The 72,089-nt window shown below is 35.3% G+C and overlaps 6 protein-coding genes and 2 long non-coding RNA genes across 10 annotated transcripts; 4 read left to right on the forward strand and 4 right to left on the reverse strand.

Annotated features, from left to right (window-relative positions):
• Positions 1 to 10,294: 10,294 nt before the first annotated feature.
• LOC110941143 lies at positions 10,295 to 15,413 on the reverse strand. 2 transcript variants are annotated; one of them, XR_002593856.2, is made up of 7 exons: positions 15,069 to 15,413; positions 14,597 to 14,694; positions 13,782 to 13,846; positions 13,133 to 13,311; positions 11,322 to 11,381; positions 10,932 to 10,978; positions 10,295 to 10,842 (listed from the first exon to the last, which is right to left on the reverse strand). It is a non-coding gene; the product is annotated as an uncharacterized LOC110941143 (long non-coding RNA). The 2 variants fall into 2 exon arrangements; XR_002593860.2 differs by lacking the exons at positions 13,133 to 13,311; positions 14,597 to 14,694.
• Positions 15,414 to 23,621: 8,208 nt separating this feature from the next.
• Positions 23,622 to 27,299, reverse strand: LOC110941144 (cytochrome P450 71A2). The gene is made up of 2 exons (XM_022182765.2): positions 26,403 to 27,299; positions 23,622 to 24,307 (listed from the first exon to the last, which is right to left on the reverse strand). The coding sequence occupies exons 1-2, from the start codon at positions 27,279 to 27,281 to the stop codon at positions 23,708 to 23,710; spliced, it is 1,479 nt and encodes a 492-aa protein (XP_022038457.1). The 5' UTR covers positions 27,282 to 27,299; the 3' UTR covers positions 23,622 to 23,707.
• Positions 27,300 to 31,258: 3,959 nt separating this feature from the next.
• Positions 31,259 to 31,580, forward strand: LOC118492486. The gene is made up of 3 exons (XR_004893985.1): positions 31,259 to 31,321; positions 31,408 to 31,455; positions 31,538 to 31,580. It is a non-coding gene; the product is annotated as an uncharacterized LOC118492486 (long non-coding RNA).
• Positions 31,581 to 31,844: 264 nt separating this feature from the next.
• On the forward strand, positions 31,845 to 33,359 carry LOC118492485. Its single transcript, XM_035990563.1, has 4 exons — positions 31,845 to 31,895; positions 31,971 to 32,731; positions 32,827 to 33,036; positions 33,122 to 33,359. Exons 2-4 carry the CDS (start codon positions 31,994 to 31,996, stop codon positions 33,233 to 33,235), a joined length of 1,062 nt encoding a protein of 353 aa, XP_035846456.1. The 5' UTR covers positions 31,845 to 31,895; positions 31,971 to 31,993; the 3' UTR covers positions 33,236 to 33,359.
• On the forward strand, positions 33,333 to 35,622 carry LOC118492148. Its single transcript, XM_035989951.1, has 11 exons — positions 33,333 to 33,381; positions 33,477 to 33,524; positions 33,939 to 34,013; positions 34,088 to 34,150; positions 34,229 to 34,291; positions 34,371 to 34,433; positions 34,513 to 34,575; positions 34,870 to 35,010; positions 35,129 to 35,209; positions 35,300 to 35,338; positions 35,435 to 35,622. Exons 1-11 carry the CDS (start codon positions 33,333 to 33,335, stop codon positions 35,620 to 35,622), a joined length of 873 nt encoding a protein of 290 aa, XP_035845844.1.
• Positions 35,623 to 36,320: 698 nt separating this feature from the next.
• LOC110939090 lies at positions 36,321 to 37,145 on the forward strand. Its single transcript, XM_022180953.2, has 2 exons — positions 36,321 to 36,552; positions 36,648 to 37,145. Exons 1-2 carry the CDS (start codon positions 36,331 to 36,333, stop codon positions 36,792 to 36,794), a joined length of 369 nt encoding a protein of 122 aa, XP_022036645.1. The 5' UTR covers positions 36,321 to 36,330; the 3' UTR covers positions 36,795 to 37,145.
• A 4,537-nt stretch (positions 37,146 to 41,682) lies between these two features.
• On the reverse strand, positions 41,683 to 43,707 carry LOC110941055 (protein FAR1-RELATED SEQUENCE 5). Its single transcript, XM_022182661.2, has 4 exons — positions 43,442 to 43,707; positions 43,110 to 43,368; positions 42,457 to 43,026; positions 41,683 to 42,357 (listed from the first exon to the last, which is right to left on the reverse strand). Exons 1-4 carry the CDS (start codon positions 43,705 to 43,707, stop codon positions 41,683 to 41,685), a joined length of 1,770 nt encoding a protein of 589 aa, XP_022038353.2.
• Positions 43,708 to 58,208: 14,501 nt separating this feature from the next.
• Positions 58,209 to 63,684, reverse strand: LOC110941053 (R3H domain-containing protein 2). 2 transcript variants are annotated; one of them, XM_022182658.2, is made up of 5 exons: positions 63,147 to 63,684; positions 61,909 to 62,602; positions 59,832 to 60,192; positions 58,587 to 58,642; positions 58,237 to 58,522 (listed from the first exon to the last, which is right to left on the reverse strand). In XM_022182658.2, exons 1-4 carry the CDS (start codon positions 63,403 to 63,405, stop codon positions 58,592 to 58,594), a joined length of 1,365 nt encoding a protein of 454 aa, XP_022038350.1. In that variant the 5' UTR covers positions 63,406 to 63,684; the 3' UTR covers positions 58,237 to 58,522; positions 58,587 to 58,591. The 2 variants fall into 2 exon arrangements, with proteins under 2 accessions (XP_022038349.1, XP_022038350.1); XM_022182657.2 differs by having other exon boundaries at positions 58,209 to 58,642.
• Between the last annotated feature and the right edge of the window lie 8,405 nt (positions 63,685 to 72,089).

Genomic DNA, 72,089 nt, shown 5'->3' on the forward strand with positions numbered 1-72,089 from the left:
CTGTAATTAGGTTGCCAATTTCATTTAGAAACAACATTTCAACAATCATTATATAGTACAGATTGTTTAATTTGATTGATGTCCAGTGATTAGGTTTCCGATTTCCTTTACAACAATGTTTCATTAGTCATTATTTTATACAAATCGCTTAATTTAATTGATGTTTAGTGATTAGGTTTGCGATTTCATTTAATTACTTATTATAATGTACAGATTGTTCAGTGATTTGGTTTCGGATTAGAAATGTTCTTGATAGAGGTGGGTTACGATTGGGATAGAGAGAGAGAGAGAGTGGTGGCGATGGGGTGGATCATGGATGGTGGTGGTGGTGGTGGATGATCAGATTTAAGTTATTTAAAACTAGGTTAGAATCCCATGTATTACACGGGTTGAATAAATCTAATTTTATATATTAAATAATAAAAAGTTATATCTTTATGAACCCTGTATATTGTACGGGTTAAATAAATGTAATTTTATATATCAACTAATAAAAAAAGTTATATCTTTAAAAACCATGTGTATTACACAGATTAAATAAATGTAATTTTATATACTAAATACTAAATACTAAAAATGGCGTATCTTTAAAAAAACCCGTGTATAATCGGGTTGAATAAATCTACCAAATAATAAAAAATTACATCCTTAAAAACCCCGTATATTACACGTGTTGAATAGATCTAAAAAGAGTTATATATTTAAAAACCATGTGTATTAGACAGATTAAATAAATGTAGTTTTGTATATTAAATACTAAAAACGTCGTATCTTTAAAAAACCCGTGTGTAGTCGGGTTGAAAAATCTACCAAATGATAAAAAAAATTATATTCTTAAAAACCCTGCGTTTTACACGAGTTGAGTAAATATAATTTTGTATACCAAATAATAAAAAAAAGTTATATTTTTAATAAATTAGGATAACATTTAATATTAATTTATTATTTATATATATAAGATAAGAAGGAAAGAGAGGTATCTATTTTAAAAGTATATTAAATTAACAATTTAGATTTGAGAAAAATATTTTATTAAAGTATGATAATATTTAATATTAATTTATTATTTATTTAGTTAGTATAAGATAAGTATAGATTTGAGGATATCTTCAATGAATGACACGTGTCCAAAAATTGGTTTCTTTTATTATAGTAGACTAGCGGTAAGACCCGTGTGCAAACACGGGTCGTTTCTTAGAAAACCATGCATAATAAATATAAATGATGAATATAGTTATATTTATATAGATTTATAAATAAATAAGTCAGTCAGTAAAAACTTAAAGATTAGAGTATAAAAAATACAAAAATATCCAATTTATTAATCTTTTGTAAACGAAATAATATTTGCATTCAAACATGTTCCTTCAACCTCCACAAAACACTATTTTAACCCAACAGTGGTTTTACACCATCGTTTTAACCCAACAGCAGTTTTAACCATAGTTTTCTCCACAACAAATACATTTAACCCAACTGTGGTTTCAAACATTTGTTTTCCTCCATCTGTTGACCAAAGTCAACAGATGTATCAACTACAGTTTTATTTTCAAACATCTGTTCACAACAACAGAGCTTTCATCATTTAAACTTTCAAACCTAAATATTCATTTAGTTACTTTAAATAACAAACATCGTTAATAATTTTAACACAACTAATTACATAAAATATGAAAGTGTCAAACAGAGGTAACTATATAATAAACAAACTTCAAAACAGCACACAACATTCAATAAAATACAGCATAATAATTTCTAATCAATGGGCGAAAAAGTACTCTCGATAAATAAAACTCCTTTCGGATCACTGTAGTTGTCAACATGTTGGAGGTATTTCAAAACTTCATTGCTCAAATCAAATTCAACCATATCTCCCCAACTTCAACTTCAACTTCAACCTTAAACTTAATGTTTAGAGTATAAAAAATACAAAAATATATAATTTATTAATCTCTTTGTAAACAAAATAACATTTGCATTCAAGCATGTTCCTTCTCAAAAAAAATATTTTAACCTAACAGTCGTTTCAATCCCCTTCAACCTCCACAAAACACTATTTTAACCCAACAGTGGTTTTAAACCACCATTTTAACCAAACAGCGGTTTCAACCACAGTTTTCTCTACAACACTCTGCTAGATCCCAACAGTAGTTCGAAACATCTTTTTTCATCCATCTGTTGACCAAAGTCAACAGATGTATCAACCACTGTTTATTTTCAAACATCTGTTCACAATAACAGAGCTTTGATCATTTAAACAGACCTTTGCCAATATTACAAGCTTTTACACTCTCAAACCTAAATATTCATTTAGTTAATTTAAATAACAAACATGGTTAATAATTTTAACATAACTAATTATATAAAAACTACAAGTGTCAAATAGAGGTAACTATATAATAAATAAAGTTCAAAATAGCACACAACATTTAGTAAAATACAACATACTAATTTATAATCATTGGACGAAACAGTAGTCTCGATAAATATATAAAACTCGTTTCGGATCACTGTAGTTGTCAACATGTTAGAGGTATTTCAAAACAATATTTTAACTCAACAGTCGTTTCAATCCCCTTCAACCTCCACAAATACTATTTTAACCCCACAGTGGTTTTAAACCACCATTTTAACCAAACAGCGGTTTCAACCACAGTTTTCTCCACAACACTCTGCTTGATCCTAACAGTAGTTTGAAACATCTGTTTTCATCCATCTGTTGACCAAAGTCAACAGATGTATCAACCACTATTTTATTTTCAAATATATGTTCACAATAACAGAGCTTTGACAATTTAAACAGAACTTTGCCAATAGTACAAGCGTTTACACTCTCAAATCTAAATATTCATTTAGTTAATTTAAATAACAAACATGGTTAATAATTTTAACACAACTAATTATATAAAACTACAAGTGTCAAACAGAGGTAACTATATAATAAACAAAGTTCAAAACAGCAAACAACATTCAGTAAAAGACAGCATACTAATTTCTAATCAATGGGCGAAACAGTAGTCTCGATAAATAAAACTCCTTTCGGATCACTGTAGTTGTCAACATGTTGGAGGTATTTCAAAACTTCATTGCTCAAATCAAATTCAACCATATCTCCCCAACTTCAACTTCAACCTTAAATACTTAAAGTTTAGAGTATAATAAATACAAAATAACATTTGCATTCAAACATGTTCCTTCTCCAAAAAAAATAGTATTTTAACCCAACAGTCGTTTCAATCCCCTTCAACCTCCACAAAACACTATTTTAACCCACCAGTGGTTTTAAACAACCGTTTTAACCAAACAGCAGTTTCAACCACAGTTTTTTCCATAACACTCTTCTTTATCCCAACAGTAGTTCGAAACATCTGTTTTTCATCCATCTGTTGACCAAAGTCAACAGATGTATCAACCACTCACTACAAAAAAATGCCATCTAGTGGCATGCAAAAAGTGCCACAGAAAAACAAGAAATTGCCACTAAAGAAACTTGTAAGAATGGGCGGCACACAAAAAAAGTGCCACAAGAAGTGCTGACGCTAAAGCCTTTTAGTGGCACTTTTTCAATGTGTCGCACGAAGTTTTTAGGTTTTTAGTGGCACTTTTTTATCTGCCAGTACAAACTTTTGAGCTTTTAGTGGCACATATTTTTTACCACAAAAATTACCTCATATTAAATGACACTGACGTTATTCATATTAATTTTAATTAATTACAATTATAATTTATTTACATTAAAAATAAAAACAAAATTGTAAAATGTAGAAATCATAAAATAATCACTTCAATTAAAAGTTCAATCAATCTTCCAAATAATCCAAATGTCTAATAAGTGTCGATCTAAGTCTAATGATCAAACATATAACCCAAATAAACTAACAAGTGTATGAATAAAAACTCAAAACTTCATTGTGTTCATGAATCTCTTTCACAATCTTCATGCGAGTTAAATAATCATCGTGTTAACGTTTTCTTAGTAGTCATACTTCCACTTCATAGTTCACAGCACTTATTGTGACAACTCGAATTTCCGAGATTCCACTTTCGCATTTATTGCAAGATTAACTGTTTAATTGTTTACGTATACGACTTGTTTGCTTTGTAACTGTATACGTTGTAATATGATAAAGCGTATTATGATTGTTGCATGTATATGTGTTTGGTGTTATTACATGAAACTTGTAGAAAAACTTAAACTATTTAAACCATAAAAAGGCCCGACGAAACAAGAGTGTTTCGCCATCAGCTAACTCGACGAAACGGATGTGTTTCGCCTTAAACCAATTCGATGAAACAGGGTGTTTCGCCATTTACGTCTCGACGAAACAAGTTATTTCGCCGGCCCAGTGTTACGCGAGGCCCAGTAACGGCCCAGTACGTTTTTACGAGTATTTGTTGCGTGAAACTGCTACACTTGACATTCTTTTAGCAAACAAGAACCCTAGAACTCTCTCTCTCTCTGTTGACGGCAACCGTGTGCCTCGGAGCCATCTTTAAACGATCAAATCATCCTTTTTATTCATCGCGGTTAGTGTGTAAACCTTGCGTGATTATTCGATTTATATTGTCGTGAACTGTTTGATTTAAATCATTAGGGATCGATACTAAGTAATGCCTATGTTCATGTTTAGATGATAAATTGATTATAGTAGGATCTATTATCGGTTAATGTTTGAGTGTCGGGATTTGAATTGCTTACTGATGCACCGGTAAATAGATAGAGTTGATGAATTCAATTGTTTATGCTAGTGTTCATGATTGGTATGAGCATGTTGCTGAATGATGAAATTATGATGTGATGATTGTATGATTAGATTGTTTAGGTGAACACGTAACTCAGTCACAATTAGTATCAATAATTTCATGATGATTAGATGATGTTTTCTGTGCTGAATGATTTCTGTATGATTGCTACTTGATGATGACGGCTGTTAGGGTTTTCTGTACGTAACCGTTATGCAGCGAAACTGATGCCTTCACGAAACGCCGATGTCGACGAAACGCTGATGTGTTTCGCCAACAGGGGGTGTTTCGCCGAGGGTAGTTATGACGAAACAAATGCGTTTCGTCATGGGCTATTACGGCAAAACAGATGTGTTTCGCCAAGGGTAAATATGACGAAACAAGGGTGTTTCGTCGAGTTATCAATCTGCACAGTAACATAGTTTAAATTTGTTAAGACTTAACTGGGTTAACTAACTGAGGTTAAATGTTGAGCATGACTTGGATGAGCTTGAATACGTGTCTTGTGCTATTAGGTGATCATTGGTCTGATATCCGCTATGATTGTGCTTATACGTGAACTTCGTGAATATAAACTGATTATGTAGACGTGCGTACTTTAGGACTTGACTGATTATTTGTAAGCACATACCTTAGCATACCGAGTAAACCAAGGTATGGATTGGTTATCCCAACATCAAGCAGAGATCTTATGCAAGGAGAAGATTGTTCGTATTCCCCGTTCTGGTAAAGAACCTCTCGAAGTTCAAGGCGACAAGAGTAGTGCCGTGGTTGGCATCATCTCCTTTCTGAAAGCTCAGAAATGTTTGCGAAAGGGTCACACTGCCATTTTGGCACTTGTTACAGACGCATCAACGAAAGAGAAGAGATTAGAGGATATCCCAATTGTACGTGATTTTCCTCAAGTGTTTCCTGAAGATTTACCTGGGCTACCGCCTCATCGCCAGGTCGAATTCCAGATTGAACTAGCTCCAAGAGCAGCACCAATAGCTCGTGCACCGTATCGCTTAGCTCCAACTGAACTGGAAGAACTGTCCAAACAACTACAAGAGCTCTTGGATAAGGGTTTTATTCGTCCTAGCTCTTCGCCCTGGGGAGCTCTAGTATTATTTGTGAAGAAGAAAGACGGTACCTTCAGAATGTGTATCGATTATCGCGAGCTCAACAAGGTGACTGTGAAGAATCGCTATCCTCTTCCACGCATTGATGACTTGTTCGACCAGCTGCAAGGGTTGAGCTACTACTCAAAGATTGATCTGAGGTCAGGCTACCATCAACTGAGAGTCCGGGATGAGGACGTCTCCAAAACAGCATTCAGAACTCGCTACGGCCACTACGAGTTTCTAGTTATGCCATTCGGATTAACGAACGCGCCTGCAGTCTTCATGGATCTTATGAACAGAGTGTGCAAGCCTTACCTAGACAAGTTTGTGATTGTTTTCATCGACGACATCCTGATCTATTCCAAGAGTCAGGAGGAACACGAACAGCATTTACGACTTATTTTAGAACTTCTTCGAACAGAACAGCTATACGCCAAGTTTTCAAAATGCGATTTCTGGCTTCGTGAAGTCCACTTTCTAGGCCACGTGGTAAACAAGGATGGGATTCATGTTGATCCATCCAAGGTAGACTCGATCAGGAACTGGCCTGCACCACGTACCCCAATGGAAATACGCCAATTCTTGGGTTTGGCGGGTTATTACAGACGGTTCATCAAAGACTTCTCAAAGATTGCACAGCCGCTTACACTACTGACACAGAAAGGTGTTACTTATCGTAGGGGTAATACACAGGAAACAACTTTTCAGCACTTAAAGGATAGACTCTGCAGCGCACCTATTCTCTCATTGCCAGAGGGCACAGACGATTTTGTGGTCTACTGCGACGCATCGATTCAGGGTCTTGGTTGTGTATTGATGCAACGGGATAAATTCATTGCTTACGCTTCGCGCCAACTTAAGATCCACGAACGGAATTACACTACACACGATTTAGAGCTGGGAGCTGTTGTTTTCGCGCTTAAGATATGGCGACATTACCTGTACGGTACCAAGTGCACCATCTACACCGATCACAGGAGTCTCGAGCATATCTTCAAGCAGAAGGAATTGAACATGCGTCAACGTCGATGGGTTGAGCTACTTAATGATTACGAATGTGCCATCAAGTACCATCCGGGCAAAGCCAATGTTGTGGCTAACGCCCTCAGTCGAAAGGATACTACGCCTAGGCGCGTACGAGCATTACAACTTACTATTCAGTCTAGTCTTCCTGCACAGATACGAGATGCTCAGGTAGAAGCATTGAAACCAGAAAACGTCAGGGCTGAAGCCTTACGCGGTTCAAGGCAACGACTAGAACAAAAGGAAGACGACGCCTATTATGTAACAGGACGCATCTGGGTTCCACTCTTTGGCAACTTACGCGAGCTTGTAATGGATGAAGCACATAAGTCTCGCTACTCGGTACATCCAGGTTCGGATAAAATGTACCACGATCTCAGAACTACGTATTGGTGGCCTAGCATGAAAGCCCACATAGCAACTTACGTCAGCAAGTGTTTGACTTGTGCGAGAGTCAAGGTCGAATATCAGAAACCATCAGGCCTAATTCAGCAACCAAAGATACCACATTGGAAATGGGAGGAAATTTCCATGGATTTTGTTACTGGCCTACCTAGATCTCAGCGTGGGAATGATACTATTTGGGTGATCGTTGATCGACTCACTAAGTCTGCACACTTCTTGGCTATCAAGGAAACAGATAAGTTCTCTACCTTAGCAGGCATCTACTTAAAAGAAGTGGTCTCGAAGAACGGGGTGCCAACCTCTATTATTTCGGATCGTGATGCACGATTCACTTCAGAACTGTGGCAAGCGATGCACAAATCTTTTGGCTCACGATTAGACATGAGCACAGCCTATCACCCTCAGACGGATGGGCAGTCTGAGCGCACTATTCAAACTCTGGAAGACATGTTACGTGCATGAGTAATCAACTTCGGCAACAGCTGGGAAAAACACCTCCCTTTAGTGGAGTTTTCGTACAATAACAATTACCATACCAGCATTCAAGCCACTCCATTCGAGGCACTATACGGGCGTAAATGCCGATCACCTCTTTGTTGGGCAGAGGTGGGCGATAGTCAGATCACAGGTCCAGAACTGGTAGTAGACGCAACAGAAAGGATTGCACAGATACGACAACGCATGGCGGCAGCTCGCGACCGTCAGAAAAGCTACGCTGATAAGCGCAGGAAACCACTCGAGTTCCAGGTTAGGGATCGAGTGCTACTCAAAGTCTCGCCCTGGAAGGGTGTAGTTCGTTTTGGCAAACGAGGCAAACTCAATCCACGATACGTCGAACCATTTGAAATCATAAAAAGAATAGGCAAAGTCGCCTACAGACTGAACCTACCAGCAGAACTCGGTGCAGCTCATAACGTTTTCCACGTGTCGAATCTGAAGAAGTGTCTGTCAGATGAGACCCTCATAGTTCCTTTGAAGGAACTCACTATCGACGAACAGTTACATTTCATCGAAGAACCAGTTGAAATCACGGACCGGGATGTTAAGGTCCTCAAGCACACTAGAATACCTCTTGTTCGAGTTCGTTGGAACTCCCGTCGTGGCCCAGAGTTCACCTGGGAACGAGAAGACCAAATGCAAAACTCAAGTATCCACAGTTGTTCGTAAACAATTCAACCACTACTGAGGCTGAAGCTACTACAGAATTTCGGGACGAAATTCCAAATCAACGGGGGGATGATGTGACACTCCAGGAAAACCAGTAAACGACACGACACAACTAGCTTCCTCAGTAACAGCATGCTAAATTTTGGGACGAAACTTCTTTCAAGTTGGGGATAATGTGACAACTCGAGTTTCCGAGATTCCACTTTCGCATTTATTGCACGATTAACTGTTTAACTGTTTACGTATACGACTTGTTTGCTTTGTAACTGTATACGTTGTAATATGATAAAGCGTATTGTGATTGTTGCATGTATATGTGTTTGGTGTTATTACATGAAACTTGTAGAAAAACTTAAACTATTTAAACCATAAAAAGGCCCAATGAAACAAGAGTGTTTCGCCATCAGCTAACTCGAGGAAACGGATGTGTTTCGCCTTAAACCAATTCGACGAAATAGGGTGTTTTGCCATTTGCGTCTCGACGAAACAAGTTGTTTCGCCGGCCTAGTGTTACACGAGGCCCAGTAACGGCCCAGTACGTTTTTACGAGTATTTGTTGCGTGAAACTGCTACACTTGACATTCTTTTAGCAAACAAGAACCCTAGAACTCTCTCTCTCTCTCTGTTGACGGCAACCGTGTGCCTCGGAGCCATCTTTAAACAATCAAATCATCCTTTTTATTCATCGCGGTTAGTATGTAAACCTTGCGTGATTATTCGATTTATATTGTCGTGAACTGTTTGATTTAAATCATTAGGGATCGATACTAAGTAATGCCTATGTTCATGTTTAGATGATAAATTGATTATAGTAGGATCTATTATCGATTAATGTTTGAGTGTCGGGATTTGAATTGCTTGCTGATGCACCGGTAAATAGATAGAGTTGATGAATTCAATTGTTTATGCTATTATTCATGATTGGTATGAGCATGTTGCTGAATGATGAAATTATGATGTGATGATTGTATGATTAGATTGTTTAGGTGAACACATAACTCAGTCACGATTAGTATCAATAATTTCATGATGATTAGATGATGTTTTCTGTGCTGAATGATTTCTGTATGATTGCTGCTTGATGATGACGGCTGTTAGAGTTTTCTGTACGTAACTGTTATGCGGCGAAACTGATGCCTTCACGAAACGCCGATGTCGACGAAACGCTGATGTGTTTCGCCAACATTGGTCACCATGAATCAGACACGGCGAAACAGGGGGTGTTTCGCCGAGGGTAGGTATGATGAAACAAATGCGTTTCGTCATGGGCTATTACGGCGAAACAGATGTGTTTCGCCAAGGGTAAATACGGCGAAACAAGGGTGTTTCGTCGAGTTGTCAATCTGCACAGTAACATAGTTTAAATCTGTTAAGACTTAACTAGGTTAACTAACTAAGGTTAAATGTTGAGCATGACTTGGATGAGCTTGAATACGTGTTTTGTGCTATTAGGTGATCATTGGTCCGATATCCGCTATGATTGTGCTTATACGTGAACTTCGTGAATATAAACTGATTATGTACACGTGCGTACTTTAGGACTTGACTGATTATTTGTGAGCACATACCTTAGCATACCGAGCAAACCAAGGTGAGTTCAAACTCTTACCAAGGCATAGGATTCCCGGGGGTTGGGAATGGGATTGAATGATTACTTGTACTTACATCGTTACCGGAATTACGTACCACCGACCTCGTTAGGGGAAGGTCACTTATAGATACTGCTAGACTGGTAATACATGGGAAGTTCCCACAAAACTTCGCACACATGCCTGGAATGGGCCGCGATACGAATACTAAACTTTGCACACATGCCTGGAATGGCCGCGATACAAATACTAAACTTCGCACACATGCCTGGAGGGCCGCGATACAAATATAACTAGTCTAGAATACATGGGAAACTCCCACTAATCTTCGCAAACATGCCTGGAGGGCCGCGATACAAATATATACGATACATGGTTTACTAAACGAACAAACGGTTTACGAAATGAATACTATAACTGAACAATCAACTGTGAACTCGCTCAACTTTGTTGTTAACTCTCTGTTGCATGCCTTGCAGGTCGTTAGGTACTCATAGAGCTTGCACAGGGAGGCGCGGTCGTTGTAGGACATGGATTGTGGATGCCATGTTAAACACTTTTGTCTTTTTAAACTTGATACTTATGTTGGGTTTACTTTTATGCTTTTGCTAAACATTGAAACTATACTTATGTTTTGAACGCCTTTCATGTTGTTTGGTTGAATTACTTTTAATATTTATATTGTTCAATATGATTGGTGGCTTGATCCTGGTCATGTCACGCCTCCATGCGGTGGTACTCCGCGCGTGGATTTTGGGGGTGTGACACTTATTACTTATTGTCGCTACATCAGCCAACTGATTATACTCAACCTGAAATTTCACAATTCATGTTAAATTAATTAGATCTGATAAGCACAGGTATCAAAGACGTAAGAGCAGTTAATAAAAGGCAAACTTACTTCTTTTGACATCACTTTAAGCTCTTCGTTGTCGGAATTGTCATCACCTAACAACAAGAGAGTTCATGATGAGAATGTTTACCCTTCGGTTTATAATAAGTCGAATTGAGCTTATAGAGAAGTAATGCCCAACTAGTAATGATGTACAAACTAACATATAACTAAATAAAAAAAAATTATAGAAATTTGGTTAAAATTTGTTTCGGCCGGCGCGTTTCAAATAGTAGATGTGACAACCCTAAAACATATAATCGCAGACAAAATTTATCGCAAATTGAATAAAAAATAAACATCTTGAGAAAGGCAAACATGAAATTGAGAAAGCACAATCTTTTGAAATTATAAAATATCACAAACTGAATTATGATGTTTGTAGTGTGAAAAATACACCTGACAACGAGTTAGACGAGTCACGAAAGAAGAGTCCACCTGACCAGATCGGCTTAACACCTGCAAAAAGCAATAAGAAACTGAGATCAGACCAGCAAGCTAGTGTTCCAATTGTAATGAATTCACTAAGGTAGCGTTCGTTTCATGGAATGGAATGGAATGGAATTAGGAAGTTTTTCTTTGTAAAATTGATCTTGGTTGGGGGAGGGAGGAATTTGAAATCCCATGAATTTCTTTAATCAATGAAATTTGTGACTATTTCAACATTCCTTAGAAATCCTTCACTCAAATGAAGGAATGGAATGGAATGTTGAAATAGTCACAAATTTCATTGATTAAAGAAATTCATGGGATTTCAAATTCCTCCCTCCCCCAACCAAGATCAATTTTACAAAGAAAAACTTCCTAATTCCATTCCATTCCATTCCATGAAACGAACGCTACCTAATGGGATTAAGAATCGATTCCACAGTCATTGGAATTGAACTCACTAATGAGATTAGACCTGCATGCTAGGGCTCTAATCGGTTTTTACAAAGACCGAAAACAAGAAACAACTACCAAAAAAGCCATTTCGTCGCATACCCAAGATGCCATCAATGACCAGCATTCATCATTACACTTATAATTTCAAAAATTTCTCTCCATCTTATACACTTATAAAAAGGTCTTTAGTCGGATTACATTTGTTTACATCTTTTAAATCATAGATGTCATTTTTTAAATTTTATCCAGCAGCATGTATGCAATCCTCCTCACCTTTGTTCTTTTTACTGGTCCACCCTTTTATTTTTGTAGATTATCATCTTGAACGTGTAGTGATTTATTTATTTAAAGACACTAAGATGGGGTGCTTTTATTAATGATGATTGTGTTTCAAGTGGTTGTTTTAATTGATGCTTTGTAGCCGAGGTTCAACCGAATTAAATGGTTGAATGTAACAACGAATGTATTGTTTATGTTTTTCCTAAGACTGCGGGGAGTGGAGGGGCTTGGCTTGGGTTGGGGCCATTGCTCGACATGTGGCGAGGGTGGGATCCACAAGCTTATGGTGAAAAATGAGGGGTGTGATGTGAATTTTTTTTAATTAAAGTAACCAACCAAAGCCAGCCATATTGAACCAGCCAACCAAAGGGGCATCGCCCCAACCAACGCCAACCCGGAGTGGAGCAGGTGGCGTTGAAGGGCTTCCCCCATCCTAACCAACGCGCCGCTCCCCGTAGTCTAAATGATGTTGTGTATTGATCCCACATGATTTGTAAGCAAATTCATAAATTTTGTACATCAAAATTTTTTGGTTTACTTCATTCCACTTTTATTATTGCAGTGGTGATTTACAAATAAAACTACATCAAATTGTCCTATTGTTTGCGTAATCTAGTAATCTTGCATATGTTTTATTTGATTCTTTCCCTATATGCTTCTTTGATAAATTGTTATATTGATACTTTTTTATATCAGATAAAACTTTTTCATATTTCTCAGAACAAGAACACAAACCGAATCAGATAGAAGATATGAACAATCAGACACAAACTAACTTAGGGTTAAAATTAAACAATATAGCCCCATACAGTTGCAAGTCAATTACAACTTCTGATGTAAGTAAATCAATATGTCATCACACTTAAATTGTAATTTTAGAAACGTCAGATGAGCAAAGTAGTTAGTTCGATCTTTGCAATGACAGTATTGCCAGGCGGGCAAAATTAAAATCAAGATTCAACTCAAACTGAACAAGAAAAAAAAAAAGAAATACACGCAATCACATATATGATCAATTGAACATAGTCATTATCTTTTATACTAACCTAGGAGGATTTAAGGTGGGTTGAAACTGCGATTGAACTTTTCGTAGCCCTTTTGTCCTTTCGCGATTGAACCACTCCTCTAGTTAGTTCTTCCTTTCGATCAGAAATTAGGTTAGCGGCGCGATTTAAGAGGGAACATCAAAACTTTCAAACCTAAAAGTACCGCCGCCGCTAATCTCCTTTTTTCAAAAAACCACCCAAATGAATAGTTTAATTATATAGACTAAAATCAATTAGGGGAGACCATATATAGTAATTTAAATTGAAATTTTATTATTTATGAGGGTGCAAACGAGCCAACCTACTCGAGCTTTGTTCGAAAAGTAACTCGAAACGAGCCGAGCTTGAGCCCTAGCCCAAACCTAAAAACAAGCTCAATTAGTAAACGAGCACGTGCTCGAGCTTCGGTTATCAAGCTCAGACTTACTCGCGAGCCTAATCAACCCATTGTGCTAAAATTTATATTAACTAATATATAAGGTATATATAGTTTAAAATTGAGTATATACATATGTATCACGAAAGGTTATATCAAGAAAGATAACAGATATATATATATATGCATTCCAGATTATATAACAACTCACAACTTATACATCTCAGCAATAACAGAAGAAACAGCATTAAGTATAAAGTTGGTTTTGATTACCTTGCTTTAAAGCGACGTGTCAAAAACCTCTAGAATTAACTCCGCATTTTCCAATAATACTTCCTCTGCATCAAAAATGAAGCACATATTCAACTCCAGAGGTACATATTATGATTATTATATATGAATACAAATCACAAAAAAAAAGAACCCTAAAAGAAAGTCATCCCCTATGAACATGCTCATTTTACGAAGACAAAACAATGTGGAGTTAAAAAATCATAGAGTTGAATGAAATATTAATGTTCACCATAAACTTGGGGTAACGCAAGAACTTTGGGCCCTCAAATTTTTGAGTGCCCGGTTTTAAAAATTACATATATACAATATAGATATTATGATGTTACTTGGACAGATTTGACAGGTAATGTGTGTAGTTTGATGGTAACTCTCCCACGCTGTTGCTGTAGACTTGTAGAGACTCAAGTTCGAATCACAGGAGTCACAATTCCATTCGCTTTGGGCCACGAAAACGGTTGAGCCGCCCCTAGACGTGAGTAGTATGCTTATCCTACATCATAGATGTCAATAGCGCCCGTAGAGAGTGATATAGCGTGCTACGTAGCGAAGCGGATTGATGACATTATATAGAATTTAGCGACAAATAGCGAGATTTTTGGAATTTTTTATTTCGTTTTTTTTATAAAATTTACATATAAAATATTTCTTAAATTTTCTTCTAGTGTATCGCTAAAGATAAAATTGCGCGTAACATATAAGTAGTTTGTCGCTATCGTTCACTATTCGCTATTTACTACACAACTAGACCTACAGTAACTTAATAAAGAGTAGGATATTATACAGTAGTGACTGACCATTCTAGAGTGTAATCTTGAGTTGCTCCCTGTGTATATCTTTAATATATTGCCCAAGATAACCTGCCTTACTAAACCTTCAAACATTTCCTATACAACTAGAACACCAGTAACCATCCAATATCTAATTAGTAAATGAAAAATCTCAAAAACTGGCAAACAAATTAAAGAATATATCTCAAATTAAAGTAGCCCTCACATTATCAACAAAGGGAAATGATAATGAAATTTGTACAAAAAAAGTTTCATTGAGACATTTCATCAAACATGTGGAGCGCATGAATGAATCTTGCAAAGTATCTAACTTCTTCTAGTTGGTAATCGCATACACCAATGACCAAACAAGGTTCATGTTATTCTAAATCAACACCAATAGTTACCATCACAGCATCCCTTTTATGCAAAATACAACATTTACTAAATATAAACAAAAAAAAAAAAAACCACTAAACATGTTCTAGTGAGTGTTTACCTACAAATTGTGGGTCGTATAAAGAAAATGACCGGGTAAAACTAAGAATCTCGATTGAACCAACATGCTGAATTTAGGGCGCTTAGCCCCAGGCTCATTCATCTCCCATTCTGCAAACAGCTTAGAAGCCAATAGATTAGAAGAAAAGAAGGGTGGTCGACGGTCATTGGGGTGCAGCGATGGTGGTCGGGTGCTTTTCTCCTCAACTGCTGTAAATGGATCTATTTGGATAGGAATCAAATCAGGGCCAGAGGAAAGGGAGGGAAGATGAAAAATTGAAAAACAAGGAAGAGGGAAGTAGAAGAAAGTAGTGGGAATTGGAAAAATTGTATTTTTGGGGCTGGGGAGGCCTGGAGGGAAATGAAACTCAAATTTGATTTTTTTTCTTTTATTTTAGTTACACAAAAATAACAAGTATAGTGTAAACATAAAAAAATTATGTTTTGGCCACTGTGCTTATATCATTTTTACTATATTAGCCTAAAATAAGAATTTTTAACATATCTGCCCCTATGGTTTCTATAACTAATCATTTTGGCCCCTAAGTCTATAGATCATGGGGGCCAAAATGGTTAATTATAGAGACCATGTGGGCTAAAATGGTTAGACTTAGGGGCCAAAATGGTTAGTTATAGAGACCATGGGGACAGATATGTTAAAAATTCTTATTTTGAGCTAATATAGTAAAAGTGATATAATCACAGGGACCAAAAATGTAATTTACTCAAACTAAAATTACAACTTATAAAAATATAACTTTGTATATTTGAGTTTTGATTACTTCTTAGGATTAATGGCATAAGGAAGTAAATTTTAAGGTGAGACTAAAAGTGAGAATTAGTAGCGTATATAACCAAAATCTCATTAAAAGTGTGTGTTAAACAAAGATGGCACACGAAAAATGTCACTAAAATCATAAATCAGTGGCTTAAAAACTAAATGCCACTAAAAATGTATGTCAAGTAATATGGTATAAATAATGTGCCATTAAAAACCTAAATTAGTGGCATAAAAACTAAATACCACTAAAAGTGTGTGCCACTAAATGGCATTTTTTTGTAGTGATTGTTTTATTTTCAAACATCTGTTCACAATAACATAGCTTTGATAATTTAAACAGACCTTTGCCAATATTACAAACTTTTACACTCTCAAACCTAAATATTCATTTAGTTAATTTAAATAACAAACATGGTTAATAATTTTAACACACTAATTATATAAAAACTACAAGTGTCAAACATAGGTAACTATATAATAAACAAAGTTCAAAACAACAAACAACATTCAATAAAATACAGCATACTAATTCCTAATCAATGGGCGAAATAGCATACAAAGTTCATCCATTTGTTGACCAAAGTCAACAGATGTATCAACTACTGTTTTATTTTCAAACATCTGTTCAAAATAACAGAGTTTTGACCATTTAAACAGACCTTTGCCAATATTACAAGCTTTTACACTCTCAAACCTAAATATTCATTTAGTTAATTTAAATAACAAACATGGTTAATAATTTTAACACAACTAATTATATAAAAACTACAAGTGTCAAACAGAGGTAACTATATGATAAACAAAGTTCATAACAGAAAACAACATTCAATAAAATACAACATACTAATTCTTAATTAATGGACGAACAGTAGTCTCGATAAGTAAAGCTCCTTTCAGACCATTGTAGTTGTCAACATGTTGGAGGTATTACAGAAGTTCGTTGCTCAGATCAACTTCAACCATATCTCCCTAGATGCTTGTTATCAGCCACTTGTTGTTTTCAATTATATTAGTCCTTCGGCGCCTCTCTTCATAATCAACTACACGAGGATTATTGAAAGCAAACACCTTCAGCCAGCCTTCTTCTTCATATCTGAGCAAATCAGCAGTTAGCTCAGCAGACTTTCCAATAACAATCAAATGCAGCCTCTTTGCGATGGTCAAAAAATGCCCTTGGCAAGGATTGACTACGATACTCTCTGGAAAACGAAGCATTCTGAAAGTCTCACTCATAACATCAAAAGAAACGATGTTCCTCTCACCTAGTGGATACCAATAATTTGAAACCATGAAATATATGGTTTTATCAGCATAAACTCCTGTAGACCATGAATAACCACTTGAACCATAATTATTTACGCTACTAAAATTTATTGTTCACCATGACTCACGACATCGTGAGTAAACACGAGCAGTGGCTACATTACGGTAACATCTGATGTTCAGCACTTTCAGATCATTGAATTGATCAAAATAAATTCCACTAGTATTAGAGTTTCATTTATGATTGTAATTTAAGTAGTCATCAGACAAAACCTTATAGCGTCTGGTAGTTGGATTCCAAAGAATCAGCTCACAGCAAATCCCTTCATTGCAAACTAACAACAATCCATTAAATGACGATAGAATACGTAAGAAGCTAGGGTGGACACTGTTAGGAAAACTTAAGGTTTTGCTTATAACAACAGCTGATTCGTGATCTGACCCGAATGAGTCGTTCAGAGGCGTTCTTCTCTGTTTCAGGTGCGGAATAACAAGAAACGGAGGTAGAAACAGCTGATTCTTCACTAATATCACTGATTGTATTGATTTGAAGCAATTACATTCAGTCTTCACACCGGCAGCACCTCGGTATGGAATCGTACAATGTTACAAATGATTTCGCTCAAAACTCTATATATAGTGTTGATGATTTCGCTCATATGTACATGTACATATAAGCGAAACCCCTACATGACCATATAAGCGAAACCCCTACATGACCATATAAGCGAAACCCCATCATTACCATATAAGCGAAACCCCCTGCTAAAGACCCTATGAGCGAAATCAGTACCTAAGACACATACATTCTTCTATTTTCTCGTAAATCGTGCCCTAATCTATACAATTCAATGTATGACTCGATACAAGACGAAGTCGACAGATGTAGTGCACCAACATATTAATAAACAAAAAACTTTTGAAGATGATTGAGTAGATGGATGAAAACGGTAATGATGAAAACCTCTGCCCAATGTATTTTATATACCCAACGAAGGCGGTTATGACTAAATACATCGTCAGATGAAAGAATATGATGCGACACTCGTTAGGCTTTTAATGCATTTCTATGGGAAAAATATAAAATTAAACACGTTCTTATAATTACAATTAAGCTCTTCATTTACCATAACACGCCTTTACCATAAGACAGAATTGAGTGAGTGACGTGCATTAATTGCAAAGTACATATCCCCAGGCATTTTGAATTAGAAATTACCGACAATTTCAAAACATCTGCTAAGTTATACTTTCTTGGCGATGGGCAGTGGTTTGCCATCTGGAATATGGGCCAGACCTTTGACATTTGAATATAGAGCAGTGGTTTCACATTAAATGTATTTTAACTCAGATAAAAAAGCTCAGATAAAATTCTTAGACCTTTGACATTTGAATATAGAACATCTGTTAGCCAACAACAGATATTGCCAACAGTAGCAAGTCAAACAGCCGTTAGATTAGCAGAAGATCACCACTAAACAAATGTTCTCTTTGGGCAGACTTTACCTTTGACAGGGAGTTAAAGTAGCAGATGCATCAGCATTTACAATTGAGAGGAGGAAATTCTTCGAAAAGCTCTATTAGGCAACAACAGATGTTGGCAACAGTAGCAAGTCAAACAGCCGTTAGATCAGCAGATGATGATTTAGAGCAGATGTTCTCTTTTGGCAAACTTTAACTTTGACAGATCTATACACTAACAGAAATCGATACAACATCAACATAATCTAATTAAACTCAGAGACAATTTCACTTCTACATCAAAAGTACCGACCTGCAATAATCAGATGATATTCAAAATTACATAATAAAACTTATTCAGCTTAAAATTAGTAAAAATAAAATGCTCCACAAATTATGAAGATTAAAAGATCAACAATTACATCGAGAAATTTACGAATCTAACAACGCCAAGAAATTTACGAATCTAACAGCAAAAATTTAGTGCTTTTAGCTTAAACTCCATCGAGTACCGAACTTCTCAATGTATACCTTCGACAATCGCCATGAACTCCACTGAAGTACTAAATGCATCACCATCAGGGGTTTCTGGAAACTCGGTCTCTCGTGAACAGACCAAGATGCACTACATGAAAACACTTCTTCAGCTGTTGAAGAGGGGCCCTATCCTCATATACTTAATCCTTAACTTGCTACATAAAGAGCTGCTTTAAACCAAACTTTATGCTTCTTTTAATACAAAAAAGGTAAGAAAGAACATTGCTCTAGTAAGATAAAATCCTATCTTACAGCAGTAGCAGATCCTTTCTTGCGTTTAGTAGGAACTACTGTGGGTTCTACATCATCATCATCTGCCCAAAGTCATATATAATCATAATTTAGTCATAATCAAAAATTATTTAAATGTACATTTAATAATATTTCTTTGTGTTTAATTTAACTTTATGCTTCTTTTAATACAAACCTATAATAACCCGCAGATGATTGTATGAATTTCAAACAACTGTGATTAGACTGAAATATAAAGCGAGAATTAGAGTATATCACTTCAAAATTAAAAATTCAAAATTTCAAAATTAGAGTAGAAAAAAAACATACTTTAAACGATGTTGGAAAAATGATGCTGGAAACAACCGTAGAACAATCATCATCATCATTTGCTCAGATCATTCACAATTATCATTTAGTCATAACTCAGATAAAAAAAACTTTAGTAAAAATCAAAAACAAACATAATCATATATATCATATTACCATCATCAAGGCAAACGTATACGTTTCAAATTACCCGTAATTTCAAAACATTTGCTAACGTATACGTTTGCCAAAGGAACCATTGCTACTTTCTTGTAGATGGGCAGTGCTTTGCCCGTTGGAATGTGGGCCATACCTTTAACATTTGAATACACAAGGCAGTGCTTTGAAATTAAATTAAATGTATTTTAAAGTGATTTATATATTCAGGTTTATGATGTAAAAATAACATAAGAAAAGCCTTGTTGGACAGCCTCTCCAGCTGACACATCAGGTTTTCTTATGTCACTCAGATTTCTCCTTTTATAGAAAGTATAGATAGATGGTTGAGTATTTAAGTTATTTACATATTTAGTCCTTTTAGAGAAAATGACAAAAATGCCCTCACATTAGGGATGGCAATCAAACCCGAACCCGCTGGGTAAACCCGAAACCCGACACATTTGGGACGGGTTTAGGGTCGGTTAATCGGGTTTGGGATGGGTTTGGGAATAGTTTCTATTTTTTTCGCGGGTTTGGGATTTAGTGATATACCCGTTTACCCGACCCAATTACCCGATAAAGTATACCCGTTTACCCGATTATATACCCGATATAATTTCTTTTATATTATTAAGCTGGTAGGTGGGTAGGCTTCTATCCGACTAGTAGGACATGCAGTTCTCCCCTATGTATATATATGATACATCCATTTTTTACACATATAGGTATTCTATTCTGTATACGTTATAGTTATTTGATATATATTTTAATAATGACAATACAAAATGTAACTGGTTAATAGTTACCTGATAAATATCCAATGGGTTTTGAGATGAGTATACCTAACGAGTAATCTTTTTAAATTAACGGGTTTACCTGAAACCCGCGGGTATACCTGATACCCGATGGGTATTTACCCGTTAGAAACCCGATGGGTTTTGGGACGGGTTTGGGACAAGCTTATCTAACCGGGTTTGGGATTACCTAAACCCGTCCCAAACCCGACCCATTGCCATCCCTACCTCACATGCAAGTCACATGATCAGATTTAGCAAAGAAATCTAACTAGGTTAGGGCTAAAGGATAAGACGTGCAAGGATTTTGCCTATAAAGAGAAAAACTTATCAAAATTCGTTGAAAACGACACCGCTTGAAAAAGGGTATCAAGATAAAGGACAAAACGTGTAATTTTTCCTTTTTTATCATGTATAATATATAATGAGCTTGAGAACAAGTTATAACTTTAAAATTTAAAACTTCATGTCTTGAAATCATCATCATCATACTCAGTAAATCCCACCAATAGCAAAGCTAAGGTAGGGTCTGAGGAGGGTAAGATGTAGACAGCCTTACCTCTACCCCGTAGGAATAGAGAGGCTGCTTCCAGTGAGACCCCCGGCTCGATAGTAGTTTTGCATCAAGCCTTGGACATAAGGCACGTAACACTCAGCAGTCAGCACTTGAGACAACTGCCGATTAGTGCATGTACCCCCTTGTCTTTCAGCTATCAACGCCACCACATGATGCATGATTAACCATCCCCTCTTTTAACGTTATTTCCACGAAATTAGTAAAATAACGTTAAAATTAGTGCACTTTCACTTTTGCCCCGCGAGCGCCCAAAAGTTGTAAAATTGATATTTTTTTAAGTATCATTTATTTTATTTATTTTGTTGATTAAAGTGACCTACATAAATTTTTGAATAAATAACAATGTTGCAGAAATCGGCCTAGGCGGTCGATTAATAGGCGCCTAGGCGGTCGATTAATAAGCCCCTAGGCAGTAATCGGAGGTCCATCGCCCAGAAATAGCCAAATCGGCCTAATTAGGCGGTAATGGTCAAAATCGGTCAAACTCGTAAAAATCGGTCAAAAATCGCTTTAAATCGGTCCTAGTCAGTTAAGTATGAGGTCGAAACTGGATCAAAATGAGTTGAAATGGAACAGTACAGTCAAATTAGAACGAGTTCTTACCTTAACTAGAACTTAAATCTGATCTGCACGTGTCTCCAATGTGCAAAATCGAACAACATTGAAGAATTAATCAACCAGAAGAAGCGAAATTGGTTATAGAGTATGTGTTTTCTTGTTGTGTCTGATGAAACTGATGGAGATGAGGAAGAGGCGGCTTATGATGAACGTGGGTGGGTATTAGGCTATATTAAGTTTGGGTAATTTGATATTTAGCTCCCTCTATCTTTCACTAGTTTACATATGGTTCCTAAACTTGTAAAATTATATATAAAAAGTATAAAATTAACTACATATTTATAAAAATAATTGTAAAATTACATATAAAAGTCCAATCCGATTAATCCCTAGGTGGTACCTTACCGCCCGACTAGCGCCTTCTACAACATTGATAAATAATCTTCAGTAGTAGTTGATATTTATGTTAGAATCAAATCAAATAAAGTAATAAAACACGATAATTAAATAAAAGCCAATGTGAGATTAGCCCACTTGGTAAAGGCATTTGCCCTCTTAGGGTATGTTTGGCAAAAGTAGATGGCTGGAAGCTGTTAGCTGGTAGCTAGTGGCTGGAAGCTGGTAGCTGTAGCTTTTTAGATATATTTGGTGTTTGGCAGAGTAGCTAAAGCTTTTAATAAAATGTATAAAATGACCAACATTGCCATAACTAAAAATTCGAAAAGTTTGTGCATTAAAAAGTTCAGTATCTTTAGAGGTTAAAATAGTCATTTTTCTCTAAAAGCTTGTAGCTCCTTCTAAAACGCTACTAGTAGGAGCGTTCAACCAAAAGTTTCAAGCTCCTTCAACCAAACAATACTTTTTATTGAGTATGAGCTTTTTTCTTAAAAGTTTAAAGCTAGAAGCTCTTATAAGCTCCTAAAAGGTCCATGCCAGACATACCCTAAATATACACATATAGCATAATCTAAAATATAAAAGCTTTACAACCAAATATGACCTATTTTTCAATCAAATAGAAATACAGATACAGATACAATACAAGTGTTAAAGGAGACCTGCATATATAGTCGTTACCGTAAAATATGACCATTTTTAACCAAACAAATATCGACCTACATTAGAACATTAATCAGCCACTTGTTCATAAGGGCTGTATTTGGATACGTATGGGCAATTTTAACTCTAACCGATTCCATGTTTATACATGTGAAATTCGTATTTCACATACACGTGAACAAACGTACAAGTTCCCACTACCTCATATGAAGGATTAACACCACATTTGGAAACTTTTAGTACCAAGGACACCAAAATCTTATATTCAGATTTTGAGACGGGCCACGTCACAAATTTGCCTTCACCCGTCAAAAACTTAAAAGCCTCATCAGATTGGACAGTACGAGGGCATGGAGAGGGGAGGGCAAGCCCCTCCATGCCACCCCACCATAAACGCCACAAGAGTTTGGGCACTTGGAAGTTTGATCCACTTGCTTTTTTAGCGCTTTGCCCTTGCCTTTCACCACCCCTCCCCTTTTTGTGATGGGAGGACAAAACAGGCCTTTTCGTGATGTGATGACTGTGGGGCATGCTCTTTTCCCGTTACCCTTTCCTACCACACCATGTAGTGTGAGAGATTCATCGACCAATGTTTACAAAACTGCAATATTCCTCAGGTACACCATCGACCATGTCGGATACCCATTGGTGATTTCACTGACACTTCAAAACCCAAGTTTTATTTGGGTTTTGTGTGGTCACGTAGCCCTTAAAACTAACAGTATTCTCTGTGATGTGATGTGATGTAATGACAATTGTATGATGGATGCTACGTTCATGTAAAAAATACTGTAGACATATAAAAAAAAATAAAAATACAGCAGTTGATAATTTATTTGTTTCAGCTCACTTTCATATAACATAAAGTACAAGGAATTATTACACACACAAGGAGTTGGTCCAACAAGTTACTACTCCCTAGGAGTTGCTTTGACAAGTATAGGAAACTTCCTACGGACGGTAAAACTATCACTCTCAGTCATGTCTATAGGCTCGTTCCCCAGCAATGAAAATTCAAACTTATACACCAAATTTGCCAACACAATTTCGTTAATAATCATTGCAAAACTAATACCAGGACACCTTCGTCTTCCAGCACCAAATGGTATAAACTCGAAATGAAAACCTTTATAATCAGTAGCGGTGTTCAAGAACCTCTCTGGTCTAAACTCTTCAGGTTCTTCCCATATTAAAGGATCTCTTGCTATCGCCCATGCGTTAATCATCACTTGCGAACCTGATGGGATGTCGTAGCCGAGTAGTTTAACGTCTTTTGTTGATTCACGGGGAACAAGCAATGGAGCTGGAACGTGTAATCGTAGGGCTTCTTTGAGGACGGCTTTTAGATAGGGCATATTGTCTAAGTCGTCTTCGGTGATCATTTCTCTTCCTTGTCCTACTGTGTGTGCCTCTTGTTGCAATTTTTTCATTGTACGTGGGTTTCGTAGTAGCTCGCCAATCGCCCAGTCGAGGCTAGTGGATGTGGTATCAGTGCCACCATTAAACACGTCCTAGGAATCATGAATCAAATTACACATGTATGTATGTATATAGGTGACGGTTAAAAATGTACATGTGTGCATATATGATATCTCATATGTGTAGAGCTGCGTGACATCGACACGCTTATTAGTAAAACCCAACATTCACTTATTTTTTTGTTTTAAGATTGTAGTTTAGTTTACCTAGTTGTCAACATTATGGTGGTTCACACATGTATAGCAAGTACACATAATACTTATATATGGGGGATAAACGGTACCTCAAGCCTCATTAGTCATCTACTCGTTTATCAAAGAATAATATAGAAAGAAGACAGGAAAATGAAAAGCAAAAGGTTGTAAGTTTTTAGATTTTTTTTTCAAACGGTGACTTTCTTTTTGAGTGACCCAATGTCACACCGCCTAAACGACGGTCCTAGCCAAGATCTGCCCATACTACGTTGTCTTAACTGGATCCGCGCTGGGTTGGTCAAACTTGATTACGGCGTTCCCCCGAAAACCGTACTGCCTCCACACGAGATGCCTTGCTGAAGTAACAGCCGGATGAAACCGGGGTACGGCTCAGGATCGAACCCCCCTCGGTGGGTTTGTCACCATCATTGCCCAATATCTACCCCAATATAACACAAGTGGGAATCGAACTTGAATCTCCATTGAAAATATGACTTTATTAATCTTTTAATTTGGTTTCTACACATATGGGAAGGTAAAAAGTTTCATATATAATTTTAAGGATTTTAATTATAACTTTAAAACATTTGGCACAATCCTTTAAAGCATTGTTGACTTTTACACCAACTTCTCCACAAGCTTTTAAATTAATATAACTTTTTCATACATTAATATTTTTGTTTAAAATGATTATACCATAAAAACAAACGTTATTATATATATAATTTAGCAAGTTGTTAGCTAGAGTGTCACTAAAGAAATTTACAAAAATGACCTCAACACACAAAAGCTTTAGTTTTATGTTTATTTATTAGAATGCCATTAATGTTAACAAGTCACCTCAATGGCTTTTTCTTTCCTTCTACCTTTCATCCATGGACACATCTGCAGGTCGATTACATCCCTTTGCTCACCGGGTGGGTGAAATATCGGGTAATTCACCGTATTGCTACCAAATATCAGTTTCTGATTAAGACCATTCGATCTGGTTTACGTCTCCACACAGTGCCATCTACTATGATCTGGGCATGGGATGAAATACTCTCCGGCACCAACAGAGTTTCTTAACTTAATAGCTGCTCCACGGCCGACGTCATCTTCACACATTTCCGAGTGGTCGCCGTTCATGTGATCTAGATTGATTTGTGGTATGGATATTGGGATATAAATGGTGATTATGGATGTGATAGTGAGGTAACAGGAGAGCGTTTAGAGAGATAGAGACATGGATAGTTTACATAGAGAAAAAAATAGTTAGCTTAATTAGTGTGCCAAGTATGCATCCAATCAATTATAAGGAATAGTGTTTAAAATATATAATTCAAGTATGTAATAATTTAATTTTAACAGGTATACATGTACGAAATGTGAGTTAAGTAGCATGTCCTTATTATCTATTTAACATGTTTATGCTTCTTTATTTTAAATATTTTTATTTGAACCAGATATCAACATCGGTATCGATAATCCATATCAAGTGTCGATACCATATATTTATATCATAATAACCGAATTAATACCTATCCAATTCTCCGACATAATAAACTTAATCGACCGAATTTCGCCGTAACGGCGGACGCCATCACTAGTTTTTTTTAATTTGAGTATGATATTGTTGAAAATCTTTTATTTAAAAAAAAATAATATGTTACGTGATTACCAGTGTTTGTGTTCCCATCACATCACATGAACACATTACACACCTACTAGATCTAAAATATGTGTGTGTATTTATGAATATAAGACGTACCAAATAATTTAAAGGACTAATATTTGATAGAAGCCGTAACAACTATATATGTTTTTCCTATATTAATTATAGTGTCTTCTAAGCAGCACTCATTTCGTATGCATATGTAAAATTTCATGCATAAACATCTAATTTAGGAGAGATACATACATGAATAAGAATAAGAAAGGAAAGACGTATTACCAAGCTGAGGGCTTTTATATTCTTTTTCTCAAGATGAAACCCTGTCGAGTTATCTTTTTGAATTTCTAATAAAATATCAACAAGATCTTGGCCTTGAGCATCACCCTCTTTCTTGTTTACATGTTCGTCAATTACAATATCATAAAACTCATCAATATCTTTAGCAAGTTTTTCAATTTCTCGTTCTAATCCAGTAAATCTATCCATCCATGCTAATGAAGGAAAAACGGTCTCAAAACAAAAACGTCCCAACACATCTAAAGTCCGGTCTAGCAAATGCTTAAGCTCCATCCCTTCATATATCTTTCCGAAAGCTGCCCTAGAGATCACATTATGTGTAAGGGTAGCAACTAACTCACTCAAATTAAAAACGGATTCATTGGTTCCTTGAATCTTTTTTATCATACTCGCCACCTCCTCCTCCCTCACTTTTCGGTATGACTCAACCCTTTTGTTACTTAAAACATGGAGTACAGCAATACTTTTGAGTTGCCTCCACTGCTCTCCATATTTGGAAAAGGCTATATCTGTGCCATCATAAGTAAGTTTACGAATGGTGCTTAAATACGGTCTATTTGCAAATGTTATATCGTGGGTTTTCATAATCTCTCTAGCTGCATCAACGGAAGAGGCTACAATTATCGGCACACTACCAAAGTGAACCAATACGAGTGGACCATAAGTCTTAGCCATGGATTGAAGGACACGGTGCATGCCCACGCCTAATTGGTGAAGGTTTCCTATTAATGGTAACCTTGGAGGAGATGGAGGTAGGTTTTTATGGGATTTTTTGGAAGAAAAATAATATAATTTCGAAACATGTAAGGCAAAAATTATAGGAAGAGAATAGAAGACAAAAACTTGTAGGTTGAAAGACATTTTATCGATGTTCTTGCTAAGTCCCCTTGTATGTCTTTGCTTATGTTGAGTATGGAGCATATATATATAATGAAAGTTCCATATGAGATACTATTTACAACGTTTATGCTTCTAGAAATCTCAAAAAGTCAACAAGAAACCCTTATTATCTTAATTATTGTAGCCTCCATCTATTTGTATAGTTAAGAGCTAAATATATCTATATAAAGTAATAAAAATAATATCTTAAAATAGATCCTGTGATACTGGGTAACAAATATGGAATACTAAGGTTTCCACATGGAGTGTCCTGATGTAAATCATATTTCCATTTCCAACCTATAAATTTCCAATATTTTGTTGCTTTATATGGTTGTAATATATGCATAGGAGGTTTTTAAAAAAAAGAAAGTTGTATTTTCTACTTTTAACTCAAAAGGTTTTATCTTTTACATTTTAACCTCTTCTACTTTTTTAATTTTAAACCAAAGTTTTTCATTTTTTACAATTTAACCCTAACACTTTTATATTTTCAACTTTTATCCACCATATTTTTCATCTTTCACAAGTTTTTTGTTTTACGTTTCTTTTTATATTTTGCGAGTCAATACGTCGCAACGTGTGTGTGGGGTTCAACGTTTTTTCCCATTTGACAGGCCAATCGCAATGCGTCTATTTTTCTCCATTTAGCAAGTTCGTCGCAACGCGCGGGTCCTGAATCGACTTAATTTTTCTTTTCTATGTTTTACGTTTATGTCTAACTTCTTCGCATTAACACGCCGCAACGGGCATGCGTGGTTCAACATTTTACGTTTTTTTTTTGTTAGGTGTTATTTTTTACCTTTTTATTTGTTTTATTTGCACGAGCTTTTCTAATGTTGATGGTCGCTAGCAGTGGTGTAGCATTAGTGCTACTTGCCACGATTTTGCGAATATATTTTACCTATTAAGTTTTTTTTTGATAATTTGTTTCGAGTTTACCCATATATCTTCTTTACTTAAGAAAAACTAATTTTTTTACGTGTATATTTTTATGTACGTGTCCGTATAAATTTGGTTTGCTCTATATTTCGACGTAAACTTTTTCTGGAAACGAATCAGGTTAAATATAATACGTTTTAGTTTAAAACCGTTTCGGTATAAATTCAACTTGGTGTATGTTTCGACGTAAACTTTTTTTGGAAACGAGTCGGATCAAATATAATATGTTTTCGTGATTATTTTGTGAATGTTTTGTAAATTTTGTTTGGATCCAAGTGGAGTCAAATTGTGGTTTCGTTTTTCCTTTTTTTAAAACCTCTAGTTAATCTCTTTTTTTATTATACCTGTCAACTTTTGCGTTATACCCGTTACGTTTTCTATGTATGACTCGGGTCATATGTAATACGTTATGATTTTACTCTATAATTTGATCTACTTTATATTTTGATCCAATCGCAATGCTTATATAGGTTACATTGAGTTTAATCAGATACGTCAAAATGCGTGTTTTCATATGGTTAACGGACTTAACGCATCACATAACGTTTGGACTAATCCATTCGATGTTTGTGAAGAATCTGCACCGCAACGCGCGCGGGTCTTAATTCTAGTTAAAATCAAATGCTAACTAAAACGTTAACCAATGGGGTGGTGGTCCATTAGCAAAGGCAAAGCCTTTAAAAACACCTAGATTGTTCGAGGAAAACGTAGACCATGTGTTTGCGCTTTGTCCGTTTTCACAGCAGGTTTGGGACAAGGTTATGCAGTGGTGGAGGCTGCCCCCATGTATTTTATTTGAAGCTAGAGATATTCTGAAAATTCATGAACAAAACCGCGGATCGACGAAGTGGAAGAAAGTTATTTATATGGTAAGTCTCACTACTATCTGGTGCATTTGGCGAGCTCGTAATGAGGCAGTCTTTAACAACTCGCTGCAGAAAGTTGGAGAAGTCTTGGATGAAATAAAGGTCTTAAGTCACCTTTGGCTTAGAAACAGAGCAAAGGTTTTTGCTCTTTCTTGGGACAACTGGTGCATGGCAAATGTATTAAGTATGGGGGTTTAATGTAGCAATTGGTTGTTTCTTCTAGACTGTATGTATCTGGGTGGATGTAATTTGGTGTATGTCTAACTATTGTTAGCATCTGTATATATAAAATTGCTTTGTTGGCCTTTAAAAAAAAACACCTAGATTGGGAAAGAGAAATTCTTAGGTTCAAGTCCCACAAAGGACATTGGATTAAAGAAATTAGTCATTAAAAAAAAAACTAACTAAAACGTTATGGCAAAAAGCTAATTACTGTGGCAAAGTTATTGCTTCTAGAATTCTAGCTCCGCTGCTAACTACAAAAATCAATAATCATTATTAGGACTTGAAAAACAAGTTCCATTTTCGTTATAGAATGTTTAAAATAATAATCTTTTACCACACACAAATTTTGTTTCAAGGTGCTCTTGAAAGCAGTTTTTCTATCCTCTAGGATGGAGTAGGGCTGGCCAGAGTAGTGTTAGGTGGACGACCACTCTGGGCCCAAATCGAAATAAGGCCTATCTATATATATATATATATATATATATATATATAGGGCAAGGATAAATCGAAAACCCGGTTGAGTTGACTAAACCCTGAAAACCCATTAACTACCATTGATTAAGCTTGATGGATGGTTGAGATTCATTTTCGTCACTAGTGAAATATGAATTCCTTTCTCACTATTTTTTAATATAAATTATGTACCTAAAGGGGCAATATGGGAAAAGATTAATATACTCTGCATGAGTGTAAGAACCTTTACATCAAATATCAAACAGCTGCATCATTACACCTCCCTAATCCTAAAAACCCTACATCACTCTACAATTTCAAAAACCACAAAAATATTACCAGACTCACATAACTCTCTCATACTCTTCAACAACCGCTCTCAAATTAACCCCAAAAATCACCGGAGAGTCACTCTCTCTCATCATCTTCACCGGAGAGTCGCTCTCTCTCATCATCTTCATCAAGCGTATAACTTCATCGACGAAGATATTCAGAAAATCACCGTAGAATTTCAACGGTCACCGGAAGAAAAAATTCAGGCTAAAAACGAGAGGGGTTCAGGTGCGTCGCTCTCTTGGTTGACTAAAATCATCAACTTTGTTTTAGCTATTCAGAATTAGGGTGTTTTATAACAGAGATTATATGGTTTGGGCCTATAGGGTTTTTTAAGACTTTTGAAAATGCTGGATTGCTTTATACCCATTTAGGTTTTTCTTAATTACAGGTACCATTAGGGGTTTTTGTTGGTTTTAAATAATCTAACTTGTTAAAAAAGAAAGTTGAAAAATTTAGGTAGTTATGAATTTTCTTTTAGAGATACAGATCTGGGATGTGTGAAAATAAAGAATATAAACTATTAAACAGTTTTCAAAGTGCTCGGTTACTTCATACATCTGGTTTTCTGTTAAATGACAGGGGTGACATTAGGGCTTTTTCGGGATGAACACATGATCAATTTGGGGTGGGGGTGGTGGTGGGGTGGTTTGTGGGTTAATTTTGATTGAGAAAAAAAAAACTGATAGTGTGTACTTGTTCATTCTAAGGAAACAAAACTCTGCTTGCTATAAACTGATCTGGGCCATAGTGATCTACTGTTGATTGGAGTCCTATATTTGTTATCTAGTGGTGATATGTGTCTGTTAGAAAAGTCATGTGGTCCATATATTGACTGCCTCTTTATCTCATACTTTTGCAGGATCCGTTGTAACAGCTAAGAATAGCAAAACAAATCCGACAAAAAAAATGACCACAGGTGCTTATAAATTAGATAAACTATGATCAATTATGCTTACAGATTAAAAACCATTTTGTATTTATTGATGTTGACTACAAATAAAAAATGCAGCTAAAAAGGTTCGTGATACCCCGGTGGTTGAGAAGCGCAAAAACAGGCAACAAATATGTACGTAACTACTTTTTATTCTTTACATGTTTGTTTGTCATGTTATGTCTAATTTCCATAAGCTTTCTAAAAAACAGTGACACCGGATACTAATACATGCGGACCAGCAATGCGGACAAGGGGGGCTAGAAAAGGTTTAAAATTAGTCTTTTTTTTTATAAATATTTTGGTAAAGGTTGTTACTAGTTCATGATCTATATAAAACTTGTACAAAATGTAGTTAAGGATGCACATTGTGAGGAGAAGGTACGCAGGAGAAAGCTAATAAGTACGTAAAAAAGCATTTTTTTTCTTTCGATTGTCTAATAGTAATGCTTTATATAAATAATAAAACAAATATGGTGCCACAGTTTTACCAGATAGTGACTTGGACACTCCGATGGAAAACATTGAGAAAAGAAATAAAGGTACATTTTTTAATGTATGGAAGCTTTGGTTACATTCTTCTTGAATCTAATATTTATGTGTACATGACTTTGTAAAACATTTGTAAGGCGAGGGCGATCAGGACGGGCCGGCAACACGTACAAGAGGAGGTACAAAACTGTGCTAGACATGATCTTTGAGAGTCTAAATAAAATGAATATATGTTTCAATACTTGGCTTACGTACTTTAATGCTAATTATTTACAAAAAAATGTATATTTACAGCTCAGCGATGGCGTGAAGATAGCAAACCAAAGAAAAATGTCAAAAGGAAACTAATAAGTACGTAAACACACCCCACTACTACTTTCCTTCTTTATGAAATATGTAAATCTTAACCAAAAGTTGTTATCTTAGTTTCAGCAGATGGTGACTCACAGATGACTGCAGATACAGCTCTACCAAAACAGGATGCAATTGCTGTTAAAAAAACAAAAAAAGCAAAACATGATCGGGTGGAAACCCGAAGTGGCAAACACGCAAAAACGACGCATAAGTGGCCTAAATTAAAAACACGTTCGTCACCTATGCAGTTGTTCAAATGCATCAAGTCTCTAACGAGGAACCAACAAGAAGACGTTAATAGGATGGGTTTTGGAAAAATGTTGTCATTCAACATCAGTGGGATACCTCTAAAAATTGCCCACTATGTTGTGGACCACTTTAACCCAGAAGAAATGGCTATTGAATTGCCATGTGGGTCAATAGATGTTGATGTTCAGTCTGTCCATGACCTTCTAGGGATTCCTAAGAAGGGCATAGACATGCAAAATGTACGAACATATTCAAAGCTTGATGTTGCTGTTGAAGCATGGAGAAAACGATATCGTAAACGATTTGTGGCACCAACGAACCTGGCACGATCTATACTCACAAGTGATGAAGCCAACAGTTTTGATTTCCGACTGGACTTCCTGATGTTATTCTTAACCGTCATGGTTGAGTGTAACAAAAATGGGCGAATGAAAGAGTGGATTTTGAAAACTTTTAGAGGAGACACGGATTTTAGTAAAATCAATTGGTGTGCCTATCTGATCCAACAAATCAAATCATGTAAAGATGGCTGGAAGAGTTGTGATCCTGAATCTCCATTTTCTGGACCACTCACACTTTTGGCTGTAAGTGTCCTGTTTAACAAAACTTACTAACAATATAGGCATACAACATTTGTTTTGTTATCTTACCGCTTGTTTTTTTTTTCGCCGTTACACAGTTGCTATATGTCGACAGAGTTAAATGCACAGGATTTCCAGTTGACCGGACAATATACCCAATCGTATTCTGGAGCAAATACGAACTGAAAAAAAGAGAACGGTTTGAGATAAAAAGAGGTGGCTTTGGTGGAGAGGATTTGCATGAAGTTGGTGTGGTTAGACGGGATCCAAGAAAAACAGAGTTACATGCTAATGATGAAGTTCTGAGTGTAAGATTAATAATTACAACCAATTACAAAATAATTATGTTCTTTCGAAAATTGGTTAAAATGTATTTTATAACTTTGTTTGTAGAATGAGATTGCATTGATAGAAAAACATTTGGACGTGATGGAGGCGAAAAGAGTTACGGTGCAAAAAAAAATTGGAAGTAGTGTTCAATGCTCATCCAGACAACGAGCAAGTTAAAAAATTGATACAACGATTTGAGAAAATTGTACACTCAAAAAAAACAAGGATATCGCTGTGGCCTGATTCCCCAAGGGAAAAAATTGCTGGGGTGCTCATGTCTCTTAACAAGACAGTCCAAAACCCAGATAATGATTACACAGAAGGTACAACGGGAAAACGGATGTGTATCACTTCATTGAATATGTACTCAGTTTTTTCTACAAGCTGTTACTAATTTGAATATTTTTTTTAAATGCAGACCCTGAAGATGATGTGCCAAACGCGGCTGCAGTGGCAAAGATCAATGGTATGACCTTTTTTACAAAAAATATTTATCTTTTTTTATTTGCAAATAATCGTTTACACGAAAAAAGTATTCATATGTATTTGTAGCTCAAAAAAAATAGAGTTCGAGATAACTTTTTTGGTAAGACTTACTGGAACAAGAATATACTTATCGTAATTCGTTCAGATTCGTTGAGCCATAAAGTGCTTTTTACGTTCTTCGTACAATCAATTTACTCCTACATGTTAAAAATTTATTTGAAAGATGGATTAACAAGCTCCATTTTGATTACATTTTCCCGAAAAAAATAACAGTGCCATTAGAAATGCCTATGTATAGTAGTTCAAAAACTTAGGGTACATTTAATGTATCGTGGTCATGGACTGACTCTTTAAACCCATTCATTTCTAACACAAAAATAATGAGAATTGACAGATTCGAATAAACCGAATCATGTGGATGTGCGAAATAAAAAACGCAGTGCAGCGACTGATAATTTACTGAAAAAAGGTAAGGTGCAAAAAAAAGTATAATACACGCACGTGTGATAATAAACTGATACAATTTTTTTAAAACATATATAGCGTCTGGCAATGATCGGGAGAATGGCAATGGTAAGCGAATGAAGAATGATGTGTCGGCAAAAGGTAACTTTAGTGATGACAATCCTAACAAAAACGTCTTGTGTGATAATAAACTGATACTATTTTTTTTAACGTATATAGCATCTGGCAATGATCGGGGGGATGGCGATGGTAAGCGAATGAAGAATGATGTGTCGGCAAAAGGTAACTTTAGTGATGACAATCCTAACAAAAACGTCTTGTGTGATAATAAACTGATACTATTTTTTTTAAACGTATATAGCATCTGGCAATAATCGGGGGAATGGCGATGGTAAGCGAATGAAGAATGATGTGTCGGCAAAAGGTAACTTTATTGATGACAATCCTAACAAAAACGTCTTGGGTGATAATAAACTGATACTAATTTTTTTAAACGTATATAGCATCTGGCAATGATCAGGGGAATGGCGATGGTAAGCAAATGAAGAATGATGTGTCGGCAAAAGGTAACTTTAGTGATGACAATCCTAACAAAAACGTTATGTGAGGAAAAGCTAACTTTAATTTCTTTATTTGAAATAGAAACTCCACTTTAATTTCCTACACGACAACATACACGTGCAGTAATTGTAGATAGAAAAATAACAAAAAAAAATTAATGACATCAATGTTACATTTCTCTACAGATGAAAAAATGTAAAATGTTTAACTAACTATAAGTAGTAAACCACCAAAATGTATGTCCTAAAATTGCAAACTAAGCGTAACATGTGTGTATGTGGCCACATTAAAATAAATAGATCGGGGTAAGGCTGACAAAACACCAGAGATGATAGATGGAGAAAGGTGCGGAGATGCCACTACAAAAAAAAATGCTACATGTGGAGACATAGGCAACAAAGAAATTGAGGCAAAAGATCAAGAGACGATAACTACAACAAGTAAGTTTTACATCTTACATATAACCCGTCACAAGTGTAGAAAAGTCAAGAAAACCAAATCACACACAAAACAAACTAACACGTATGTGTCTGTGTACATGTGAATGAATATAAAAAGACAAGAACAACGAAACACAAAACATGCAAGGATTGTTTGATGCGCCTACCTTTCACCTGCTCACACAAGACACCGAATTAGGTGACTCATAATTCCCCAAAAAAAATGAACATGTCTTATTTCTGTACACAACGGATAACCCGACTTATCAATACGAAAAAAAAATTGCAGGTGATGATGTCGATGATACGCATGACAAAAATCAAGAAGGTCAGTTCTACATGTTTTTTTTACTTCTTTCGAAGATTATAATAAACTTGGCATTTTTTTATTAAAAACTAACAAACAAAAACTAAAATTGAGCAGGGAAGGGAACGGCTGAAAAGGATATCACATGTAATGCTTTGATAAAGGAACTCGAATCAAGACGAAGAAAACCAGTTGGTAGGTTCGCCCGCTTATGTGATGACCATGAAGACGAAATGGGAATAGACATTACAACGGAAGAACAGCGTATTTGGGATTTTCTATTCGATGTGAAGTACTCAATGTAAGCTTCAGTTTAAAAATATTAAAAATATTACTTGTTACATTATGCAAAACTTTGGTCCTCTGATAGATTATGGAATGTTTTTGCTCCAAATAGTATGTTTTTTTTTTTAAAATAGTCTATTATGTTTTAAATGTATAACTGCATATGATTTTTCGCAAAACAGGACACGTGGAATGGTCATCTCCTTGTCTAGCGGGGTAACAAAAAAATTTGGTCAATCTGCTGGGTAAGTTCACCTATAAAAGATATACATAAAACATAATAGGCCTAGTTTCTTGATATCCAGAATCTAATCTACATATCTAACATTGTCTTGCGCAGAGATGTTATCTTCGAGAGTATATACGGCTTAGAACTCACAAAAACGCTGATGCGCACTTTGAGGGAGGAAGTGAAGGTCTGCTCTGATGTAGTTGATGCTTGGGTAGATGTGATGAATTATGAAGAACTTGACAGAACCGACGGCTGCCCAACGCGGGTTTATTTTAGCACAACTGTGATAGTAAGTATTCATACTATATTACTTGATCTTTGACTGTGATTTTGGATTTATTAAGTCTTTGGGAACGTTGTAAGTATGTCTATCTAAATGCATCTTTTGAATTATGGTGATTCGCGGCTTGCACCACCTTATTGACACAACTTATTTTGGAAAAAAAAACCGGACAGCTGGCTTTTGACGGATTCTACTTGTGATGATGATGAACGTATGCAAACGTTCGGCGAAAGGATGGTCGTAGGCGGCGCATATGATTTCATTGGGATCAAAATGGGTTTCTTTCCAATCCTCGAGAATGATGAATATTACATGCTTGTTTTCGATCTGGAAAACGGTGAAATAACCGTCATAGACCACAAGCCTGATCGCACACCCTTAGCTGGCATTAGGGATCATCAAGACTACTACAAAAAAGATACACCATACAAAGTGGTTAGTCATTTTCTTTTCCCATAAAAACATTAGGATGAAAAACAAGAACTCATACAAAAACTGATTAGTTTATCGTTTTTTTTTTTTTTTTACAGAAGCATATGCTGGACAATTATTTGGAGCATTGCAAACATCCGTTAAAGGATAAAATTGCACCAGCCAAGATTAAGAGGTGTGATATCCATTGGGCGACAAGTGCACATCCAATGGATAGTGCAGTATTCCTTATGCACCACATGTAGAATTTTAATGGCGTTGGTAAACACTTTGAATGTGGTTTTAGTAGCAACTGGAAGCAAAAGCAAAAACAGATTCTTACCCTCCGAAAAAAATTCGCTACACGCATACTACTCTGTGATGTGAATGTGATGAAGGGAAAGGTTCGTGATGCTGCATTATCAGTGTAAGTTGCTGCTCCGTATGGTAATGTTATGTTTTTGTGTGGATGGGACTATGGTGTACAACTTAAACAATTTAAACTCGTACTTTCTCAGTTGCCTATATGTATCTAACTATTAATGTCTGTCGTTGATCCGGACATCTTAAACATTTTGGTGAAGCATAAGTAAACTACTGGAAAGTTTGACAAGCGACCATAACTATCAATATGTGTGTTCTTTGCTATAATAATTAGCGTTAGTCAAGCGGCCATAACTATCATTACAGAATTGCTTTGTTACAAAAAAATACCTTTCTTTGTACAAACAAACAGTACCAAAAAAAATGTAACAATATATATTAAATTGAGGGGCGAGTTACCTGCTATGCAAAACCTAACTACTCATTATAATATATTTTCATAAATGCCAGCTTTGAATTGTCAAATCTGCAAAAAAAAAGTACACGCATGTACCCCAAACCATATACAAGAAATATATGATAGTACCCATTATTATAATAATATATATGAAGTAGTTGTTATGGGGAATCTAAGATGGACAAAAAGCCATGATAGTTCTCAGATTGTACTTATGGGAAACGTTAAACTTATATGTTAACTCAATTGAAATACTATTATAGTATTTTTATAAAGAAAAAAAAAAGTGAAGTCTTACAAAGTAGTTGTGCCAACTTGGAAGTGACTAATCTGCATAAGTACATACATATCGAACACTATATCCAAGAAATATATAAAAGTACAGTCTCATTAATTGCCCCAATATGGGGAATCTAAATTGGACAAAAAGGAAACTTATCACTTATTAATGTTTACACCAATGAAAAGGCATAAATAATAAAAAGGAAAAAATATGTGTACTTCTAGCTCTATCTTATGTCCAATTAAAAAAAGGAATAAATCACTACTTCTATCTCTAAGTATATTCATTGTTAATGTATCTCTGTCATGATTTCGTAACTACAGTACACACATCTAATAAATTCCAAATTGACTCTTTGCGTGTAATAATAAAAATATAAAATATATATATACACCTGTCGCATTTGGGTAAACAAAAAACGATGCAAAAATCAAAAGTCCAAATCTTTAAAGAAAATTGTAACTCCTTAAATCAAAAAAATAATTATCTCCTATGTTGCTCAGTGTAGTACATTTAATGTTGATGTAAACTGATGTAAACAATATAATTAATTTTTCCACCTAACATCATTTGATTGTCTATAAAAATAAGGTGAAATGTAAAATTTAGTTTCATCACTTGTTCACCATAAAAAAGAACTAAAAAAAACACCTTACTATGTCTAGTCCATCATCACCGGCGAACTCAAAACGGGTTACCAAACGATTACGGAGAACTCTTTCATTCGAACTCCAAACTCCAAAATCGGATTGCAACCCAGAGTGTTCTCAAATCACAAAAACCCCTTGCATTCCGTCAATGCCGCCCACTGTTGAAGAAAATCTGGATATCGATGCTAAGCTTATAAGTGATCTCCTTACTAACACTAAAGCTGAAGCAACAACACATGATGAGATGTCGCTAGATGATGAACTTTTGGATGTTGACTGGGGATCATTTTACTTCACCACACAAGTTACCCCCGTCAAAAAAACTTCATCTGTGGTGCTCGAAGACCAAGCAAAACCAGTCAACGGCACCCAGGAGACCTCCCCGGCAGTTGATCAAAAAACTATCGATGATCCTGAAGATGATCCTATAGATGATGATTACTCTTGTTACTCTCAAAACACCCTTATCTCGTGGGCCAACCACAACCCGTGGGAGAGTGAGCTTAGCCCAGAACCACTTAGCACTGAAATTGAGTATGGCACACCAAGATCGTTTCTTGACTAAATAGTGGTGTTTACATCAAGTTGCTATTATCGGTGTGAAAAAAAATGTGCCCCAATTTTCCCTCTCTCATGCAATATAGGGGCTACTTTACTTATCCTATGTTGTTTACCATATCTAGTGTTGAAGTTATTATGTACTCAACTATTGAGATAAATCTATGTTTTTTCCAGTGTATCTTATTCAATAATTCGTGTCATTATTATATGATTTTAAAAAAAAATGATATCTTAAAAAAAGGGCATACATAGGTTACACACTTTAGGGAAAAATAAATAAATAAATAAAAAGGAGACACGTGATCAAATCTAAAAAAACATACAATGTTGTTGGGGAAAAAAAATACTCAAGAAAGGTTCAAAGGCACATGATCAAACACACATATAACAAAAAATGTACAAAAAAATCTCGCTGAAAAAAATGTATCTCGGATACACCAAAAATGTACAAAAATCATAGGCAAAAAAAAAATGTAACATGGTAAAGACAAGAACCAAAAAAAACATAACATAAAAAATTCTCAGATTCAAAACATCAAAACTCTACATAAAATCTTAGTGGGAAAAAATGTAATATGGTAAAAACAAAACCCAAAACCCCATAACATAGAAAAATCTCAGATTCAACCAAACATCACCAAGTACATACTAGAAAATGTCATTAAACATACTAATAAGCATAATCCAACTAAGTACTAACTAATTCTTAATCATAACAAACAATGCTAACAAGTAAGCTGCCAAACACTAACGCTAATATCAGTAACCATATAACCCTATTCTTCTTCCGAATTTCTTGTTCGCGGGTAAACAGTTCAGCTTGCAGGTTGTTGATGTTCCTCAAAAGACCTGGTATGATCCTAGTTGACCGTAAGCACATCGGTGGGTCGACCCAACCAATGAAAGGGCAGTTGCTAGGCTACATTAAAAAAAGGGCAAAAAACACGATTAGAACACATGTTTACTTAATAAAACTAGGGTTTGAATCTTTTACCTTAAATGGACATGAATAGAACCTTCTTCCTGGGTTATCGTCGGTCCATGATGTCCGAATAACAGCAATCCTCCCACATGAACACCTTTTCATCTTTTTTGAGAGATAGATGAATATAGTTTGGGTAGTTGGAGATGGAGATAGTTGGAAGCTTGTAGTTGAAATGATGGATCTAATATAAAGATATGAACCAACCATTTGTGGGTCCCATGGTAAAATATATCCTTTTGTCATTACCCACGTCCATGTACTTCCTACTTTTTTAACTTTCCATTACTTTTTTTAACAAATGGGGCTTACCCCCCCCTATGAAAAAGTTTACCACATATCTACTTGAATAAACCAAAAACATAATACAAAAAATAATAATACATCCCAAGAAATAAAGTAACAACACACAAAGTAGATAGTTTTTTTTTCCATTACATATTACACCACAAAAGATTACAAAAACATTAGACACATAAATTACTCCTTACATAATGTTGATAACCTGATACTACACCTAATTTCTAATTAACCTAAAAACATACATACATCTTAAAAAACAACATAATTAATAAAACACACCAACAACACCTAATTTCTACTTGAGCTTGTTCATGTGAACCATTTTTTGCACTTGCAAGGGTTTGCTGGCACAGGGGAAACTGATATGTTTATTGGGAAATATGAATCCCACTCAATTTCACTCATCCATGAGACATCATCAACCCAATCGCTGGTTGTGGGGTCTTCAACATCTCTTTTTTTTGGGAATGTTGTAGGCTCACCCTTGGGCACTACTCTTGGCTCCATCTTGACTGTAGCGTTAACAGTAGGCTCGTTTTTCGGTATTGCTCGCGCCGTAGGCTTCACATCGGGTTCAACCTTGGGGGTCGGAAAACTAGTTCTCTTCCCGCGGGGGTGCCCATCACTGGTAAAAATCTCCCTAAGCGTACGTATGGGCATAGCGGGTAGAGGGGTTGTTTCAGGAATATCGCCAACGCCGACTGGATGCGATGCATACTTTCGAAGTCTCTTGCCAACATTAATGAACTCATTTTTTTCAGGCTTGAGATCGATCGCCTCAACATCCGGAACTTTGGAAACCAAACATGGCCTCTTGTGCATTGTTATGCTTTGTGTGTGATAAGTAGGTAACAATGCTTTGGGGATATACACATTGGGGGGTGCTGAAACTTATTTATAATGAAAAAGGATGGTGGTGATTAGATATGAAAGTAAATGACAAATTAAATGCATCGCCAGGTAAAAAAGGGAAAAAGTAACAAAAAGATACATCTTTTTTTTTGTTACTGGCTTTTGTAACGAAAAGGGACATTTTCTAGCTAATTATATACATAAAATGGATGTAACGACCAAAATATGTAACATGGTATAAAAAAAAATCCATAAGATTGAAAAATCTCAGATTCAAACACAGCAAAGAATCTACAAAAATACTCATGGTAAAAAAATGTAACATAGTAAAAAAAAAACTAAAAAATACATAGCATAAACAGGTACATACTAACGAAAATATCATTAGCATACTAACAAAAGATAAATCCAACTAAGTACCACCCATTTCTTAATCTCAACAAACAATGCAACGTTTACTTCTAACACAAAACATTAGGGATATCATTTCATAATGCAACTGATCAGTTAAAACATAGTCATTAAACTTAAAACCATACGACATACCAAAACCACATACATTCTAACATGCAAACATATGCATGTGCATCGACTTTCAGATAATCTACACATGCAAACATGTGCATGTCCAAAAGGGGTGATCAAAGTTTACTTGCGCTCCACTAAAATGGAGACCAAAAAGCTGGCGTCATAAAAGTTTTCAAAACACGCACATCACACACATCAACATAAAAATACCAACTCAAGTGGACTCCTGGCTCGCAGAGCTTGAGTCTTCGTCCTCGTCCTCGTTACCCGATTTATTCTTATTCTTGTTCTTCTTTTTCTTGCAATTTCTTGAATCATGCCCAGTCACGTACTTCATACAGGTTCGGCAAAGCCTGGGTGTTTTGGGAGGTTTGACAGCAGAGTTGCTCGTTCCATCCTGAGGTGCTCTAGACAATCGCCGGCGTTTGCCGCGTCCTTTGTTCCTGATCCCGTCTGGGTTGTCGAGAGTTACGTCCCCATCTAAAGAAACACCAAGCAATTCTTCAACAGCAGCATAGTTATCATTGTTGGCTTCGTCATCAACTGGTCCTCCATTTAGTAACTTGCATTTCAGTTCCTTTATCTGCTCAGCGAAAGAGGAAAGTCCTCCAACATCGCTTCTTAATGCGTCCACACATTCAGTTACGATCTCAAGGATCTGACTTCTCGCAGCAGCTTGTGGACGAGTGTCAACGCCATATCGACTCTCAATAGAAAATAAACTTTTAGGAAGCACGTCCCTAGACCAACGCTTAACAACATACTGGGCCGGGATTCTTTCAATATTGTTTACCCGGTAAACACAAAAAAAGTGCCTACACAAATATCCAATACGGATGAAGTTGTTGCATGAACAGGATACCGACTGGTTACTCAACTCAAGTATAACCTATAAAAACACCAAAACACATAATTAAGCTTCTATGAAAAAAAGCATAATGAATAACTTAAAACAAAAAATGCAACTATAAGGATACATCAAAATTACCGTAAATGTGTTGGTTGCATTGTTACGTTTGTCCAATTGATTCACATAGTAAACACAACCTTCATCACAATCCTCCGTGTTTACAATGTAACAAAACAGCTTCCCCTTGTATATCTCTTTTCTTACTTCCGTAGAAATTGCATGTGTATACAACTCAAAAGCATGCTTCTCAATAGCTAGGTCAGTACTGTCCATGAATACACTAGATGAAGTTTTAAACTCTGCAACGCGTTGCCTGTAACGCTGATTGTCTATCCTAGTCTCGTAACATAGCATGAACTGAACTAGTGTGTTAGCGCTAGAAGAGTTGACCTTGAAGCTTGAGTTAGAGCTTTCACATCTTGATGTAGTCTTCATCAAACAACACATTGGGATGTCACGGAAGTAGGCAGGTACCCATTGGTCCCTAATTGAGTACATGTCCTTCAACCAGTCGTGATCTTGTAACCCATATTCCTCCATCAAAAGTTGCCACCGCGTCACAAATGTAGATGGCTTCATGTGAATACTCCACACCAAACGATGCATCAATGCTCTTAGCTCAGAGTTTTGTAACAAGTCTCCAGCAATCTATACAAATGAAAACACAAAAACTGTTAAAATAAATGAAACAAAAAAAAACTTCTCAAAATAGATTCATAAATTAATAAAACCTTGGTGGGAAGTTTCTTCATAATATGCCACATGCAAAGGCGGTGCCGAGAGTCTGTGAAAACCTCTGAAATGGCAGCTTTCATTGAAGGATCCTGGTCCGTCAGAACTAGCTTTGGTTGCTTCTTGTGTGCCTTCAGAAATGATTCAAGTAACCACTTGTAAGACTCAGTGGTTTCGTTGAATAACAAGCCAGCACCGAATGTCACACATTGTTTATGATTATCAACGCCTGTGAAAGGTACAAAAATCATGTTGTACCTGTGCGACAAAGAAAAAAAAAAGTTAAATAATATGTTAAAGGGAAAAAAAGTGCAACTATCAAAAACCTTACTTGTTAGTGTGATAAGTCGCATCAAAAGCTAACACATCCCCAAACACCTCGTAGTTTATCTTGGATATTTCGTCTGCCCAAAAAATCGATCTCAATTGCCCTTTCTCAACAACAAACTCATAGTAAAAGTCTGGTAAGCTCTCGGATCTTTCTTTGAGACGATCTATAACAAGTTGCGCATCACGGTCGCCAATATAAAGCCTAACCGACTGGCTCCAGTTCTTAAAATCAGTTGGCGTGCCACGTACATTGTGATGTCCACCCATCAGGGACACTAAAACTCTGTGAGAAACAATCGGACCAATTCTGTTCAAACTCATGTTATGGATAAACTGTTTGGATGCAAATGGTAGTTTCCTTGAAGTCCTACTTAGGTCACGATTGAAACGCTCAACAAACGGATGATTATGGTGCTCATTGAACCCTACCACTGTGCACGTAGAGCTGCCCTCACAAAACTTAACCAGTATACTAGCCTTGCAATCTGTCACTGTGAAATTACTTTGCCTAATAGTCAAGCTTGAATGCTCCAAAGTATCAGTTTTACGCTTAATCTATGGTTTTGAATATTTAGTACACCTTATGTACTGGTGAGTGACAACCCCCTTCCATCTCTTGGTTTGCCCCTTACGAATAGAAAACCCAGAATACACAGCATAATCCTTGTACATACTGAACACATCCTTCCACGTTTCATAAACAGAACCAACAACAGGCTTTAAAACAATAGGAACATTAGGACACCACATTCTAGTCCCATTGGGTGTGTGGTGAACATAAAATTCCTCGTCCGCATGAACACCTAGAAAAAGTGTATTGATTAAATAAATCATAACACGTATAGGTTAAAACACAAATTTACTTGTAACATGAAAACATAACAAACTGATACTATAGTTTCCAAAAATACAACATTAACACCTTTTCCAAAAAAAATTCAAATAAAACGTGGAAGTACATTTTATTGATGACGCCAAAAAGTGTAGATGCTATTGCATTTTTTTAATGGTGACCATATGTCATACTTTGTTAACGTATCCTTACTAAATTATTATTATGGTATGCGATAGTGTCACCTTTTCAATACATACTATGATATATAACCTAACCATAGTACCAAGTTCAATACCTTTGTTTCCAAAAAAATATAAAAACTTAATACAAGTCTAACGACATGTTTTCTAAAAGCTTGTTTCTTAAAAAAATGGTTACACTTGTTTTTTGCCTTGGAAAAAAAATACCACATTTTCAACCAAACTACCCAAAACATCATCTGTTTAATAATAATAATAATAATAATAATAATAATAATAATAATAATAATAATAATAATAATAATAATAATAATAATAAACTACAAACAACAATTAAACTATAGATAAAAACAATGACCTGTTGATAACAACTGAGTAAAAGTACAATCTTGAACACCATCTTCATCATCATCTAGTCCATTTTGATTCAGAATTGAGGCTACACATAAAAAAAAAATAAGCAACAACAATCCAATGTACAACTAAACAAATAAATCCTTATTTTACACAACAGAAAAAATAAAGGAACCAACATGAATCGAACGAATATCTACACAAGCATTTAAAGCTGTACATTTAATGAAACAGAAAAAAAAATCACTCACGTGTAATCTCTGAAGAAATAGGTTCAGGATCTGGAGAAACTCTACCCTCAACCAAAGCATCTTCATCTTCATTAAATGCAAAATGAAGTGAAAGATTATGTGGGACAACATTTAATGGTGAACCGGGATCATCATTGAGGTTGGCTACCTCCGTACCGCCGGCAACAGTTAGATGTTGTTGGTTGTTCAGATCAGCCATGTTAAATGCAAAGTCTCTTCAATGGTGAGTAAGGATTCTCTTTAACACATTCTCTATGGTGTGAATAAATGAAGAGAAAGAAACTGATGAGAAGAAAGGATTCTCTTTAACACATTCTTTATGATATTGGAAGGTTGTGATATTAAGAAAGGAGAGAAGAAGAAAGTCTCCAAGTACAAGCATTTATTAAAAGCATGACAAGATGAAGGTTTGATACAAGGAGAGAAGTCTGCGTGTGCAGACATCACCATCGCCATCTATAGATGTCAAAAGTGAAACATGCAAAATTACTATCATGCCCCTCCTTCTTCAAACAACAAATTAAACGTGGATCAATCCTAGCCATATATTAGAGTTTTCAGGGTTTAGTCAACTGGACTGAGTTTTCTCATTATAATTAGCCTATATATATATATATATATATATATATATATATATATATATATATATATATATATATATATATATATATATATATATATATATATATAGGGGATCGCTAAAATGAAAACCGCCTCTAGTTGTAAAAACCATGGAAACCACTTTCTAGCATTTAGATCAACTTGATGGATGGATAAGATTAAAAGTAACAAAAATTAATATTAAATGGTTTTTGTCTTATTATGTCTTTAATATTATAATCCAAAAGGGTATTTAAGTAATTTTGTTTTTTTTGTCTTATTTAAGTTTATTGTTTTTTATTACAATTTTGTCCTATTACATTAAATGTTTTTTTTTCTTAAATCAGTTTTTTTTTTATATTAAACAAACATCAGTTTTTTTTCTTTCTAAAATCTGTTTTTTTTTTTCTAAAATCTGTTTTTTTTTTTCTAAAATCTGTTTTTTTTTCTAAAATCAGTCTTTTTTTTCACGCCGTTTTACGACCCGTTTTTACGACCCGTCTTACACCCGAGTTTTTCAAGCGACGTTTTTTTAACACGCCGTTTTTTTAACGCGCCGTTTTTTACGCGGCGTTTTTTACGCGCCTATTTTTTAACGCCGTTTTTTACGCGTCGTTTTTTAACGCCATTTTTACGTTTTACGCGCCGGTTTTTAACGTTAACGTTTTTTTACGTTTTACGCGCCGGTTTTTTACATTAATGTTTTTTTTACGTTTTACGCGCCGGTTTTTTACGTTAACATTTTTACGTTTACGTTTTACCTAAAACTTTTTACGTTTTTACGGAAAACCTTTTACGTTAATGTTTTTTACATTTTACGCACCGGGTTTTTACGTTAACATTTTTAAATTGGTTTTTTACGTTAACGGTTTTTTTACGTTAACGGTTTTTTTACGTTAACGGTTTTTATGTTAACGGTTTTTTACGTTAACGTTTTACGTTAACGTTTTTTTCGTTCTAGTAAAAAAAATTTACGTTTTACGTTTTACGTAGAACTTTTTATTTTTTACGTTTTACGTAAAACGTAAAACGTTTTACGTATGACTTTTTATGATTTACGTAAAACGTTTTACGTCAAACTTTTTACGCTTCACGTTTTTACGCTTTACGTTAAAAAAGTTTACGGGTTATTTTACGTTAACGGTTTTTTTACGTTAACGGTTTTTACGTTAACGGTTTTTTACGTTAACGTTTTTTTCGTTTTAGTAAAAAAAAATTACGTTTTACGTTTTACGTAGAACTTTTTACTTTTTACGTTTTACGTAAAACGTAAGACTTTTTACGATTTACGTAAAACGTTTTACGTAAAACTTTTTACGCTTCACGTTTTTACGTTTTACGTTAAAAAAGTTTACGGGTTATTTTTTTTTACAAAATTTTTTTTACGCAAAAACGAACGCACCCAGAAACCGTAAACTCGGGAGGTGTCTCAGATATATTGTTATCATCATCGACGCCTCAAAAAAAATATAAAAACCCAACAAACATAAAAAACAAAAGGGTATCTCGAAAAAAAAACGGGGTTTGGCTCAGATTATCCGATAATCAAGAGGCTGCAAAAGTGGGGTTGCAGGATCAAAAACCCTACCCTCCGCCGTCCTTGCCGCGCCATCGTCGTCAAAATCTACGGGTTTTTTTTTTTTTTTTGCATCATCGCCACCCCGTCGATCGTATCAAAACCCACAGATTTAAATATCACAAATCAAAACCCACAGATCAACATGAACAACATTCAAACCCAGATTCAACCCAGATTCAACATGAACAACATTCAAACCAGATTCAGCATGAACATCATTCAAAAAACAGAATATCATTCAAACGCGGATTCAACAGGATCAAAAAAGGTCACAATAACATCATTCAAACCCACATTCAACATGAACAACATTCAAGCCCAGATTCAACAGAATCAAACCCAGAAAGTCAAACCCCCAAGAACACCCATCAGATTCAAGAACACCCATCAGATTCAAAAAAACCCAGAAAAATCAAACCCAGAAAAATCAAGAACACCCATCAGATTCAAGAACACCCAAAAATCAAACCCAGATTCAAGAACACCCAAAAATCAACCCCAGAAAAATCAAGAACACATACCAAAAAAACCATTAGCATCACCGGCTCAGCCAAAACATACCCCCGTCGCCGGACCTGTGTCGGTCGGACAGGAGATCGAGAGGAGCCGGACCTGGGTCGCCGGTCTTCATTCATCCACCGCCACCGCCTTCATCCACCGCCACCGCCTTCATCCACCGCCACCGCCTTCATCCACCGCCACCAACCACAAATCCACCACCACCTAACACCAGTCTCAAAGGGGGCGGCGGAGAGGAAAGGGAGGCAGAAGATGCCGCCGGAGAGACGCCGCCACCAACCCCCAAATGTTATAAACAAACAACATCAAACCGGTCTTCATCTTCGTCCCAGATGAAGAACAGGGGTTGGGATTTTGTGAGAATCGGTCTTCATCTTCATCCCGGCGAATAACTTCATCTTTGTGATGATTGCGGGCGGCGGAGGGGTAGCTGTGGGTGGCGGCGACGGCGGATAGGGAAGGTTTTTCTTTTGATTTGTAGGGGGTGGGGATTATGATGATTGAAGGAGAACCAGGGATGAAGGAGAATCGGAGGGGATGAAGGAGAACAGGGATGAAAGTATGTTTATGAGAGAGAAGACTGACATTTATAAGGGAGGTGAGAGAAACTGACATTTTATAAATGAGGAGAGAGGGTGACATGTGGAGTAAATGACCATACTACCATTTGAGTTGTTATATTCTGATTGGTTGAGAGTGGTTCTCGCGGTTCTTACAACTGGAGGTGGTTTTCATTTTAGCGGCTCCCTATATATATATATATATATATATATATATATATATATATATATATATATATAAGATAAAGCTAGGTAGGAAACCCTCGATTGGTAGAAAACCCGGGAAACTCAAAGCTCCTGACATTTTTTTTTTTGAAAAAAATAACACATGTAATATACATGTTTTTAAGAGTTTTGGGCCAAAAAAAACAAAAAAGCGCCGAAGGAATGTTTTTTAAAAAAAAAAAATTCAGCAAGTTTCAGTCTTTGTTGCCTAACACATGTTAGTTACCCGGAGATTGCTGAAATTTGTTTTTTTTTTAAATATCCCTTCGGCGCTTTTTTGTTTTTTTTGGCCCAAAACTCTTAAAAACATGTATATTACATGTGTTATTTTTTTCAAAAAAAAAAACGTCGGGAGGTTGGGTAAAAATGGGAGGAGTTTTGAGTTTCTAGAGTTTTCTAAAAACATAAGGGTTTTCTACCTAGCCCTACCCTATATATATATATATATATATATATATATATATATATATATATATATATATATATATATATATATATATATATATATATATATATATATATATATATAATGTTGTATGTTTAAAAAAAATCTTAAAGGGCCTGGATTTATGAACCAAAAACGTTTTTGGGTCTTTTTTAGAATTTTGGATTTATGAGCCAATTTGAATGTATGGAGATTTGCGAATAGGGCTTAAATTTTTTATCTCGCACAGGGTTAAAAAAAATTTATGATTTTTAGAGACGGCTTTGGGATGGAGCTTTAGTTTGCTTACATTCCATCCTTCAAGGATTTTGTCAATGATTGTGCTGTGAATGGAATTTTACTATATGTGGTTGTACAATACAATATTTATCGTTCAAATAAATTAAAGGGTTACCAACAATTTGCTCTAGGCGTTTAATCAAAATGATGTCGTTTTTTCACCTCTTTGTCTTGTGGTGTGAACTGCTATAAAATATACAGCTAAAAGAGGAACAGACTTCTAGTTTTGTGGTTTAAACATAATTGTTTTATAACCATTCATACTTATGATTGTAAATTTGTAATTTTAAAATATTAAAATGCAAAAAACAAAATACAAAATCTGGGCTCAACATATGTGAATCCACAAATGTTAATATTTTGTTTGGGTTTCTGTGTCCATGTCGAGTTCTGCATTTGTGTTGGATTGACTTGCCAACCCACAAACATGATCCACATACCATCATCTCCCCTCTCCTTTTTTATAAATACTAGTGGGATTCAACCTGCGCGTTACGGCAGGGACGTGACGGAAGTTCGTGTGGATTCAATTCGATTCATTATAGTAAAGACATATGCTATAGCAACCAAAAAAAAAAAACTTAAAAATAAAATTATAATATGACCTAACAATATCTACGCGGTTCACTTCGAAATACTAAGGAGTTTTGATACACATCTCTTGTTTTTCCATATTTTTAGTTGCTTTTGAAAGTAAGTTATAAGCTATAGCACCTATGTACACCATGCAATAATAATGGTACTTTACTAAATCTGGAACCCATGTTAAAAATATGTCCTAAAAACATTATATAAATATAATTTAAATGAAAAAACAAACTATTATGAAATACCAATTCTTTTTACCAAAATTTAAATGCAATTATATGTGGGTAGAAGCTCGATTAATGTCGGTGTACTTACCGTATCAAACGAAAAAAAAAAAAAAAAAAACACTCAAAAATATGAAGAAAAGGATATCTCTCACTTGTTCGGTCCATTAAAAAAATTCAATTAAACTAAAAAACTTTATGAGATCAATTTATTTCCCAAAATTCAAATACAGTCATCAAATTAACTAATAAAAGTAAAATTTCAAATACTATTAATCAAAATAAAATAAGAAACATTTAATCAAAATAAAATAAAAAAACATTTTTAGTTTAAATTATGAAACAAATATATTTATATAATTATGTGATTTCCAGTAAACCTATGGGCTCCAAAACATTTTTTTGTTATAAGGTGCTATATACAAAATGTATCGTTTGGTTTTAATAGTTTTAATATATTAGTATAACTAGTCTAAGACCCCGCGAGTTTCGCGGGTGGCTTAACACCAACTAAACACATAATGAATTCTAAACGTTGAATCGTTAACCTATGATTTGGTAAGCCTAATATTTTGAGACCGTTGATCATATCCCAATAGTGCATCTCGCTCATCTCTGTTACATATTAAACGAGCGAGATGCACTGAAAAGTTGAAAGTCAGACTTGGCCCATTTCAACCTATACTCATGATGACCCGGTTCAAAACAAATCTCAGTAAGTCCAATAATCAAATCAATATAAAGCACTGCATAAGTGACATCTAATATAAAGTAACAATTGTTCACGTGAGGCAAAAGTGAACCCATTCATCTCGCTCATCTCTGTTACATATTAAACGAGCGAGATGCACTGAAAAGTTGAAAGTCAGACTTGGCCCATTTCAACCTATACTCATGATGACCCGGTTCAAAACAAATCTCAGTAAGTCCAATAATCAAATCAATATAAAGCACTGCATAAGTGACATCTAATATAAAGTAACAATTGTTCACGTGAAGCAAAAGTGAACCCATTCATCTCGCTCATCTCTGTTACATATTAAACGAGCGAGATGCACTGAAAAGTTAAAAGTCAGACTTGGCCCATTTCAACCTATACTCATGATGACCCGGTTCAAAACAAATCTCAGTAAGTCCAATAATCAAATCAATATAAAGCACTGCATAAGTGACATCTAATATAAAGTAACAATTGTTCACGTGAGGCAAAAGTGAACCCATTAATGTTGAGCAGAGAGCAATTAAAAGACCTATGGTTATCATATACATGTGAAAAAAATATTATTCATAGGAAACAAACAAAACATTTGTAGAACTATAAATAAGACGCGAGAAAAATAATTAAATGAACTTATGTACTTACTCGGCCAATTGAATACCATAGCTAGCAAATGCAAAAGACGTAGGGGTGTCGGGATCCATTGCTTTATCAGGTACTAAACCAACAATAACCACCGACCAACTTGTACATCTGAAGAACCATGATACTTGAGCTGAAAAAAGGAGAGTAAATTAGACCTGATAACCCAATATTTAAAGAATGCCCTAATATATTAAAAAAAAGTGTGAATTTACAGGTGGTGATGGAAGAACCCGGCTAACTTCACATGTAGGTGAAAGGTAAATTACACACAAAAAATCACTTTTAAGTACCACTTAATGAACATAAATCAAACAAAAAATATTATTAGTTTTGTGAATCTATCTCTTTGGCTAGAGAATTGGTTGTTTAAGCGGCTAGAGAATTGGTTGTTTAAGCGGCAAAATGATTTATATGGAAACTCACTCAATTCTCAATCACAGTTATAAATCTTCTCCAATACGTTTCATTCAATTTTGAAACCACTGATATGCTTTTCATATAGAAACCGCAATCAGTCATCAATTACTTGAAAATCTTCTACAAAACTATGAATATGTTTCCAATTTTATTGCGTATAAACAGTTTATTATGTTTAATTAGAGAATTCAAATGTGAATTGTGTATGCATACCTGATGATCTTTCGCAAAATCGGTGGAGAAAATACATATGAACCTGGAACCAATGAACAATGTGTTAACATACGGATCAAATATAAAATATATAATACAACCAATAATTACTTGCACAAACATTGTATAAACAGATTCAAAATAAAATTACCGAACATAAAATATTCATTGTATTTCCCATTCTAAAAAAAACCCTGCTTTGAATCAAAACTTTAATGCAATGGAACTCCGATTTCACAATTCTAAATTAGAGTCATAAAAAATATTTGTTTCAAATCAAAACATCCTAACCTTTAACATTGTACCGACATTCATCATAATCGTAGCCAGAACCACCACCACCGTCATCTCTATTATCATCAGCCATCACCACCAGTTACGGAGGAAACCCTAGCTGACCGGAATCCTTTGAGAGAAGAATCGACAACGTGAAATATATAATCAGATCTAGGGTTTTTGTATATGAGATGAAAAATGAAAACCCCAGCAATAGTTGATCGCCGTTATAGAAGTGAGAAATCCGGTGAGTTACTTTCTGGAATGTAGATGATTCTTAACATTTAGGGTTTTTTGATTTGAAATAGAAACCAATTCATAATTTTGGCAAGATTAATTGATTGGAAAGAGAAAAGCATTTAATACGTATTCAAAAGAAATTGCAAAGAAAGGAGAATGAAGGAAATGAAATTGGCGCACAAAATGAATTATCAGCCTTTAGAGCATGTCCACATCATCAAAATGATTGGCTAAGATTAAACCTTGTGGCCTAAGAGAATTCATTTAATATAATAGATAGATATCCAGCTAAAATACTAAATTAAAAAGATATATTATCAAATCAAATGCTTATTCATTCTTTAATCTTCTCATTCTCTCTCCCCCCTCTGAATTACACCTACCCCAATCCCAACACCACCACCACCACATAACCACTCTGTCACCGCCAAACACCTGTTTTCAAGCGAAGATGCGGTTCTAGGCAGTAGATCGGTGCGTGCATATGTATTAATACTGATCCAGATCCGTGTCTCCTTATATGCTCTCGAAGACTCGAACTAACAAATAATCCATAAAATGCAAAATACGACCTCCACGGTGGTTCACCGCTAAGGCAGACGAAGGCGATGACGAAACCATCGTTTGCAGGAGGTGGCGGCTCTGGTGGGCACCGTGTTTACAACCGTCCGGGGACCCAACATATTAGCTAAACGATGGATGATAACTGCATCTGGGTTTAAATCGGCAGCTGTTTCCGGTGTTTTAAGATCACTGCAGTCCCGATCTATCATTGCATGTGGTTTTCTCGACCCATTTTGTGTCGGATAGGGTTTAACGGTAAGCTTCCGACCACTTTTTCGATTTTCCGGCTACAATTTTTATTTTTTCTGGCTATTAACGACATTTCTGTCATAGTAGGGATATTATCTTAGCAAGGACGAAGTGGGTATGACAGTTGGTGTGGACTGTGATGCCATGCGCTGTGTGAAGACGGTTGCAAAAGTGTCCGGTAAAACAACGCCAGTGTTTGTTTGAATAAATTATAATTTTAGACAGAAGGATAAAATTGTAATTTGTCAGTGGCACCGACCTTTTGTTTTAAGATTATATAAATAGGTACACATGACATAAGTATGTTCCATGTACTTATTTATGCAAAAATATAAATAAATACAAATGAAAGAAGAATGGGCAATAGCATCATTTTCATATTTCACAACCAAGAAGATGGAAGGGCATACATTATGTACCTTCAAAATATTCTCTCATATTCATACCTATACAAGTATATGTGTACGTATTAATAGTTTATACATATATTACTCTATCTAAATTATGATATAATATATTATGATATAATATATTTGAGATGAATATTATATACTAGTTTATAGACACGCTTATTACACGAGTTTGTACAATATAAATGATATAGTTATATAATCTTTAAAAAACTTTATATTACTAACGACCTATGTTAATTAGTAACGAAACTTTATATATACGAATTTCTATTACCATATAATGGTTCACACGACTAACTTAAATTTATCACAAAAACTGGCCCATCTTAATTAGTAATACTGAAAATATCATAATAGTCGTGTATTGCCCTTCACATTTGGCACTTTTTGCCACTTTCATCCAAACGTCATCTAACTGGGTTAGAAAGTGTCGTTTAATAAGAGTATTCGATTGACCAAGTCATAGAGATCTTTTATGATTTGGAAAAAATGGAAAATATTCGATTGACCAATTCATCGAGATCTTTTATGACGAGAACCCCCTTGGTTTGCAAAAAATGAAAAAAATTAGTGGAAACCTTATATGATTTAGAAAAAAAAAATAGTGAGAATCTGGCAAAAGGAACCCGGTGGAAAATATTCATGGATCCGCCACTGGGTTTGCGATGGCAACTTAATTGAGTTGCTGGTTTTCGGCTTTGAGAAAATGGGTGTTGCAGGTTTATTGTGTTTGAGAAGAAGAGTGAGAGAGATAGAAGAGAGTGACAAAGGATTTAATATAATAAAATATAAAAAAAAAACTCTCATTAAACGGCATTTTCTAACACAATTAGATGTTTGGATGAAAATGACAAAAATGCCAAATGTGAAGCACAATATGGCAAAATAAAATATTTTGGATAAAATTGGCAAAGAGATCCAAACCTTAAGGAAGAATTTGACAATTTACTCTTTACTAAATGTTATTGATAGTTACATATAATAAATTAAAGATATAAATAAACAGTTAAACTCATTAGACTCATCTGAAGAATACTTTAACGTTGCGTATATTAGACTGGGGTAGGGTTCATTTGAGAACCACTTTTATTGCAAGAACCATGAGAACTAATGTGACCACAACAAAATAAATCAATCCACAATCACCCAAAACTTAAACACTCATCACCACCCAACCACAACCTAAAAACCTAAACACCTAAGAGGGAGTCTAGTATGTGATTATTCCCGATATATGCTCATGGCTTAGAAAAAAGGGCGAACCGTAAAACCATAATCCAAATTTAGACGGATGTCTTGGGACTGTTTGAGCTTTTATTATTCGCTAGTGGTATTGTAGTGAGTTTAACTTTGCTTGTAATAAATTTATTCTGTTAATGGTAAAAAGTTTAATTTCATATTCGATAATAGTAAAAAGTTTAATTTCATATTCGTTGTTTGGTAAATCACCCTTGGCTTTTTTTTTATTCTAGGCGGTTACGTCTTAAACCTAAATTCTTTGAAGGAGATCTGTTAGGTTTTTTTTTTTTTTGGCCATGAGGGAAACCCAACAGTTATAAGGCCCATTGTTTTTAAAACCCTCTACTCCAATTATTCACCCTAAAAACAAGTAAGGCCATATTAATGTTGGGCTTTTCTCTCATGGCCCAAAAAGAAAAAACCCAAGACTTTGGTAAGGAGTTTGTTTTTTTTGACCGTTTTATGAAATGAACAATCACATATTGCTTATTGAATATAGAGTGGGCAAGAAAGAAAGTGATGCGTCTTGAACTTATTTTAAACTAAGCTTAAGCAATGGATGGGTGAAAAAGCAATGGATGGGTGAAAATCTAGACGTGTCATCATAGCTAGGGGTGCAAATGAGCTGAGTCAAGCCCGAGCTTGACCAGGCTCGAGCTCAAGCTCGATTAACTTATGTGAGCTCGATTCGAGCTCGGCTCGATTCGAGCTTTGTTTTCAAGGCTCGAGCTCGGCTCGTTTGTATTTTCTCAAGCTCGGGCTCGGGATCGGCTCGTTTATTATCTATTAATTAATATATTAAATAAAAATAATATAAATAATAGACTTTTAGGCTCATGAGCTCGATAAGTGAAGCTCGGACTCAAGCTCGTTTACTAAATAAGCTTATTTTTAGGTTTGAGGTCGGCTTGTAAACAAGTTTGAATAAGCTCGGCTCGACTTGGCTCGTTTACACTAAGGCTCGACGAGCCTAACGAGCTTCACATGTGAGGCTCGAGCTTGGGCTCGATAAACAAACGAGCTTTATTTTAGGCTCAAGCTCGGCTAGGGCTCGATAAGGCTCGGCTCATTTCGAGCTTTTTCTCGAGCCGATCTCGAGTAGCTCGCGAGCCGCTCGGCTCGTTTGCACCCATAATCATAGCCATTAGGGTTGCCTCCATCGTTTAGGTATCACAATACTATTTCCGCATTTTTATAACTAGTAGGGCTGCAAACGAACCCAACGTTCGGTGAACCGTTCGGCGGGAAATTCGTTTGTGTTCGTTCGTTTATTAAACAAACGAACACGAACAAGAAATTTCGTTTGTTTAGTTAAATGAGCAAACATGAACATATGCCGCGTTCGTTCATTTATGTTAGTGAAGGTTCGGTAACGTATCCTTTTGTGTTCGATAGTTCGTTAGTGTGTTTAGTTTTTATATTTTATTTAAATACATCAAAACTCCAACAAATAAAATACTTAATAAGTGTCGGTGTATTAAATATTTTGTTCTTGAATGCTTGTTTGTGTTCATTTGTTTCCATTTCTGTTCATGAATAATTTGTGCTCATTTGTGTTCATCAATGTTCGTTTTCGTCTGTTATCTAAAGTTAACGAACAAACACAAACAAGTACATTTCCTTAACAAACACACAAAAAACACAAAATCTCGTTCGGTAAATATCCATAAACAGTTCGTAAACACATATATTTCTTAACAAACGAACATGGACAAGGTCTTGTTCGTATTCGTTTGCAGCCCTAATAACTAGATATGTTGCCGACATTTGATGGTAAACTTATGTTTTTAAGTCTAGTAGGCATACGGGTATAAAAGGTTATGGTAGAAAACAAGCAAACCACTACCCAATGTCCCTTAAACCCTTGTTTTGGCTAGTTAGATCGGATCAGATGGGTTGTAATACAAATACATGATCTCCAACAGTGTGGAGTATGTGAACATCGGTAGGAATGAAGATACCAATCATAATGTTATTGAAGTTGTAGCCTCCACCATGCTGAAGATAAACTACCATATATTCTAGTTTCCCTTTATAACTTAATTCCTACAACCTCGAAAAATCTATGATATGGAGTTATGGACGGTTGACCATTACAATTACGATATCTCGATGAATTGGTCAATCGAATACTTGTCAAAACGATAACCATTTGGTAGGCATTCTAGGTTATGTAGTGCCAGCCAGTGCCAAACTAACTTGTAGTTACGATTTTCCCTTGGGTCACTAAACAATGTTGGAGACGAAATATCCTATCATCGATCAGTCGATAATTTTGTATGAAAAGTTGAATTGTCATATTTAATAAATGATTATATTCACAGCCATAATGAATGCTTACGCAAATATACATAAGATGAACTTTACCTAGCCGTTAGATGGCATAGGTAATTTTAAGAGCTACTTGGGATCGGATCGGTGTAAAGCTCGAATGAGCCGAGCTTTAGCAAGCTAGAGCTCAAGCCTGAACCGACTCATTTGGTTATCGAGCCCGAGCTTGAGCTTTACATACAAAGTATAAGATCGTTTAGGCTCGCAAACCTAAACAAACCCAAATACAGTTCTGATTTACTTGTATATATATAACACAAGTATTGTGACATTAGCGAGCCGAGCTTTTAGCTCGTTTGAAATTGTTTTCAAATTACCTCAAGCTGAGCTTGATCTTTGGGTTTCACTCGCGAGCCGTGTCTCGCAACCGAGCTCGAGCTTTAAAAAAAAAAAAAAAAAAAACATAACTAGCTTAGCTCAAGTAGTTTTACACCCTACATAATTTGATCATTCAAAACGTTATGAAGATAACGTTAATCAAGCAAACACTTAGAATGAAAGCCAACCCTTGCAGATAAACTTACATGTGGCATACTGTAATTTGCGATACCAATACGTTTTCAAAAGAGATGGTATGTAAAAAAGTGTTTTCACAATGGCAAAAAAATCACTCACAGGCTTGTGAGTATGAGCCAAGGGTTAAAGTGAGGATGTGAATTTTTTTGTGATTTGTGAGGCAGACAGAGACACTACGGAAACAAGAAGCAAGTAGAACCTACAGACTGTTTTTTGTGATTTCATGACTATAGAGAAAAACATTTATGTGAAATTCTCCAGCATCTGTTAATTTTGATGCATGCTATGGAAATGCAAACTATATATATATATATAATTGTGCTGCAGAATCATCATATTCAAATTTGCACAACAAAATATAGCAAGTGAATATAGTTTTCTACGGATCACATAACAAAATGACAGTATTTGAAACAAAGAAAAAAGATGTCAACAACTACCTTCACTTGGATAAGAAGTATACATTCACAATTCTGATAATCAGCTTGTTCAGAAACCCGAGATCGATGAAATGGATCCGAAATATGTTGATAAATTTAAGATGCCCATCCCATCCCATCCAAACTCAGAAGATTAAGCCCGCACCCCTGCCAGATAAGCATGTCCCATTGTCAGATAAGCAAGCATAGGTCATTCATTAGTCTGACGGGGTGCAGGCACAGCCATGCCCCTTATCGGGGACGGTTGGCTAATCCAAAACTCGCATCGGATTGCTGCTGAGACTGCAAAAACAGGTGATTGAAGATATATCGTTAAAAAATGATCACTGATTCAGAAACAAGATGCAAAACTTTTGTAAGTCTACAAAATTTAATATATCACAATTCATTTTGTAATTTACTATATCTTAATATTTAACCCCTACAGTTTGAAGTTTTTTTCGCTTTACATCTTCAAGCGTTTGACATGATCACACCCTCAAACTTTTGACATCAAACACTATTGACCCTCATCTTTATTTAAGTAAGTTACACATTCATTTCTAACTTTCTGGTAATTGACAGCTTTGACCCTCCAACCTTTTCTACTTAATAACTTGACACCTCCTTTTGTTTAAATTACTTTTACAACTTTACACCATAGTTGTTAATAGCGAATAGCGACAAACAGCGACAAGGGACCTATATGCTACATAGCGAATAGCGACAAATAGCGACCGCTATTTTATAAATAGCGATTCACTAGAAAAAGAATTTTGAAAATTTTTATATGTATATTATATCAAAATACCCTGGTATATATGCTATTTTACATGTATATATAACAAAAACCTATAAATCCAGCTATTATATAGCTATATCTAATTGCTATTTACATCAAAAAAAAAAATTAATTGTCGCTATTTACGCTATTGGTCGCTATAACCCAAATAGCGACACTTCATCAATTCGCTACATAGCACGCGATAGCCGCTATTGACAACTATGCTTTACACTGCAACGTGCAACACATTATTATACATTTTTTTTATCTATGCCTAACTACATTAATGTCTAAATTACTTTAACGACTTTACACTACAACATTTTGAGACATACTCTTTTTTATATATGTTTAATGACGTTATTGTCACAAACGCGATGTTGCCGCCACAGCGCGCGGCACGGGTCAAAATTCTAGTTTGTATCTGAGAAAATATTTGCAAGTTATTTATTAAACAAGTTCATGATTTTTGATAGTATTATGAACGATAATTAAAAAAAGTTGCTAAAATTGTAGTAAGTAGAAAATTATTATTAAGACGCATCATTTAACCCCTAAATAATCAAAAGATTATACTTAGAATCACTTTATCCAACTTATGATTAAGACTTCTACTCGTAATAATCAAATAGTATTAATGTTTTATAATCTAACTTAAATCAAGAAACTAAACATTCAACAAATTAAAAAAGAACAGATTATATTTACCTGTGCCAATTGTTGGTGAACTTGTTCATGAGGATGCATAAACGTGACTCCAGAAGTACCTTGAGAAGGGTACTGCATGTAGAGTGTAGAACCGTGATTGGGATTAAACGGGGGTACCATTGACTCTGGGGGTCTGTAACCGAGACCTACGGGTGAGGATGGTGGAACCCATGGTCCAGGTATATGTTGAGCCAGTGTGTGTGATTGGTGTTGTTCAGTAGAGATAGGTGGGGCCCTATGGGTATGAGCTGAACCAAGTTGTGGAAATTCGGTGTTGTAGGTCAAGACAGGTGCATACATAGGTTGTACGGGATATGAGCCACCATTAAACCCAAAGCCGGGATCGAATCTTTGTGCATATCTGAAAGCACACTTTATTATTAATGTTATATATAGGGAAGGGTTATCCTAAGAAGGCTAAATATTTGCGAGAACCATGAGAACGAATGAAAAAACCAATCAAAATCAATTTTTTTTTTTAAAACAAACCTCATTATAATTAAAAGACAACATTAAAAAAAGATTTTACTCTTTAAATAATTCATCTTTCTTCACAAAATTACTCTTAATAAATTTTTCATACATGTGTAAATGACAAACTTACACATGAGTAAATTTTCTTTATTTACGAATACATGTAAATTTAATTTCTAATATTGTATTCAAATAATAATGATAAGTGTAAAAGAATTGAATTTGAATTGTTTTTGATCAATTTCTCACGGTTTTTTCATTCGTTCTCACGGGTTCTCGCAATATTTAGAAGAGCAAAATAGGGCAGGTCAGTCGGGTTGGGTAACAGGTCAAAATAAGTAACTTTCTAATCAGATTGGGATGACTCAAAATGCTTTATATAGAAAGCTATTAGCTTTTATATAATAGAGCATACGAATCTAATTAGAAAAATTATTACATTATTTCAATTAAAAAACTAACATTTTTACTAAAATGATTTAAAAGGTTCATTGAACTAAATTCACTTTAAAAAAAAACTTCAACCAATTTGTTTCTTGTTAGCTAACTAGTGGGTTACAACCACGCTCCGCGACCGGGGCGACTCAATTTTTAATAAATTTTAAATGGAAATTGTAGACGCAATGGTAAAAATAACGTTAATGGCGGGAATCCGGTCAATATTGGTTGGGTTCATTACGGTATCGATACGATGCTAACACTCGATATAAAAACCGAAAGAAGAAATTTAAAAAATAAATCGTGATAAGTCCAAAAGGCAATCCACACGTGTTTTTTCAATCCGTTTTCAAATAACGTGTATCACGTATTTAGTTTTCGTAAAAAAAACAACAAACGTTGAATATTAGGGATAAACTTGAAGGTTGAAAAAATAAAAAAAGGAAAAAGACAAAAGTTGAAACTTGAAAAAAAAAGAGAAGGAAAAGACAAAAGTTATTGTAGCTAAGAATTTATGTTTTAGTATATATTTATAATTATAATTATTATAATTATTAAGTTTACCTGTAATAAAACACGACCCAAACAGACCCATGCATAAGAAAGTGGGTCAAAATTGTCATCTCTATAGTTTAAGCATGGCTACAGAATGTAATCAAATCAAGTAGCTAACGTGATACCTAAATAGTATTTGTCCAATAAATTAGTTCAAAAAATCTAAACACTGACCTTACTGAGGACTGATTATAGTTTTTTCAGTTACCACTGGTTATATATGGACAAAATATGCACAGATAACCACTGGTTACAGAATGATGATGGATGATCATAAAGCTAAACACATATAAACGAATAGGAGGGTTCGTAAAACACTACAAAAATCCTAGGGTAATATCAATTCATTTATTTATAAGAGGGTTTATATAGGTCATGTTTTATCTCTAACGAATCAAATGGTCAAACGGATCAAAAGCCATGTAAAGTGTATTCAAATGCATTAAAAACTCCAAAATCGCTATAAAAGACAACGAATGAAAAAGTGCTGGTAGTTCAGCCCAACCCATCTGTATCATATATTCATATTTACAAATTTTGACCCAAAACCCATTTCAATTTGTTACCTAACCGGCCCATTGTTGCGTAAATGTAGGAGATAAAAACACACCTGTCATAGCTCCTATCATAATCAGGATCCTTTCGCTCAACTTCACGGTCCCGAAAGATTGCCACTTTACTATTATTCCTAGACCTACTAACCGGCTCCTCTAATCTAACTCTACTTGCGGAACCCGAACCGGTAACCGAACCCCTGCCACTATTAACATTCATTCCTGTTGAAGACGAAACTTCTTCCGCCTTTAACGCCCCTAAAGAACCACGATTAAACACTTCAGGCACCCTCAAATCACTCTCTTGCTTCCCACCAGATGTAGAACTATCAGAACAGAATATTCTTGCACGCGCACGATTATATTCTTCTTTTCTCTCCTCAACACTTTTCAAACTCTCGCTCCTTTGTAAATTTGAATTTGATCCAGTAATTTGTGATTTCTTGTTTGGTCTTTGTTTGATTGCAACTTTGACAACGTTGTTGGTGGAGTCATCGGTTGGTGATTTTAGAGGAATATCAGCTAAACGTATTAGAGGGAAACGGGTATCGGGAGTCTTGTGGACGATGATTCTGGAACCAGAACTTTCCAAAAGGTTGTTGTCAAGTAAGACGGTGGATTGAAGAGAATAGTGTTGAGCTACACGATGTGCTGCTAAACGTAGATAAGAAGTGGGTAGTTGCGGAAACTCCATTTGCTGTTGTGAAGGGTCTCTGATGAATTTTTCTACATCCTGCTCCAACCTTAACACTGAATAGAGCATGTTATTGTTACGCATATGTTTTTACTTAAAATATGGCGTTAATAAAAACCATAAAAACGCCGCTTCCCATATCAATATACGATAATCAAGAAACCTTATCTATTTTGATAGTTCTATTATAACACCATTATATTTTAAATTTTCATCGGGAGGTGGTGAAGTTATACATCAATGATGGGATCTTATGAAGCTAGAGTAAGGTTTCAATTGGCAAAACTCATGTATGTAACTTCGATAAGAAACAAAACAACTAACGAAAAGTAAAGGCAAACTGGTTCATTCTTAATAGAGTTTGATTCTTACTTGAAACAATTGGCAAATACTTGATTCATTGTCATTCTACAATGTCATAGTTTTAAGTTTTAACCTATTCCATAATAAACAAAATTATCCTTGGTTTAAAAAAGTGGGATTGCTCATAATCACAGTGCATATACACAGAACTACCTTAGGTATTAACTTATAAGCAACTTCAATTTCATGTATGTAACAAATAATCAAATTAAACATAATCAAACTCATAAGACACACCTGAAAGACGCTCCCTAGGGTTTTGCAACGCTTCACGAAGAAACTGATCAACAGTATTCACCAAATCCTCCAACACACCACCAGACGACGACCTCACCGGAGCTAACAAATCTGAATTAATCTCCGAAGAAGAACCAGTAGTCAAATTAGGCGATGAATTGTTGCTTTCGCGCTTCGAAGAGAGCATTAACCTGCTCACGGCGGCGTCTACGTCGGCAACCTCCCATGAATCCGGAGCTCCGTCTACTGAGTCCGCCATTCACGGCGGAAGCAGTGGTTGCGGTGGTGGCGGTTATTTAGGGTTTGAGTTAACCGAAATTTGAAATTATCAACAAACTGATCTATAGGTGATCTGAAATTGAGCATATAACAGGATGATTTTGAGGAATCTGATGCAGAAAACGATTGTGATTCGAGAGATTGATTGGAGAAGACGATTAGGGTTTGAGTGCGTGTAAGGGTTACTGTGTGTAATTGTATCGTCTACATCTGGTGATGATGAAAAGGAAATGGTAAAGTTATAATTTTACCCTTATACTGTTTGTTTATGGCTTATAGACCCCTGCAACTTTAATAACAATCTTCTTCATTTTTGTTCCTATGTATTACCGCGGCTGCTGACAGAGTGTTAGCCGATGTTTATTCCCCAGATACTGACATTGCTTCTTCTCCAGGAAAAGAAGTTCACAACCCGTGGGCCTTCTACCTCCACACAGCATTGCTCCGTCAGGCTTTCGTCCATTGCGGAAAATTCCCCATTGCTGCCTCCCGTAGGAGTTTAGGTCGTGTCTCAGTCCCAGTGTGGCTGATCATCCTCTCGGACCAGCTACTGATCTTCGCCTTGGGGTGTGGACCTTCATTTTCTCATCTTCATCTTAGCATTACGTCACTCTCTCCTATCACATCCTCTCTCTCCCTCCATCCAAGGGTGTGATCCCTTTTTTTCTTTTCCTTTTATTAATTTCTAACATTGCACACACTCAAAATTTTCATTGGGGAGATCAAGAGGATTCCACTGATTGCACCGATGAGGGCTCCGAAGCCATCGCAGCTTCCCCGAGGCCCCCCCCCCATTTTCCCACACCCCTCAGCCTAATGAACTTCCTTAGGCATTTCACTCACTTTGAACCCTTTCAAGACTCAAGAGGGTAACGTAGCCCCCTATTGTTTAGTACCACAAGAATTTGGAAACTGGTGGAGAGTTTTCCTGGGGGCTCCTTTTCTTTTATAAATGTGGAGGGTATATGTGACAATTGTCAAAATTTCATGTATCCGTACAATATTTAAACAGTAATTTATGCCTTAATGACTGTGCTGATCTATATTAATGACATGAATGTTCTCTGATTATTGTCATCATACATACGTGTGCATCACATATTGCATAATGTCATATCATTACTGCATACAACACTTTATTGATTCAAATGATGCACGAAACAAAGTTAGCACAGTTATCAGACAAATCAGAAAAATGTTGACGGAGTTCAGTACATAGACAGACATGGTATTGAGGCATAGAATGTGCCAGAAACCAAGAGTTACACTAGTATAGTGTGTAGGAAAGTATGGATCACACAACTGTCTTCCTAATGATAGTTTAAGTATCGGAAAATGCCTAAAACTCACATAAACTGCAGAATTCAGAAAAATTCAGCATTTAAACAACTTATTATCATGCAGAAATATGGTTAAATGGTCCAGAATGCTTTTCTAAGTGTCGGGAATCACAACTGTCACAAAAGGTAACATAAAGCACACTAAACTGCGTAGTTTAGCACCTTAACGAACCGGTAACCAATCGAACAACCGGACACTACCCGAAACACCAAATTTTTACTAGAAGCATTGTTTTATCATTTCCGAGCTAGTTATGGTCCCCTAACATCATAACACACTATATAATATTATAACAACATATAACCTAACTAAACATACTAGATTCTAACTAAATTCCTTAACTACCAATTACATGCCAACCAAGACCCCCCCCCCTTTGTTGGACAGTTAGACAAGGGTGGCCCACCCTTGATTTCTTCAAATTGTTTATGTGATATTGTTTTTGGTCCATGAAACATTTTACATAATAGATTAACACTTGTTGGAGGATATTATAAGAAACCTCAAGACCTTAACCTTCTCATTTTCACAACATCAAACCAACACCATTTTTCTTCCTCCTCTCCCCCTACCTTCGGCCGAGATCACCAAGCACCACCACCACCACTTTCACTTCATTTCCATCCAATCTCAAGTAATCACAAGGTGCTAGGAGCTTGTTTAAGGAGCTTGGAGTCTTTGGAAGTGGAAGGACCTCTTGCAAGTGCTATTAACCAACAAGTTCATCATCTTCATCTTCTTGTGTTCATCCCTAGCCTTGAGCTAGTAGTAAGATCATCTTAACCTCATTTTACATCTTGTTTAGTTGGTTAAAAGATGATACAAGAAACTAATCATGAGAGCACTAATGATCAAGAACATAATCTTTAACATAAGACTAAAAATCACCACGAATCATGTTGTTTAAGTGTTATTATGCTTCTTGATTGTTGATTGTTTGTTTTAATGATGTTAAACATCATATGAACTTGCTAGATGGTGATTAAAGACATAATCTAGCAAGATGAGAGGATGATTCTGTTAAAGATCAAGATGATCACCCTTATGTGAAAGCATGAACTTGAAGTATAAAATGTTTTCTTGAAAAATGATGATCAAAGTGTAATATAAATCATGTAAGTGGATGATTTCAAAACTAGTTTTCTCAAGAAACTAAGTTAAAATACAAGATTTACATAAACTTTGGTTCTTAAAGAAATAACACATTTTTAGTGGTTAATCAAGTGTAGAAACATATTATTATTAAGAAAAATTCAAGAAGAAACATTTTTAGAAAATTATTTTACAAGTTGTAAACATCTAAATTCTTCAAGAATGATGTTTTTAAATAAACAACCACACCTTAGAGGGTAACTAAGCTTACTAAACACATTACCAAGTTACTACAAATTTTTATAAATTTTCAAGTTCATGAAGTAGTGATTATGGCTTGATTTTGGCACTTGGTAAGTATTGTTTGCTTTGTTGATGAATTGTGATGATTTATAAAAGAAAATGATATGCTTTGAAAGCATAGAAACCTCCATCTTTAAGGGGAAACTATGACAAAATTTTTCTAGATATTAAACACTTAGAAAAATATTTTTAAACAAATATTTACAAGTATATTTTAATCATGAATTTTTCATATAAAGTTGCCATAATTACTGTTACAAAAATTACAAAATATTGGAGGTTGGTTTTGATAAATAAAAATGACTAAATATGTATTTAGGAAAATATATATATTTAGATGTCACAATGTGTGTGATTATTTGTATATTATGTGTATTAGTTATATTATTTTAGGACTTGAAATAATATAACTCACCAAAATACCAATAATTACAATACAAATATTACCAAAATTCAAAGAGAATAAATATACAATTTATACCCAAAGTTGGAGAAACCGAACAAGGAATATAACTTACATAAATATTCCGGAATTAAATCCATAAGTATATTTTAGTAAACGGTATTTTGGAAACCAAGAGAATAAAATATGATTTTTATAATGGTTACAAAATTATATCTTATTTTTGACAAGAAGAAATCATATTATTTTTTGGTAAAGAAAAATATATATGTTTTCTTGAATTGCTAGAAAATATATTATCTTTGGAGAAAATATATATTTTCTTAAATAAACATAGAATATATTATTTTGGGGTGAAAAATGGATTTATAAATATTTTCTAAGGTAATCTTGTAAATATAATATTTTTGAGATTTATTTGAAGATATAAACATTTTTGCCAAGAAGAAGTATAAATAAATTTCTATAAATGATTTCTTAAAAAAGTATATTTTAAGAATATATATTGGTGAATTTTTATTAGAAATAGTATTCCGGAAAAGTTAATACAAAAATTAAGTATAAGAATACTTAATAAATACAAAGAAAATACGTATTCTTGTACGTATGAATACACACCGGAATACACCACCGATACTTGGCAAAAATATACAAGTTTTAGAACACGAGTATGAATACACCCATCCTTGGGGAAAATATCCTTTGATGGATTACTGTAACAAATAAGTTAAAATATATTATTTTAACGAATATTCCAAAATTTAATAAATATAATTTAAGTTAAAATATTTATTATTTTAACAAACAATTATATACTTGGAATAATATTGATGACACAAAGAAACGTAACTCAAAGACACTAATTAAGACTAAGGTCAAAGCACGACCCACCCGTCTAATAAACCGTAGTATGTTTGTAGGTAGTCGTGCACTCTAGAAGAAGCTTTGGGTTATTTGATCGAAGAACGCAAGACTGTGAGTTCATATCCCCCTTTTCTTTTAACTGTTTTCGGTTTTATAACTTCGGGGGGTGAAATACATGTTACAAATGATACAATGAATACAAATGGTATGATTAGCTAAGGAAAATATTGTTAGATCATGTGAATGGGTAGGCGTTAACTTGAGACCATTAATCCTTGTTAAGGACCGAGGGGCATGAGTGATAGATCTATTTGGGTGTTGCGAGCCCCACCTATGGGTCCGCGAGTTGACCGCATGTGGTGACTATGTCGTCCCAGCCGGGAGGCCCGGTACGAAATACGCAAAGGATTGAGGCTTCCTACACCGTTGCACACATATTAATGACCTTGCAAATCATTAATCGATATGTTCCTTGATGCTTTCATACCGAGATTTACAAATACATACATACTATGGTTACAAAGTTTATTTCAAGCTCACATACAAAACACATGAACTTGCTCAACTTTTGTTGGTGTTTTCAAACTGCATGTATTTCAGGAAACTAATCATGGATCTGGCGGGTGCTGAAGTTTTCAAGTCGTGTATAAAATAAAAGATGTCATCCGGTGTTGAAGGGTTTGAGTTATGTATTTTATCTTGGATAAGATACATGGCTCGAAACCTAGTTTGTTAGTGTCTTTTGTGAAGTCCTATATGGAACTTAAAACTCTGTTTGTGATGTAATCGAAACTTGAAGTCTGTGTTTGGATTTAAAACAATGTTGTATGTAATGTTTGAAACTTTCTAATGGATGAACATCTTGGTTTTATCATATAGTTGTTTGTTATGGTTGAATGCAATGATATTAAGCAAGTCACACATAATCACGCTTCCGCAAAAGTCAGGGTGTGACAGTATACATATACACCCTATAAATTCTTACTACATCATGTCTTATACCACAAGTGGGGGTGTACATACGCCAATTTACCAACTTACCATAACCATTTTCAATAATTGATGGCCACATGAAGAGAGAGACACAAAAGAAAGATGGTTCACAGTTAGGAGAGAGATACAAAAGAGATATGGTTCACATTGAAGATGGTGTGTATGGTATGGTCGGCAAACTCTCCACCAGTTTACCAAATTCGTGTGATACCAAATAAGAGGGGGCGACGTTACCCTCTTGAGTCTGGAAAGGGTTTAAACTGAGTGAAATGCCTGAGGAAGTTCCTTAGGCTAAGGGGCATGGGAAAAGGGGAGGGCTCGGGGAATACGTTTCGAACTATGAATTATTGTAAAAAAAACTAACCAAACATGTAATAATTTAGGAAACTGATAAATAAATGATTTTTTGGGTTAATTATTGTCACACCCCGATAATTCCACATATTACCGGTGGGCCCGGTGGGGAGTATCGTGACGTAGTTGATATCATCATTGTCAATACACACAATATAATAGCACAACGGAAGGCTTGGTGAATAAACTATTACAAACCATAATGTCTGAGTGTTCGAGTAAATGAATATACAGACTGGAATGTAATAAGATCTACAGGCGGATCATAAAAAGTACAAAGAAACAAAATAACAGGCTCCAGGTATCTATGGATTTGCAAGATCCTCTTAAGACACCTAATAGCTCCAGTCTATTACGAGAGGTACCTGTCAAACAGTCTTTAGAAAATCCGTCAGTATAAACTGGTAAATACAATTAACTAACTATTTTGAAAACATTTATGAAAATTGATTTAAGTGCACATGGCACAAATCTTTTATAACTTGGGACAATTATCTAAAATAATCTTGTATACACATTTATATGTTTGTCATACAATTGGGGCCGGTTGGAAGCCGGTCGTGATTAACCGAATCACCACTTATAGAACCCACAAAGGAGTTATCCCCAACATGTGGGTTTATATTTTAGCATTTGCATCTGTCAGGTGTATGCCTGCACCCCGTGCATAGGTCGTGGCCATTTTCAAATGAAATGAGCCGAGGATATCCAAGACACGGTCGAATTAACCCCCAACGTTCATGTTATCAAACAAAACAGATTAAAATGGGTTATGCAATTTATTAATCACAATCCGATTAAATGATTTCATACCCGACCAAGTGATACTATTATAATACCATATCCCAAGCCCGTATAGGGGAAAATAAGTTAAAAGTATTTACCTGAGCTATTGTGAAAGATGACTCAACAGTATAATCCTAAAGCTTCTTGATAGTACCTTCTACTGGATGCTACTAATCTGTATGGAAGGTTTAATAACCTATTAAGATGCTAACGAGTCTTTAGCTAAGTCAAGGACTTAGACCGGCTAGCTAGGAAGAGACTTTACGGTTCTAAACGCTAGATTAAGCGGAGACCGGAATAGAATGTGGTTTAGACCTGACAAGCTTGGATACTTGTATAATATGGGTAAACTAAACACATTTTGGAAATTGAGGATTTAATGATAAGGTTTGACCCGTTTCGGCTATTATACGTAAACTAGTCACGTAAACCAATCCGAATGCGTAACGGGTAACCAAAATGCATTATATACAGGTCTTAATTGTTATTATGCTTAAAATATGTTAATACATCAGTAGGATGTTAACATATATACCCAAAAAGTAATTTAAACCAATTTAAGTCCCATAAGGGCATTTTGGTAATTCTAATGCTCATAAAAGAGTTTAAATATTAATCTGAGTTTCATGTCTGATCTAATCAGTAAAAATATGTATTTTTATAAGTTATAACAGCAGGGTATAACATATATGTGAAATTTATCTTTTATAACCGAACTATGCACCGTGTGGGCATTTTGGTAATTTAACATAAGCTTTAAAGGTCAAAGTTTGAATTCTGAGTTTAAAACTTTGGTTTACTTTTTAATTACATAAATTAACTTAAATCGTCAGTAGGTAACAAGTTTTATGTGTCAAAAATAGTTTTAACTCATACTATGCGCTTAAGACGCGCAAAAGTCGGTTTTAAGCGATTTTCGGGTTAAAATAGGAAATCTGAGTTTTTGATCAGTTTATAAGTGTCAAAATATTTTATTTATCATATAAAATCAGTAGCAAAAAGTTTGGTATCAAAATGTTATGTAAAACTCATTTTATTCAAGAAAAGGGTATAACCGACATTTACCGAATCAAGGCTAGAACCCTATGTTATGATCAGCTTAAAAATAAATAAAAATCTTCAAAAATCCCAAAATATTATTTTACATCAGCGGGTAAAAAGTTTGGTATAAAAATTTGGGTTTAAATAGGCTATATGCTAATTACGCCGTTTAATTAATAAAAAGATTTCTAATTACGCTAATGAGCATAACTCCTAATCTAGACCTCAAACTGATGTCAATTTTTTTTAGGACAAGTCTAAATATCAGTAGCAAAGGTTTTTGTCCACTCACATTGCTAAAAATCTCATTTGTGTGTCAAAAGGGCGTTTATGGCATTTTTAAGCATATTAACGATCAAGTGCATATAATTCAAACCACTAAGAATCATGCAATATAACTACAGAGGGTTATACTACTGAGTAATGTGGTCCTAATGGAAGCTTAAAACATGGGAGAATTAAGCTTGAACGGGTCAGAACTGAAAGTCAAAGCAAAAGTCAAGCTTTTGCGACTTTCGGTTATAAACTGACCTTAGACTGTTAATTATCGAGTTAGGACTGATAAAACATGTTCTAATATTAATTACCAAGTCATTAGAATAATAAAATTTAATTTAGAACTTCTGTATTATTAATTTAAATCATTTTCAAACATTCTGTCAGTTTGACTTTTTGTCAAACTAGTTTGACCCGACAATTAACTAGTCAAACGAGATAATTAGGAGGTGCCCTTTTAAGGGTTAATCACCTACCTTAATATGGTTCTATAACCACTTTCGTTTTGATCAGTGGTTAAACCATATGCGATTAAACTGAAAGTCAAATCTAAATTACGACGAGTTTGACTTTTCGATAATTAAGCTAGTTAAAACGACTAAGCAAGTAATTAAACCCTTACTAATGGTCCTTGCTATCTTTTCTACACTTGGAAATCTTCTCCTACTGATTGCAAGCTCCAGAAGTTGTCCCTTTGAAGTTGTTTGCAAAATGAGTGCATATGAACAAGAACTGGAGCTCCTTTTATAGTGATTTCCAATTGATTTGATCACTTCCAGGGGTTAAGGGACATCCTAGGATCACTCCAGGTGTCCTAGTTGATTTATAAAACCGTTTGAGAGCCCCTAGATTCGTTACAATTGAGGTTAAGTCGGTTAACAGCTGATAACCTGCACCTGGTAGGTTTTTTCAGCGCTGGGTACTTTTACGCGGCCCGCGTAAAAGTCTTTTAAGACTTACGCGGCCCGCCTGGACCTGCTGTTCAGGTTAAAACTTGTTTACAACTTGGCAGATTCAGTCCCTGGTCAATATAAACCTTATATAACCTCCTTTTTGACATATGAGGCCCTTGTAGTTAGTTTGTTGAGGCTCAAGGATGTATAAACAAACTTGGTTAGGCTCGGTCTCGTTAAATATCACTATAAATGCAAGTTTCATCAAGATGACACTTATAGCCCAAAGTCTTGAAAACATGCTTAACGATCTCGAAA

The sequence above is a fragment of the Helianthus annuus genome, chromosome 5 (assembly GCF_002127325.2).
Source record: "Helianthus annuus cultivar XRQ/B chromosome 5, HanXRQr2.0-SUNRISE, whole genome shotgun sequence".
In the NCBI taxonomy this organism is placed as follows: Eukaryota; Viridiplantae; Streptophyta; class Magnoliopsida; order Asterales; family Asteraceae; genus Helianthus; species Helianthus annuus.

Coding starts and splice junctions, on each gene's coding strand:
- LOC110941144 (XM_022182765.2), bottom strand. CDS start 27,281: ATGTCTTTCAACCTACAAGTTTTTGTCTTCTATTCTCTTCCTATAATT. Junction 24,308..26,402: donor ATATAAAAGCCCTCAGCTTG/GTAATACGTCTT, acceptor CATGATTCCTAG/GACGTGTTTAATGGTGGCAC.
- LOC118492485 (XM_035990563.1), top strand. CDS start 31,994: ATGACTGCAGATACAGCTCTACCAAAACAGGATGCAATTGCTGTTAAA. Junction 32,732..32,826: donor GACCACTCACACTTTTGGCT/GTAAGTGTCCTG, acceptor GCCGTTACACAG/TTGCTATATGTCGACAGAGT. Junction 33,037..33,121: donor CTAATGATGAAGTTCTGAGT/GTAAGATTAATA, acceptor CTTTGTTTGTAG/AATGAGATTGCATTGATAGA.
- LOC118492148 (XM_035989951.1), top strand. CDS start 33,333: ATGTCTCTTAACAAGACAGTCCAAAACCCAGATAATGATTACACAGAA. Junction 33,525..33,938: donor TGCAGTGGCAAAGATCAATG/GTATGACCTTTT, acceptor GAGAATTGACAG/ATTCGAATAAACCGAATCAT. Junction 34,434..34,512: donor GAATGATGTGTCGGCAAAAG/GTAACTTTATTG, acceptor AAACGTATATAG/CATCTGGCAATGATCAGGGG.
- LOC110939090 (XM_022180953.2), top strand. CDS start 36,331: ATGCAAACGTTCGGCGAAAGGATGGTCGTAGGCGGCGCATATGATTTC. Junction 36,553..36,647: donor AAGATACACCATACAAAGTG/GTTAGTCATTTT, acceptor TTTTTTTTACAG/AAGCATATGCTGGACAATTA.
- LOC110941055 (XM_022182661.2), bottom strand. CDS start 43,707: ATGGGTGGACATCACAATGTACGTGGCACGCCAACTGATTTTAAGAAC. Junction 43,369..43,441: donor GCGACTTATCACACTAACAA/GTAAGGTTTTTG, acceptor TTTGTCGCACAG/GTACAACATGATTTTTGTAC. Junction 43,027..43,109: donor TGAAGAAACTTCCCACCAAG/GTTTTATTAATT, acceptor TCATTTGTATAG/ATTGCTGGAGACTTGTTACA.
- LOC110941053 (XM_022182657.2), bottom strand. CDS start 63,405: ATGGCGGACTCAGTAGACGGAGCTCCGGATTCATGGGAGGTTGCCGAC. Junction 62,603..63,146: donor CCCTAGGGAGCGTCTTTCAG/GTGTGTCTTATG, acceptor TGCTCTATTCAG/TGTTAAGGTTGGAGCAGGAT. Junction 58,643..59,831: donor TTCACCAACAATTGGCACAG/GTAAATATAATC, acceptor CTGTTTTTGCAG/TCTCAGCAGCAATCCGATGC.